The sequence below is a fragment of the Benincasa hispida genome, chromosome 3 (genome assembly GCF_009727055.1).
Source record: "Benincasa hispida cultivar B227 chromosome 3, ASM972705v1, whole genome shotgun sequence".
In the NCBI taxonomy this organism is placed as follows: Eukaryota; Viridiplantae; Streptophyta; class Magnoliopsida; order Cucurbitales; family Cucurbitaceae; genus Benincasa; species Benincasa hispida.
In genome coordinates this window covers 28,463,331-28,535,419 of record NC_052351.1, presented here as the reverse complement: position 1 = coordinate 28,535,419, position 72,089 = coordinate 28,463,331, and the positions used below count along the sequence as shown (strand labels likewise).

Sequence of the window (72,089 nt, the reverse complement as noted above, 5' to 3'; positions counted from 1 at the left end):
GCCATGCACAAATTATTTGCCTCTAACTGTTTAGCATTGTGTATTATAGGTAAAATCTGTATATAATGACTGTTACAATAAGTTTGATTAACATTTCCAACATTCTAGTTTCTTAACGTTGGATTTTGTCACCAACTTGACATATCACATAGTACAGTAGTTAAGGCATCTCTACCTCTTCACATTTGAGCTTGTACCTATGTATTTAAGATGCAATACTCTCTAGAAAAACAGAGGTTTTGTCCATTTCCTTACACTTTAAGCATACCAAGTTGATGTTTTAATTTCACAACTGGATACCTGTCTTGCACTTTACAACATGTGATGTAACTCATCTTTTCTTTAGGGAGCCTAAAATTACTTTGATGAGCACAAGTCACGGGTGGACTGATTTATGGGAGGTGGAGGAAAGTATTCTTTAACGTTAGAACAAAAAAAATGTAGTTCCTATGTTTTTATCTCTATTTTTTTACATTAAAAATTATCAAGCAATCTACAGACATGCTTTCTCAGTTGAGGTCTACAAAACGTGAGGGGGAAAAAAAAACAAGTAGAGGAATTGGATAATTTGAACTCATTCAAAGATATTTCTTAACTATATTTATCGACTTGAACATAACTCAACAAGTTAAAATATTAATTATGTCCTCAACTAATAAGTCGGTTAAATCATTAAAAAAAAGGATAGAATGATAAACCCCCAAGCATAGAGTATGTATAAATGGAAATTGATTTTGCTGTTATGACCAAATTTAAAGAAACTTGTCCAATTAATCTCATAAAGAATAGTATAAAGAAATCAAAATTTGTTAACGAGGAATTTAAAAGTGGATTTAAGGTGCAATAGTTGTGTAATCCATTGAAATCAAATATTGTTGTGGGGGTATAATAATTTAATAATGGCAAAGGGGAGAGTTGTTGGCATGCTTCTCAACAAATTGCAGTGGGATTCCTTTTGCTCATTTAATTCAATTGTTGTCCCTTCTTCAGGAACCTCTTGCCCTAAACTTTTGCTTGCTTTACCATTTTATAATTGCCTTTATATCTTTTAGTTTCGTGTGGTAAATGATGCTTCCCTCCACATTCCTTAGCACGTGTAATGAATATCACTAACATTTTGATTTGGCCTTTTTTTTCCTCTTATAAAACATTAAAAAAAAAACACTAAGTACATGTACATTGGATCACCTACTTCAATTGAATATCTTCTTGTATTTTCTTTTTGATTAAGTTATATATTTCATCTTTATATTTTTATGTGTTTGTTTCCATTCTTGTTTATACATTTTAAGTTTCCAATTTCCACCATGTATTTTATTTTTATTAATTTATGTAAGTGCAAATGTTGAGTTTGAAAACTCATTGACCTAAATGCTTTCTAAATTCTAACGTCAGTGACTAAAAGTGTATTCTTTTTTCTTGTATACTTTTATCCATTTAGATAGGCTCATAAGGGTGATGGCTACTACCATTCCTTTGTGTCAATGGTAATGAAAATTGATGTCTCTTTGTTCTGGGAGGAAGTTCGAAGTTTTTTTCTCCAAGATAGGAAAAAAATCTCCTTTGCACAAAGAGGGGAAGATACTAAGGAAGATGGAGAATTATCCATGTACACTGCAAAGAACGACCTTGAACAAGAATTGTTCTATAGGTTGTACAACCATGTCCTCGAATTATAAGGAGATAAAAACCTTGGTCTATGCAAAATGGGGGAAAAGGAAGTGTAGAGAAGCAAAAAGTGATGAAGATGGAGAGTATGTGATAATGTCATGAAAAATGGTGTTGAGTTGTGTGTAGAGTGAAGACTTAGTTTTTGGCTCATTAAGAAAAACCTAAAAGAAAACACTAATTTGGTTGATTTTGTTTGATATGTTTAGCTACTAACTTGATAAGGAAGGAAAATGATATTACACATCATGATGTTCAATATAATCGTGTATGACTTTATTTTAATTAGTAGCACATGTATACTGTAGAATCATATGTATCATAGAATTTTATACAAATCACACGAGATGATGATAATACGTAGAATGATTGAATATAAAAGAAGAAACTTTGTGAGGGTAAAAATGCAGAGCAATGATCAATTGACTTTGATGACCTTTTTGTGTTATTAGCAATCACTCAAGAAAGGGGTTTGAGAACTTTCTGTTACTGTTAAGCAATGAGCACAAATTTTTTGAGTGAGCTGATAAATTTTGTTTTGAATAGTGATGACTACTAATTGACTGGATTTTGGTTGCCATGATTATTCTCCTTTATATTTCTATGCACCAAAATGAATGGGGAATTCAATAATTTGATTCTAAAGATATTGTTGTCTTCAATTAACTTCCACCATCAAAAGATCCATCCCATAATACCTGACTTGATAATACTTTTGTCACATGCTTCTAATTCTATGTTGACATTGGGTTAACTTATAACTTAGTACCATCTTTGTATTGATGGAGAAGCTTTTACTTTTTTTCTTTTTTTTTTTTTTTTTTTAAAAAATAAAATGGGTTTATAACATAGATTGATATAGTTGTAAAAGCTTTTACTTTTTTTTTTTTTTTTTTTTTTTTTGGTTAGGGTTGCTTTTAGTTTACATTACATCTTATACATTGGAAGTGTCAATGAAACACAAAATTAGGACGAGGCATTCTATTGTTTATACAATATTTTAAGGGTAATTATTTTAAATGATAAAACTATTTTAAATATTTTCAAATATAGCAAATGTCACTGTTTATCAACGATAAACAATGATAGAATGATATTTTGCTATATTTGTAAATAAGTTGACTCATTTTCTATATTTGAAAATAATCCCTATTTTAACGAGTAATAAGTGAATAATATCATCTTTTAAAAAAGAAAATCATAGAATAATAAGTGGATATATTGTATTATATTTGAAATGGGAAAAAAAATATAATCTTTTGGACTCTATGTTTTGATTCTAGTTTGGTTTTTATGTTTTAAAATGTTACATTTTTATAGTACTGAGTTTCGAGTTTAAGTTCTATTTGATTCCTAAGTTCTAAAATGTTACATTATTACCTTTGAGTTTGAATTTAGCTTTTATTTAGTCCATAGATTTCAATATTTTAACTTATTAATGTTCACTTTGGTATTTGACATTAACTTTTAATTAACTAATTTAAAAAAATTATGATATAAAATTATTTAATAAATTGTAATTAGAAAATCAGTGAAAATTAATTTAATTATTTTGAAATTAATTAATAGACTTCTTTTTTCTTTTGCAAAGAAAATAACTATATTCCTTAAGATGATTTGAGTAGAACTTAACAATTATTAATATATCTTTTTAATTCTATAATTAAATTAATAGACATTATCACTGAGAATCGAAAGTGACTATTTAATGAAAAATTAGCATTAAAAGTGCAGATCTTGAAATTCTAAATACAAAATCAAAACGTAACTCATAATTCAATGGTAAATTGAGGAACCAAATATTAAAAAAAAAAAAAAAAATTCAAAAACTCAAAGGTAAAAATGTAACATTTTGAAATACAAAATGAAATATATATCATTTTTCCAAAAATATATTATTGAAAGACAAGTGGCATGTTAAGGGTTCATGTTCTAAATTTAGTTGTATAAATATAATTCAGTTGAACATTTGTGAATTATACACATTGAGTGGAGATTAGAAACTAAGGATAGTTTGTTGAAAATTTTCCACACAACCAAAAGGTAGCACTGAAAGCTTTTCAAGGTTGAGATCCAAAAAACATATATATGTTTTTGTTTCTATTTTCTTAAGTGGGCCAACACAAATGTGATGGCATATATGCAAGAACAAAAAATTCAAACAAATCCAAACAAGGGTCTCTTTTTTCTTGTCCTTCAGAATTCAATTCTTCAACAACATAATTGTAGATTGACTGCAAAGGGTAAATTATTCTAAACAAAATATGTGGATATTCAGTAAAATGAATAATATATAGTCCAAGAACTGACATTATTTGTTGACTTTTTACTTCAATGATATTACATATGAAAGAACTAAGTTTGGTTTTAGTGTCTTTTCCTTTGTATATTGGTCACATATTTCAAGAATTAGAGAGGAAACTTACGAAGATTGCCTTGACAAGAAGGCTTCTAATTTTCATGCCTTTTTTTGGTGTATTTGCAAATTAAACCAAGACAAAAAGAAAAGGGTTAAATTATATGAAAGTGTATCAAATTTCATAAGTTCATTGACTTTGGCAGGTTTTATTTTTACCTTCAAAATTTTAAATTTGTTTTAAAAAAATATCCTAGAGAGTTTTTTTTTTTCCAATTAAAAATAAAATGGAAGTTATGAACGAACAACGAAAAATATGTAAAAATAGGAGGACCACATACGCGACATCATTTATTACTTCATTCTCGTTAAGTTGTGTCGCAACTGAAGAGTAAAAATTGATTATATTAATTATTTTAACAATATCTTTTGATATGAATAGTAGATATGGTAACACCAATTTTAATCTTTGTATATAGGGAAAAATAATATTAGAGACATGCTTTCATATTTTTTCACATGAATTGTCACATCAATTTCCATAATTTATTTTAATAGTAGAACGACATATAATTGAAGCTTAAAGAGATATATTTTGTATAATTTAACAAAAAATAAAATAAAATTTAAGTGATGATTGAGATTCATCTATTTTTGTATCATCCATTTGTCTAACTAAAATTTGTCACAAGTCAAGTAATTTTATTTATTTTCTTATAAAAAATTAAATTGTTATTTTTCTATTGTATTATAAATGAGGATGCATGAGGATAGTTGCATTTAATCATTAAGTATATTTTGGTCCAATTACACACACAAAAAAAAAAAAAAGATAATTTGTTACGTGATAAAGTATGATCGGACAATTAAATTATTTTTTATTAAGTGCCGCTGAGGTTGAACTTATTTGTATTAAAGAAAAAGATGGAAAATTGCACAAAGCTATGGATTTTGTTGAGTACAGAAAAGAAAGAATTAAAAGCAATATTAAACAATCATCTTTCACCAAAATTTTCAAAATGACCTAAAATTTGCAAGATCCTAAGTGGGAGCAAAGATATAAAATAGTGTATGAAAAAATTTTAAGGATCCATCTAATAAGGGTTAACTTGTGTCAAGAGATGACCTTGATGTGATACACTTCCTTTAATTTGATAGCTTTCTGTTTTTGAGCTATCAATTTAATTAGCTACTCTCTTCCTTTCTTCTTTCTCCTCCTTAGCTTCTTTGTAATGCCTTTTCTTTTCTTTTCTTAATTAGCTTTGCTATATTTGACAAAGACTTTTGCCTTTTTTTTTTTTTTTTCCTTTGATTAATTAGAATTACCTTTTTCTCTGTTTTTTAGGAGTGTGATTTAACAGTAGCTCATTTTCATTCCTATGTTCTTTATAATCTTCCAACCTTATGAAAGGGAGAGATGGGGAATTTCAAAGTTGGAAGGATATCTTAAACTCTTTGCAGAGGTCATTTCAATAATCATAACAAAAACAAAAAGAGTGGGGGCCAAGCAAAAATACCGAATATTCATATNATATATTATAATAATAGTTGGATAGTTTATTGACATATACCATTTCTCTTGAGGTCGGAGCTATATTCAACTCCTCACACCCTATAATATCGAGTTAAGCAAGATTAATAAATTTTTAAAGTGTGCTTCGTATAGAGTTTTAAAATGTCTCTTTGAAAATCAACTTTATATCTAATCTAAGTTTCTCATAGTATTTTTGAGTTTTTTTTCCCCAAAAATTCTTTTAATTTGATCTTCTAAAGCTCTCACTATTACATTTATATTAAAATTTCACTATAGGATTAATTTAATTTGATTATATTAGTTTGACTAACGATAAGAGATTAAAATAAGATATAATTAAGGAAGGAGATAGTATAAATAAAGTTTCAACTCTAAATCTCTTAAGTAAGAGAGCTCTCTCAAATATCACAACTAACCATTTCTTTAAATAAACTCTATTTTTCTTATAGATTGAAAATTAATGGGGTATTATGGGTCGGGTCTCTCCTTACATCAAAGTGCCAAAGTAATATATCTCGAAGAAGAACACCTAAGACATATATACGTATCTCAAACTTATTATGAATTAATGTTCAAATCAGTTCATAATTACAAGATATATTTACGAAAAGAAAAAGAGGCAATCCATGCAATAAAAACCTCTCTTCCTCTGCTACTTGAAATAGTAAATAAAATGATAATGAAAAAAGTTGGGTTAAAAAAAAAAAGAGGGGAATAAGAGACTCAAGAGAGTAGTAATAATGCATCAATTAATCCTTTTGTTTGTACAAGTTAAATATATGATTATCTTGTTAAGCTTTCTTAATCAGCAATAATTACATATGGATTGATGAATATATATGTACACAAGCACGCTTAAGAAGTTTGACAAAAGAAAAAGTTGGAAACAAATGGAAGCAATTAATTTTAATTAATTTTAATTGATTAAGGTTCTCTTTTGTTAAAGTAAGTTCTTTAGGTGAAAGTGGACGTGTATTCAAATCATTACATTTGCTTCTGTATTTTTCAATAATCTTTATTCCATTATTGTACACATATATATACACACACTGACATTATAATAAAATAATAATTGACATAAAAATTAAATAGTTTCACTCTCTTTTTATGGTTTTTCTTTTATTTTTTTCCTTTCTTAAATTTCAACATGCGCACGAAAGTTCAGAAATTATAGCAATTATTTGCTTCCCTTTCCCCTTGAGAAAGCATAATATATATTATATTTTTGGAGCTTTATTCATGTTTTTATTAAAACTTGCTTGAAGTTGAGGATTATTATTAACGTGTGACATGTTTTTTAATGATTACTTTATTAAGTAATATTTGATAATATTAGTTTTTTAAGTATATATTGTGAATGTGAACTCACTCTTAAATATTTAAGTTTTATTAGAATATATTAAAACTAACATTTTCAAGGAGTTTTTGTATTAAATATATGAAAAACATGTTTGGTTAATCCATGTTATGATAATTAAATAGTTTTCAAAATAGTTGGGCCTATCATTTTTATGAATGAATGTATACTATATCATAAGAGTGGAAATATTTGGGACGACTTTCTTGATTACAGCAACAATAACGTCACTAATATGAGCATCTTGGTTTATTAGAATCTTTTTTTTCGATTTATTAGAATCTCCATTCCAGAACCGTTCGTGAGATTTTCATCTCATACGGCTCCCTTTGAGGGGATTATCTTGGTGAAAAGATTAATATTTAAAGACTGTAAAATTTATTTATCATAGTTGAGTTATTCAATATATCTTGTAAGATATAGTATACAGATTTTTCATTAGTGGAGATAAAAAATTTAAAAGAGAAAACATAAAATAAATGTGTTTCAATTAACTTGAATCTTCAAACTTACATAATAGTTAACTCCTTTCGTAATTATATATAATACGAACACATCTATATATACAAATTTAATAATGAAAAATTATAAGATTGATCCTTCCTATTAATAATTTGATCGAAAAACGTATATTTTAAAAAGAAACTTAATCATTTTGCAAATAAATAGGAACATTATTTTCCACACAAGATATAAGATGACATTTTAAGTTTGAGAAAGACGGATGAAAATAGGCTAATTAGTTTGGAGGCCATTTTCATGTTATTAGCCAAAAATTTAGAAGACAATTGCATCACGACAAAGGGTTTATTAATAAAGTTGCATTCCCTTTGTGTATGGCCTTATCACCTAGAGGAAATTAATAACATATATCATAATCCTTAAATTATGTGGAAAAAAATATCTAAAATAAATGCCAATCTCTCTTTTTTCTCAATTTTAGCCACTAAAAAACTACTAATATGGGGCAATCATTTCCCTTTAGTCAATTAAAACATGGCTAAAGTAAACATTTTTTCTTATTAAAAAATTATTTTTATTTAATAAATGTTGATAAAATTTAGGTATGAAGTCTACTCTCCTATGAGGAAAAAAATGGTTAGTTTAATTCAATTGGTTAGAGTATATTTGATCATTTTGATTAGTTAGTAATTCAAGTTTTATTGTTTGGGTTATTTTTATTATATATATATATATTGGGGGGTATGTTTCTTCTATTTTGCAAAGAAGTGACAAAATAAAATGAAACATTAGTTTAAGAAATTATTTAATCATTCAAGTACATGCCTCTTTATAACTAATTCTACTTCTTTAACATTTATAATAAAAAAACCCATGGATATTCTATAGAAAAATAAATAAATAATTCAATTGTGGGGTCATATTTTCTATAATATAGACTTCAATGATATTTTAATTACTCAACATTATTTAATAGCATGGGTCTAAAAAGATAGTCAAAAAAGAAGATGAAAAATTAAATCCTTTGCATTTGGTAGCTAAAAAATAGTATAAAAATTTTGATTCTCTTACTTTATGTGTAATATATACTTTCCTTTTGCCATGAAACATGGAAATAGGGGGAACCATTGCCCCTCAATCTTGAGTACAGTCTTGGTCAAACAATTCATTTAATTTTTTAAATAATTTATTTATAATTAAATAAAAATATTTAATAGTCAAAATAAGTATAGTTCATCTAAATAGACACATCTGTAAGTGATAAAAGTCTATGATTATACGACTAATTAAAAATAAAAATTAATATATCTTAATAACAAATTTATAATTAAAATGAAGATAAGGGATATGATATTGACTCAAACCAAATAAACTTTAAATGTAAAATTGAGGACTAAAAAGTCTACACTTTAGCTTGTGACCACACAACCCTTGATTTTCAAAATTACTATACTCTCTGACAGATATGTATATAATTTCTATTGAACAATTTAATGCTTCCATTTGACTAAAAATTATGATTGCTTATGTAATTTTTCCAATAAATTCATCCTTTTTTACAAATGAAATTATATATATACTTTTTTTTTCTTATTGAATCTCTAATCTAACGTAGATTTATTAATAGGATATTAAATTGATTTAAATCAACAGGTTTTTTTAAAATAAAATAAAAAATAGAAATAAAAGGGGGACATTATAGGGTGGCAAATAAGAATTATGGTTGATCATACCCCATTTGTACCTATCAAATACTCAACTTTTTTCAAAACTTTTTTTTTTTTTTGGGTAATGGAATCCAATGTTACCATAAAATTATAACCAAACCATTGAATTTGCTCCTTTCCTTTTAGGCTGTCAACATGTCTCTAACAATTGAACAAAGGAAATTTCTTCTTCTTTCTTCTTCTTCTTCTTCATCTTCTTCTCCCCTTTTCCCTTTCCTTATCCATATACAACGGATACACACAAATAATTGAAAAGTTTAGTCCCACTACTTTATTATTATTTTTCTACACCATATAGTTTGATCATTATTTTTTGGTACAAATTATGATATATTATTCTATTTTTAGTTAAACTTTGTGATATATGAGAATTTGAATATTAAGACAAATATACATGCCTTAACACTATGTTCAATTATTATATAATCAATAATTTACAATAAATTAAAAATGTATCAAATACTTAACCTACTACTTTTGTTATGTACATCCATTTGTTTCCAACTAAACTAAGTAATATTTTTCATATATGTGAATATTAGAAAACTTATTATGTGAATAAAAACATACTTAAGTTGAAAATTTGAGTGTGTAAATAGTAAACATGATTAATATTTACTAATTAATCAATCAAAATTGAATAGAATATTTCAAATTAAGTACCTCTTCTATCCAATTTCTACATTCATCAAAATAAAAGAACCCCCTTTTTGGCTAAATCCACAACCAATGATTTTGTTAGATTTGAAGACAAATCAAATTTTATATGATAATGATTTCCAATATTAGAAACCAATCATGATTACTTCACTATTAAGCTCATTAAACCAACCCTCTTTTAATCGCTATATATTCCCAAATCACTAAACCTATACACATCAAAATACTAAGTAGATTACTTAAATATTTCCACTATATATAACCAACATTTCTTAATCTCAAAACGTGTATTTTATCATTATAATTCTCCTTAATTAAATCAAAATCATTAATTTCCTCTAGATACATAAAAAAGAATATATACACGTCGATATAACAATAATATGTCAAAAAAGAAGAACAAAGAGACATTTTTTTTTCTTTTTTTTTTTTCAAGAAAGAAAAAAAAAGTGAACTTTGCTTTTGTGGGTAGGCCTTGTATTTTATGTTCTTAACTTTTTCTTTTCTCACCAAAAATAAATAAATAAATAATATCTCATAAACCTCCCTAAAGATGTTGATTGTTTACAACAATATGAAAGAACTCCAAAAAAAAAAAGAAAAAAAAAAGAAATTAACCATGCATCCATTACATACATACATATGTATATATATTTATCTGAAATATATATATCAAAAAGCTAGCATTGTTGTGAAACATTTAAACAACAACAAAAAAGGGGAAAAAAAAAAAAGAGAAATTTTTAGACTAACCCATGAAACAATCCGATGTACAATATCAACCCATGTCTCAAATTTTTGCCCGAAAAAAGAAAAAAAAATGAAACAAGATGAAGATGATGAAGAATCACCTTTACTGTGAAAAAGAAGAAGAAAAAAATGTAATGAAGAAAGAATGGGTTGATTCAAGGCGATCTCCAGCTTCTTAAGCCAATATCGTTATGTTTTCTTGAAGGGCCAGAGGCAGGAATAGGAATTCTTCTAGGCAAGAATCCAAAGAAATGACCATAATAATAATTACCCTTTTTTGGCTTCAATTTGAAGAAGGCTTGTTTGTTGTTAGTTGGTGAAGCATTGCAGCAAATCAATAACTCTTCATTCACCAATAACATTATTATTAACAATAACAACACCCAAGCAAGCTTCTTTCTTGATCTCGATCTTCTTCTACAAACAACAAGCGTCATCTTGATCATCATCATCTTTAATTCTTTCTTCTTCTCACTGAAAAATGTGGTGAAAGAGAAGAAATTAAAAGTGAAGGAGAGGATACAAATTGGATTTCTTTTGTTTTGTTGGAGATTGATGGGAGTTTTAATTTTAGGGGTTTGGTTTTATTATGAAGAAGGAAGGAAAAAAAAAAGGAGAGGAAGGGAATAATGGGAGAGAAAAGAGAGATAAAGAGATGTGATGAGTTTTAAAACAAATCAGATGGTTCTGTGCCTGCAGAAGTAATGTGTTGGGAAGGTAGCAGAAAGTTGAAAAGTGGGTTTCAAACAATGTCTTTTTGAATAGGTCTTTTGGGTCACTCTCCACCATAACTCACCCCAAAAATATTTACACTTACTTCAATCATAATCTATCATCCCACAAAATTCTTTTTATTTCTTTTTTAACGTGAGGGAGCTATAAAAATGAGTGCATTACAATATGACTTTCTTTTTAAATTCGTTTAATAGGTTTCGTACTAGTAGAGATAATTATTTTCACTTATATATTATATGGACCTCTCACTCTCTAGTCAGTTCTGCCGTTTCATTTGATCTTAGGCAAAATTATATATATATATATATATATATATATATATATATATTATATATATATTATATATATAATATATATAACCTAAATTTTGCATTTATTTTTAAGAAGTTTAATTGTACTACTCTTGACTTTTTATAAATGTTTCAAAACTAGCTATCTTATAGTAGAAATGGACAAAATTAAATTTGAAGGTGGTAATGACCTAAAGAGTGCATGACTAAAATACTTGGCTTGTTTAAACAACGTTACGTTTAAGTCTTCTAAGAGATTTTCAGTCCAATGATAATTTTGAAATGCTAACTAGAAACCAATAGTAATAGTGTAACTTTTGAAAGAATACTTCTTATCGTTTTAAACTTCTTTTTAATACAAAATTTTTGTTTATAAACATGAACATATACGATCAATATGAGATGTGAAGTTGGATGTAGATTTTTGTTTTAAGAAAGAAAAATAGAAGAAAAAACTACGTATATATAAGAATAGAAGGAAAAGAAAAAGAAAGAAAGGAAAAAGAAAAGGGAAAGGGGTTGTTTGTTGATGTCATGTTTGAGGTAGGGTTAGGTGAGTATTTGGTCCCACAAAACATTAATGGCCGACGAATGGGAAGTGGCACTGTTGGGAATTAGACCCTTTTTCAGTTTTTTTGTTTTCACTTTTTAAGGGTAAGGGGGAAAATAATGGGACAGTCCCACAATTTAAGGGTCTGTCAATAAAACCATGAACCCAACAGCTATTCAACAAAATCCAGACACTACCACACACAACCACTCACCCTATACACTATTTTGTATATATTACACAAACTTAGGCTTCACGTTTGGTTTCGACAAAATATTAGAATTACAGTAATCTCATATCGAAAAAATTTTAAAAAGTCATAAGTTCTGATCATCATAAAAAGAGTCTATGTCTTTGAATTCAAATCTTTTTTTGGTTATAAATACTTTTACCTTTGGTGTGCTACTATGTCTAGTTAAATTCCCTTTTGTATTCTATTCTTTGTTTAAAAGTGTGAGATTAAAAGATGCGAGTAGTATAAAAACTTTGAGAGAATGCTCTTGCAATAGAGATCAGGAGAGAGAATTATTGTTGTGTGATTTTGTAACAATTTTTCACGTAGTGGATTTTTTTCTCTAAATTTGGAGTTTTCATGTAAATTCTTGTGTTTTCTAGTTTTATTCTTCTTATAATTTCTCTGTTATTTTTTTTGCTTATTCAGTAGAAGTGGATAGTTTTTCCTAATAGTTCCATCTAACCATCTATTGATAATGATAGGAGTAGTCTAATCTTTTAAAGAGTGTGACAATGTCTCTCCATTTTTTTTAATATGAGATTCTCGACATGCCTCCATCAAGATGATTTTCTTTTTATTCACCTTTTTTAGATGGGATCTCAACATTTTTTTTAAAGGAGGATAAGATCGAACGTCCATTTTGACTTCATATTGTTAAATCACCAACGTCCCAACACATAGAGATCAATATTGATCGGGGAGAAAAATACATTACAAAGGTTTGAATACAAAATCTCCTTGATCACTTGCTCTAATACCATGTTAAAGTAATTAATAAACCCAAAACCATTATGTTGGATGAATGTAAATTTAATATATTGTCACCTAACAGACATCATACTAAAAGGATATGAGATTTTATCTCATAACTAATTGACAATGTATATAGGAGTTCATGTACTTTTCTAATGATTGTGAGTGGTCTTCTTATATATTTTTCCAACGTAAGATTCTCAATTATACATCATTCTAATTCTCTCGGTACTTCTAATCTAATTCACTGTTTTCTTTTTTTCAATACATACCCCACATATCTCTCCTTTAATTTATTTTTTAGAAAAAAAAAATAGAAGAAAAAACAACGGGACCCCACGAGCGGCTTTGGGATCATTTTAGTTAATTAATTAGGTTTTGATTTCATGATTTTTTATTGCCCTCCCTTTTGAAAGTAATTGTTTAGTGAGTTAATTAATATAAACATGTCTTTGTGTTTTGTTTAAATTAAGTATTTATGTTTTTGGGCTCCCTCTAGAGTCCTAGTCTTAATGTATGATTGAAGTGATCCATTGTTTTTTTTTTTTTTTTTTTTTGGTTATTAGTTTTGTGAGTGTTCTTTATGGGTGGGAAAATAGTTAAACATAGAAGATGTGTCTATGCCACACACACACATACATACATATATATATATATATATATATATATATATATATATATGGTATTATGTTTAAAAATGCGACAAATAAGCCTTTTTTTTTTTCTTTTAAAAAAATGGATACTTCATTACCAAACCCATACGTGAGAAACATGCAATAATAACATACGTCAACTTACGAAAGAGAGAATTATTTTAGTGCAATAGTGGAAGAAGTATAATTAGAGAATAGTTTTGATCTTGTAGACCAAAGACAAAAAAGGGTAGGATATCTCCCCAGATTTATGCTTCGCATCTGATGATATTGTCGAAAATGCGTGGCAATAGAGCTTTAAAACTTCGGTTTATCAAATTATTTTTTTTCCTACTCAATGAATTAAGTTTCTCGTTGTTTTTGTTTAATTCTCTTCTACTACTTTAGATTGTGATTATATATGCATGTAGAATTCTTACTTAATTATACATTTATAGTTGGGATTCTTTTATCCTTCACATTCAATTGAAATATAAGACTTGAGAGAGATAAGATTTTGGGTTTTGAGTTTCCGAACACAAATTTCACCAACAAACAACAATTTTTTGTTTAGACAAAATTGTTGATGAAAAATCTTGTTAAAACCACCCTTCACGTCCAAAAGTTTAAATTGATAGCTTGAGTTACAGTAAATTTAATTATATCAATATTTTAACCAATTATCTCAATTGCTTTATCAACTTTAGAAGATGAAGATTTCATCTTTTCGATAAACTTTTATGTTCGAAATTTTTTCGATGTTATATGTTTGTTCTTCCGATGTGTTAGATTGAGTGTTTGATATAAAGTAGAAAAGAGAAGAAAATGAATGGTATTATTAGCTTTAGGTATCTTAGCTTACAAAGCTAAATTTTGAAAGAGAGAAACTAATCAAAGAGGAGAAAATGTAATAATTAGAGTAGTTAAGATATGATGATGAAATTAAAGTTAATGGTATACAATGTTTGACAAGACACAATAAATAAGTGGTTGACCAAGTTGTAGAAGCCTTTTATATTCGAACTATGATATTTATGTTCAATTAGTAATTTAAGTCTTGGTCATATTTAGGGTTGCGGTCAAAAGAAGAATACTGACAATTTAGGTCGAAGATTGAACTTTTGATCTTAAGAAAGAGTAGATAATCGTTCTCTACTCCGGTTGTCTACAAAACATAATATTTAATGTATACGATAATACTAACTTTTGACTTTTTTTAGTTATAATAATATGTAAGGATGGAGATTCGAACCTTCAACTATTTTTTTTGAATAGGTAAGATTATTATACAACAATTGGAGAATCCCACAGTCCGGGGTCAAGGCATCATAACAAACAAAGCAACAACAGAGACCGAGCTCTTAATCGAACCAGAGATCAAAAGCCATAACAAAAGAAAATAGAATAACTATCCAGAGAAACAGTCACGAAACAAAACAAACCGAGCGCAACACCCAAAGAAAACAAAAGACTGAACACAAAAAGAAAGAAATAATATTAATAAAAACTAGAGAAGACCAATAAGATTAACCCGCAAAGAAACAGCACGAGCATGAACCATAGAGACAATAAGATGGAATAAAGCAGACACCGTCCTTGGAAGATCTCCATGCAACTGACGATTCCTCTCCTGCCAGATAAAATAAATAGACGCATACCAGAAGACTCAAAACAACTTACTTCATACCCTCTTACTTGTCCCCACTCGACAAACCCAACTCAACTCAACATCCCATCCAACCACCCGATGAGACGACCCCAACAGAGCAACACACCCGATCATAACTTTTTAATAAAAAGAAATATGTACCTTAACACTAACAAACATTTAAAATTGCAATAACTTATTAGTAAAAAAATATATATATCTTAATAATTAGTTCAAACATTTAAATTATGAATCCATCATATAGTTATGGAAACACAAACACATTTTTAAAAGAGATGCTATATATTCTAAAGAGTGCAATTGATGTGAACACAAATCCTTGAAATATATCAACTTTTTAAAATATTCACAACTTCAATTATTATTGATGGATGCACCACCTAACTATTGTTCTACATGGAAAAGGCTGAACGAAACATTTAAATTAAAAATAAAAAGGAAAATAAACAAAGATGAAAACTAGTTTTTATTATTGAAAGAATTTGATTAGAAATTCCAATGTTTTTTTTAAAACAAAGATGAAAACACAAGGTATGAAAAACGAGATGTTAAATTAAGTTATTTTTGTAGACATGAAAGAAGAAAAAAAATGGAATTAATGGAGTGTCAATTCCCATTTCCTGATTCATAGTTTCACTAAGAGAGTGGACCCAAAATTATCCATATTTGGAGAAATGAAAGAAAGATGTCTTTCATATGCTGTTTGGCCTAATTAAAATTGACTACAACATGGGAAGGCCACAGCGCCATTGCCAATACTCATTCTTCATATATGCTTTCAACCAAATTTATTTTAATACAACTCTTTCACTTTTTTAGAATTCTTGATTCAGATATATTTGCTATTCATGGATATTCTTAAAATAATTCATAGATCTGATCAACTCTTTTAAGTAACTTAACTTTGTCTTAAGATTTGTAATCATGTTCGCATTAGTGTATTATTTTGTTAGGTTAAATTAGAAGTTCGGAGAGGTTTTTCTCTAATCTATACTATAAATATTAGGTTAATGTAGTCCATGCACTTTCAATAAAATTTTAAAATTTTTAGTTTTGTGTCTAATAAATAATTATATTAATTTTATCACTTCAATGTTTACATAATATATTGAAAGTTGTAAACCATAAATCAAATGAGTTAGTGTTCGAGTTCTATTAAACACAAAATCGAGACACTTGGTAGAAAACCTTTTCTCAAAGAAAAGAAAAATTACACATCCTAAATTCAAGGAAAAAATTTATAACTTAACCTATGTTGTTAAAATTATTTTATTTCACTAATATCTCCATCACATAATAAAAATATAATTAAAATATCATTTTAATCATTGTACTTTGAGATTTATTCAATTTTTATAGTTTATATAATTTAAAATGTACAATTTTATTTTCTATACTTTGAAATAAATCTTAATTTAGTACAAAATTCTAGTTTGTCATTGAATTTTTTTAAGAACATTTTATTATCTATTAGTATTTTCACTATACATTTTGGAAACATGTTCATTCATTATATTTGTAATGCCCCGAACTCAAGATTTGAAATCCGGATTTGGCACTTGATGGCCTCGATATTTCCTTGCATCCCCTACGACTTGACAACATTATAATGACTTGTCTTAAGTCGCTTTAAAGAGTGAAGACTATCGCACAAACCAACACAATCCTTTTAACATGTCTTGTCTTCACTCACATGCTTTCTAAAAAATTCTCAAGAGATTACATAATATAGAATTGCTCAAAGTTAAACACGCTTAACTAAGAAATTTCTATGATTGACTCACTAAAAAGGAAGGTGCACCTTGTCGATTTAGATAGTAACTTTCAATTTTTTTTAAAGCTTTTCTCAACCAGTATGAAGTTTCTATGATTGAGTCACCTAGGGGTGGAAATGGTTTGGTTCGGTTGAGTCACTTAGGGGTCAAACCAAACCGAACCTCATGCGGTTCGGTTCAGTTTCAAATTCGATTTTGGTATTCTTGAAAAATCTATGTTATATTTTTTTTTAATTAAAAAGCGATTCAGTTCAGTTGGGTTTTCAATTCGGTTTTGTTCTTTAAATTAAAAATGGTTCAGTTTTGAATTCGGTTTTACTCTTCTTTTAGATATATAATTATATTGATAAATAAATAAATATATATATTAGATTAAAAACGGTTTGGTTCAGTATAAATTCGATTTTCGAAATTGAAACCGAATTAATTCGGTTTCAAATTTCTTCAAACCGGTTCGAACCATATTTTTGGTTTCATTGAGTTTTCAGTTCGGTTCGGTTTGGTTTTTAGAAACGATTCAATTTTTACGATTTGAATGACCATCCTTAGAGTTACAAAAAAGAAATGTGTATTTTATCGATATAAATAGTAATTTTCAATTCTAAATCGTTGTCAATAATAAGATGGAATTGAGAAGAGGCAAATGAGATGGAAGAGAATGGGCGGGAAGTGTTGGATGAAATGCGGGACCAAATTAAAGAGAAAAATTAGGAGGAAAAAAGGGGGCACCCAAATGAACGTCGCATAGCCTCATTCAGATTTTAAATGATAAACATACAACACAGCCTTTGACTGTGACTTTCAATTACACTAAACTGTCATTTTTACTTTTTCCATTTTTCTCCCTCTGATGTGATACTACTTTTTCTTTTTGGGTTAAAAATATATATATATAAACATAGAACATGAAGTGTCTTTTCACATGATTTATTACCATTTTTTTTTTTTTTTTTTTTTTTTTTACTTTTTTTAGCTTTTTTCATGAAATTTATTAAAGAAATCTCTGAATGAAATAAATTAATATATGTGGGGGCCAATTTTTCTGGGTCTCCCCCCCCATTTGTGTAATCCAGTTTATGGTTCATGATGGATAACAATATTTCATGGCCTTAAATAGAACGATTAATTTTGCTGTTGTTATGGAATTCATATAATTGAAGCTATTTTGCATATATACATATATGTATAGTGTGGGATGCCACATGTCAGAAAGAAATTATATATACTTAGCATATTGAAAATTGAAGTAAGATATAAATATAGATAGTGACCATACTAATATTTCGATCTTGTATCACCATTTCAAATCATCTTAACTATTCAATTACGTTACCATATCAATATACCAATAAAACACCTAAGAGGATGCTAGCATGTGTTCAAAATGAGCCAAACAATCTATAGTCTAGTCTAACATATAGCTAGCTTTAAAATAAAGCTATTTAGATTTAGCCCATATGAATTAATATGGCAGTTCAATCAAATTGAACCAAAATTTTTTTTAGCCCTGATGAATCTAGCTTGTCCTGCAACCATCCAACCAATGTAACATTAAATTGTTGTCAAACTTAGGTGAGTCTAGTGCCTGGTTGCTCAATATATAGAAGTAATCAAGGTCAAGAAGTTACCTATTTTGAGTGAGTCCAAATACTTGGTAGTTCGACTTAATAGATGAGACGAAGCTATCTTGTTATGGCATATAGACTTGACAAGATATCCCATATCAAACATGAATTAGTTAGTCATTTTAGGGCAGCCTTAAGTTAAGTATGAAGTGACTTTTGGTAAACATTTCAAATTCTTTGTTTTTGTAAGTGTATGAACTCTTCAACATTTGGCATCTTCAAACCAATAATATTGCTGCCCTTTATGGCTGATGAGTGGCATTAGGAATAGAATTTGGATTCATAGTTGTTAAGAGTAATGATGAAAATGGACAGAAAAAAGGGAAATGGAAATTTCAGTTTTTGAGTTAAAGGGTAAGGCTCCCCTTTATGGCTGAGGCAAAGGCCAAATCCAAATAGCAGAGCCTTCTATTCTCTTTTTTATTCACCTTTTGACTCTGCATTCCATAATTCATTTACATTTACACACACATACATATATATATGCAAATTTCAATCAAATTCTTCCCCACAAACACAGAAAAAAAGCCTTCTGTCCCTCAAATCATATCTCTACTACTTTTCTACCTTTTTCCCTCTTTACTATTTAGTTTTTGGATATTTACTTTCTTGTTTTAGTCTTCAAAGTAACCCTTTTTTCTATTTAATAAAAAAATGTTAAACTATATAAAAAGGAAAATAACCAACCATGTATTTTCTCCTTTCTTTATAAAAATACTCATAAACTTTCAAATTTTCCAATATTACTCATTGACTTTCATAAACATTTCAAAATTACCTTGGAGTTAAAAATCCTTTAAGACTTAAAATGGTGTGATTAATGATCTAGTTAGAACGAAAATTTGGATCACTATACTATTTTAGGTCATTGTCAATTTGTATTATTTTAAGTCTTGATTTATGTTAGAAATTCTACTTTGATGTAATTTTTTGAAATGTTTACAAAAGTTTAAGGGTAATATTGTAATTTTAAAAAATATTTTTTAGAAAAAGGCTTAGAAAACCAAAGGTGTTTTAAAATTCCGTTAATTTTTATTTGAGTGTTAATAAGGGTAATTGGTTAAGTAACTTTCGTTCATGCATAATACTTTTTTTTTTGTGTTAGTAGTATAATTATATAAACAATTTGACACGTACCACTCACGTGTGATGAGGTCAATCTTGCAAAAGTCCTCTTCGACCATGCTCAATTTTAGTTAATACATATATATATATTTTAATTAATAGGATTCCTTTATTCCTTTATTTCTTTTTTTTTTTTTTAATTTTTTTTATCAAATGCTAATGGGGCATTTTAGACTTTGATACCATTCCAAACCCTCAAGAAAACCTCTAAACTATTTTCAGCCATTCCAACAAACTATTTATGAATGAGAGAGATATGAATCACATTAGTACTAAAAAAACTAACGCAAAGAATAGTATTGGAAAAACCTTCCTAATAGAGTCAGTAGTCATTCTCACTTATATACCCATGATCATCCTCTTGTCTAACTAATGTGGGACTTTGGTCACATTCCCAACACTTCTGAATAAGTAGAAAAATAACATTGAATTTAGAAAAAACCACGAATAAAAAAAAAATCCATTATGTAAAAAATTATTACAATCATAAAGAAATTTTTTTCATACCCCAATTGCGAAGAAAACACTATATCAAAGCATTTGTTTCACTCACCATTTTTGCTCACTCTAAAACTAGAGAATTTAAATAGAATTAATACACTAAAACTTAAAGTATTTCTATCTGACAAAATTTGAAACCAAAGACATAAACTCTTTTGATAGTGTTTAGATTTCATCACTTCCTTAAAACTTTTTTTATTGGAAATTGCGGTTCTAATATTTTGTCAAAGTTCAATAGATAGTACAAAATAAATAATAAAAATAAAACACCAAATAAAAATAACAAAATATTGAGTTGGAGCTTAAATCTAAATTATCTTAACAATTTAGATGTTTGAATATACAGATTCACACGTTAATGAACTCAAAATAAAAAATAAATAAAATAATAAAAAGTAGATAATAAAGAAAAAAAATTGAAGGTAGAAATAGTGTCTATAGGCTTAATTTTTAAAAGCGAAATAGTTATCAAACGGGATCTAATCCTCGTGTTGATTATGTTTACGATTATTATTTTTAGGAACATATATAGTTTTTAATATATTATAATGTCATAATTATGTAACACACAAAATTGGTATAAATGATCTGAAAAATATCACATGGATGACATTTTCACAAAACCACTCTATAAGTTGGTAGCATTGTGACAATGCTTTCTGTTTTAATTTAATGCAATTAAAAAAGCCCAGACTACAATAATGCTCTACATAATAGAGGGGCCCATTACCTGATTAGGCCCAATTTTGTACAAACTTGTAAGCAAATATGAAGTACATTTAAGACTTGAAACCTTGCACTTTTACCCCCTCAAATTCTTGTTATTACAACTTACAAGGGTAAACACATGTATTTTGTTCTTAGAATTTTAGCTTATTTTCTATTTAGAGCTCTAGATATTTGAATTGGTTTAAAATATCATTTTGGTCTCTATAATTTAAAACTCATTCAATTTTAGTCTATTTATAAAGTATATGGACAAAAATTGAATAAATTTCAATATACAGAAATATAAAATAATATTTAACCTAATTTTTATTTGGTCCTTGACATTTAAAAGTGATTTATTTGATTCAAAAAATTTGAATAATATTTAAAATAAATTATTTGTTTTTAAATAATGGTGATGTGACAAATTAACATATGCAAACACTTTGTTATTATGTGTTTTTAAATAAGTTGAATTCCATTTTCCATTTCATTTTTTATACCTAGGCATCAAAATTAGAAAGAAATTTCAAACGTCAACAACTATAAATCAAATTCAAGCCTTGGGATCAAACATGACACTTCTAAAATTTCAAAAGACCCGATTACACCTATATTCAACTTTTAAAAGATCAAAAGTTGAAAACTATTAATTTAATTCAATTAGTTAAGACATATATAAATTAAAAAAAAAACTAGAATTAATCTTATCATTCTTAATTGAAAGTTAATTATTTAATCGAAACATTCTTAGAAAACGTGATATAATTTAGAGTAATTATTTTAAACGAAAAAATTATTAAAGATATTTTTAAATATAGAAAAATATCATTTAGATCTAACAACAACAAGCTCAAAATATCAAAATTGGATTAGAAGTTATCTAAATTGAAAAAAAAACTATATCTACATTAATCAATTTTAGTATAAGAAAATAAAAGAAAAATATAAAAATATTATATTCAACAAACAAACAAAAAAAGAAAAATAACCCTCACGCTTATTAATGCATTTCTATCATCTAATTGGACAAAATTTTCTTTCACGTGATATAAATGTTGTTTTTTAACCTCAAATTTTAAAGGAAAAAAATACTTTATTGTTATTATTATCATTTATTTAAATATAAAATAGTTTAAGAAGCAATAATGAGGGGTAAACCCTATCCTAACAAGAAAAATGTGATTAAATGTTATTAAAACAAAATATTATAGGAAAATCAGCAAAATATACATAATCAATCTCCTCTTTTCATTTATGATAATACAATATTATGAAATAAAAAGAAGAAGAAAAAAATGCAATCCCTCCCTAAACAAGATTTAGTTCACATGACTTAGAAGACACACTTCAATCATATCCCAAATACATGTAACAATTAATACATTGCATATTCCCCCAACCCTCTATCTTTATTTATTTATTTAATCAATAATTGAATTTATCCCTTTTTTCCCAAAAAAAAAAAAAAAAAAAAAAAAAACAACAACAACAACTTTCTTCTCTCTCAAGATTTTTTAAATTATTTTTTTCCATCCATAATTGAAATTTCAGTTCTTGGGTCTAACACGGAAATTATAATTTATTTTTAAAAAACAAAGAATATATAAAATAGTCAAATTTCAAACATTTTTCTCTTTGTCTACGCGTTAAGTCAAAAGTGAAGGAAAAAAATAATAAATTTAATCGAGTGAAAATAGGATAAGGGAGATGGTGGGTTTGGTTTTAGTTATCTTCCACACATTCCCATTTAATTTACTACCGACATCTTTTACTTTCTTTCCCTTTTTTTTAATTATTATTTTAATTCATCAGAAGATCAAATTTGATTAGATCTTGTGATCATTATATGTGTATATTTATATAATAATGTTATTCTAGCTATACATATATGAGTCAATCCATATTTCAAAAACCTTATGATTGCACCTAAATTCAATTTTTCATTCCAAGTAATTTAGATTTTTTGTATACAAAAGCAACGAATATCCTATTTGAAGAGAGTGAGTACATATCAATTATTGCTAAATTAAACTCACCTTGGTTTTACTCATATTTGTGTATTTTAATTGTACAATAACAAAATGGTAATGTTTCAATAGGTATATAGCTTTAAAGAAAAACTTACATGTGAGTATCTAAAAAGATTTTAAAAAAAACACGAGGTTAAAATATTTCAAGTTTAGTCTTTAGAATTTTGAGATTTCTGTCATTTAGTTTATGAACTTTTAAAATATCTAAGAAGTCTCTCAAATTTCAATTTTGTATTCAATAGGTCTTTAAAAATTTTGAACTTCTTAAAACTTAATTGTAATGTCTATTAGATATAAATTGGAACTTTATAATTAATGAAGCTTTAAACGTAATTTTGCATCTAGTAAATAGGTAAATCTTTAAAATATCAAAGTTAAGAAATTAAATATGTGATTTTGAAAATACATGTACCAAATAGACATAAACCTCAATATCTAGGGCCAACATAAATTAACATTAGAGGGAAGGCTATAAAGTGGTATCTCTTAAATTTGATTGACCTATATATTAATGTAAACTTACAAAACTTATTTGATGTACGATACATTAGCTTTTACAAACCATAAACTCGAATTGTATACATATATAAAAAAAGAGGAATTACGACCTTATACTTGGAAGCAACCTAGGTTGTAACCAGTTATGATGCATCCCCTGTTACACCCAATTAAAAATTGATACCTTTTATTATTTATTTATTTTCCTTAAAAAAAGTGATTATTTTATTTTATTTTGTATATGTATAAGAAATGGGAGTATGATACTTAGGTGCCGCGTAGGTATTGCTCATAATTTTATTAATGAATTTTGGTTAGACAATATTTGAATAAGATAAGATATGATTGTAGTGAATTGTATAGTGAAATGGATGAAAGGGAAGTGGTTGGATTTGATTAGTTAATGTGGTTTGAAGTTAACATTCTTCTCATGATCAAGAAAATGAAGATATTGGATTGTGAAGAGTCAAACATTAAGTTTGAAAATGGTAAGAAAATGAACGAATGGTAATAAACCAAAATGGAGAAAAAGGAAATTGAATAAATGGTGTTTACATATAAAGGGTTAGGTATTAATGTCTGGTCAATTGGTTGCCAATGTTGATCGTTGAATTTTATACCACTCGCGTCCTTTTCACGCCCAACTCTACGTACCTTTGACTTCCAATTCCTTCCCAACTTTACTTCTAATTTTTCCACAACCTTTTTTTTTTTTTTCTTTTAACCTTTAACAAGTATTGGAAATAAATATATTGTCCCACTTTTACTACAACTGAAGAAAATTTCATGGTAAATTCTTAGGTATAATTTATCCAGAAAAACCTCCCACTCCTATGCATCATTGAAAAAGTGCTCAAATATCATTTTGGTTCATTTACTTTGAATTTTGTTTAATTTTAGTTTATGTGTTTTCAAATGTTTAATACAGTATATGTATATGTTTTCAAAATTTATAGTGAAAATCCTTATAAAAAATGAAAAGTAAGGAAAAGAATCCATAATAAACTAGTAGTAGAGGCTAAATTTAAGAGTTATTGAAAGTATAATGACTAATTGGACATTTGAAAGTATAGGGACTAAAATCGAACCAATTTCAATGTATATAGACCAAAATTATATTTCAATCCAAAAAAAATTATAAGAAAGTAATAAAATTCGAATCACGAGAATGTAATATAGAAAAACTCCAACTGGAGAATTAGAGTTAGTATTCCAAGTTCAAAGGGCTTCAAATTAGGATGATTTGAAACCAAAGTTATAAGTTGCTTTTATAATGCTTAGAGACCTTTATTTTCTTGAACCTTTCTAATGTGGGACAACCTTGCTTCTAATATTTTTGTTAAAATCTATCAAAATCAATAGCAAAAAAAAAAAAAAAAAAAGTATTTGATATTTGAAATAAATTGTAATGTTTATGTTCACATTCGAATAGAGGAATCTTGAGGATAAGTATGGTTAAGAATTGCTTAAAAATTTGATAGTTACTACTTATATTAATAAGGAGTATCTTCATTTTCGATGGCTCAACCATAGGAACTCTAAAATTAAGTGTGTTTAGCTTGAAGTAATCATAAGTTATGTGATCTCTTGAGAATTTTTCTAGAAAGCAATGGATTAAGGATCCATGTTGATTTATGGAGATAGTCTATACTCTTAGAAGTAGTTCAAAACAAGTAATTAGAAAGACCTATTCTCGAGTCGTAGAGGACTATCAAGACCATCAAATATCAAATTCGGATTCCAAATTTTGAATATGAGGCATTACATAAATAATATTATATATACCATGAGATAAAAATATAAAGGCATTTGTAAGTTGGATCTACAAAGTGTTATAGGAAGTGCAAAATTTTACGTTTTTATATGATATTCTTTAATATAAGAAAAAATCAAGAGGAAAAAATTGTCTTCCTTTCTTCTTCACTCTGCCCTAATCCTCCTCCTAATAATAATAATAAAAAAAAATAATAAAAAAAGAAAGTAGGTTTCATTTTCGAAAAAATACAATATTTGTAGATTAGTAAATTCCATCGCCTTGTTTGGAAAGAATGCATTGCTATAATGAAGATAAAAGGGTATCATTTTTAAGTAATGGTTAAGAAAAGTCTTCGTTCAAATTACTTAGCTAATATCATACTTCAAGGAGAAGCATTTTTCTTTTTAAAATGCTGCACATCAAATCTTTTCCATTGATGTGGTCTTAGGAAAAAAAAAAAAGGAATTTTCAAATAAAGAATATCACATTAAAACACAAAGGAGAGTAGTTTTGAAAAAAAATAAAATATGGACTTAGTTAATGAATTATATTTAAATTGTCTAGAGAATTGTAATTCCATATAGTTGAACCAAACTATTTGACACGATAGTTTACTATTTTAAATGTGTATATACATAACTTTTATTCAACTTTCAATTGAAGTGATTTTAAATTGTTGAGTCATATACGTGTCTTTTTTTAATTATTTTTTTTATTAAAAAAAATACTACTTTAAGAGATTATATATATATAAAAAAAAAACTTTTCTTTTCCTTTTGTTTTATTTGCTCTACTTTAAACAAATGGAAATGAAATGATAACAAAAAGAAGAATAAGTCGATGGAAAATTTGAATTGCATATATAATAAAAACACTCGTGTTGGGTTTAAAAAACTTTCACTTTTTGATTGAAAAGAAAAAACCATATATTAATTCCATTAGTCATGCATGGTGGTGTTGAAGGCTTCATAATTGCAAGTGAAGGATCATCATAATGAAAATGAAAAAGAAAAAGGGCAAACATTTGAAAAATGTCTCAAAAACCAGAAAGAGAGTTGCATTTTATATTCACCCCTTTAATTTACCTTTTTGTTTTTGAAAGAATAGAGAGAAAGGGAGAAAAAAACAGTGGAAAAAAGAAAACTTTATTGGTTGAGTGACATAAAATTGAAGGGAAATGAACAAAGTGTTCCCTTGGAAGATAGAAATTATATGCTTTTCCCTATAAGGATGAAGATGCTTTCGGTGCCATCATTCTTCTGTTTGCCTTCAAACTTGTAATGATTCTTCACACACATAATAATATCATCCCTTCAAAACACACACACACACACACATCTTTTCATTCCCACTACCTCTTTATCTTTTTCTTCTTTTGATTTTTTGTGTGATTTCACACGTCCACTTGCCCATTATACTTGTAATTAAACACATCATTATGAAAATTTGGTGTTTGAATGTGTGATTTTTAGTTTAAATCTTTCGCTCTCTTATCTGTGCTTCCAATGATCAAATACGAGAATCTAAATCTAAGTTATTGTATATACATTTAACGATCTTGATTCTAGAGTTTAGAGGGATGCACCATATGCAAATCCTATAATTTTACTGATGATACTTCAATAATCTACAACTTGGTATTTCTCTATAATAATAAATTGTTCTCTTCTTCTATCTGTGGATGTAACTAATACATTGTTAGTGACTCGTGTAAATATTTGTGTCAATTTCTCTATTGTTTACGTTTTCTTACTTTCTTTGATGGTTGATTTCATAACATTTTCATTTTGTATATGCATGACTACAAGATTTCTTCTCGATGAATAAAAGGGTTAGAAGAATCCCTAAATGCATCAATAGTGCCTATGAAAGGAAAATGCATCTGAATCAACATCGTCCTAGAGACGTTGGGAGAAACTTTCCCCTAATGCTAGCCAATTGCGTCGGTAGAAGTTAGGATATGAGGACGTAGAGATGATTGCATCAGCAAAAATGTTGTCAGAAGACTAAGCAAATATGTGTATATAAGAGAAAAGAGATGAGTGTTAGAGTGGTACCTATGAATTAAAAAGTAATTGGAAGTTTTAGGCTTTATATTCGAGTTAGAAATATAGCTCGAGTTTTGTAGACTTAAAATAGAGAGAGTAAAGAAAGTTTTTCACACGTACATTTCAAAATAGTTATTATAGCTCTTTTTTTATTATTATTATTTTGAATTAAGAAGGGGGAATAATATATAATTGCTTTAGATGCACATTAGATGGTTTAAATTACGCGTTATATTTTCACACATGCATAAGGACATCTACATGCCCCTTATAAAGAGTTTTGGTGAGGAATGATTTTCAATGGTTGATGGTAATTTAATAAAGATCATAAAGGATAGACCTATTCAAATGTTGACCCAAAAATCCACGTTGTAAGGATGAGGGAGAATACGATAATTACGCTGAGCTCATTTTGGTGGGGCTTTTCTAAAATCTTTTACCATTTCCTAAGGTGTAAGTTTGTGATTCTATAGTGCGATTCTTCTTGAGATGAGGTCATGACTCTTGGTGGACCTTCAAACGTATAATCACCTCTCATTTAAGAAGTACACATGCTCATTGGAATATTAAACTTATGCCTTCAATAACATGATTTTATGCTAATTATGCTCTTATCAAACATGGGACTAATTAAGTTGATAATGTTTGATTTTGTTAATTAATTTTAGTGAACACTTTCTTTGTTTCAAGATAATTAAGTTGCTCATGCATGCCTTTCTTGAATATGATATATATTTCACTACTTGAAGTATGTATTTTAATGAAATTAGATTAAAACAAAAAACAAAAGGTACCCAAATTAAAAACTAAAGAAATATATGTATCCTAATAACACATGAAGATGCACATATATGATTTACCCACTTCATTATATTTATTTATTATTTCTTCAAATTTCTCCAATAATTAGGTTTTAGAAACCAACCTCTCCCACCCAACCATCTACCAATGGCCTATCAATAATATGTTGAAGAAAAACTACCCTGCCCCAATGTGAAAAAGTAATATATATAAATATATATAATTCTGTCAACTCACTGAATAAATCACAATTATTTTGTAAAGAAAAAATTGTTGGTAATTTGCTAGTTTCATATGTCAAACGTATTTTTTTTTGGTTAAATACTATTTTTATCCCTATATAATTTTTTTTAAAATTTTAATCTATATACTTTCAAAATGTTCATTTGAGTCCTTATACATTTAGTTTTAGTTCAATTTTGTCTCTATATTTTCAAAATGTTGATTTCGATTATTGTACTTTCAACTTTGGTTTATTCTGTGATCATTTTGTTTCCTTAAAAATGAAATAGAAATAAAAATGAAAGGACTAAAATATCACTTTTTAAAAGTAAAATATCAAAATATCAAAGTAAAATATCAGTATGAAAACCAAAATGAACTAAAGTTGAAAGTATAGGGATCAAAATGAATGTTTTGAAAGTATGAATACCAAAATAAATTAAAATAAAAAATACAGAAACTAAGTAGTATTTAAATCTATTTTTTGTACCATTTTTTTATTTTGTAAAAAAAAGAATCGTACATAATGAAGTGTTTTTCTTTGGTGAAAATAGAACATAAAAATTACACATTCCTTTAGTTTATTATATGTATTTACATTTGATACTTTAAAAATTTTCTAATAAGTTTAAATTTTCAATGTTTATCTAGTCTTTATACTATAAATTCAAATTTGAGTAAAATAAATTTAGTGTTAAATCCATTAAATTTTTATTAGACACCATTAAAAATGCAAATACTTACTAGAAACTTAACTAAACAAACACAAATCTCGAGAGTTTAAATAAAGAGTTTTGATACAAATACAATTATGAAATTTTAAAAAACTAAATTTATATTTAGTTTAAAATAAAACAATAATAAATTAACAAAAGAAAGATAAAACACCCAACAAATATGGTTGAAATTGAATACATTCATTGAATGGAACTGTCCGAATACCAAGACAGTATTTTATTTTTAAAAAGAAAATTAAAAAGAAAGAAAAGAAAGAAAGAAAGAAAGAAAAGGAAAAAAAAAAAAAAAAAAGGAAAAAAAAAAAAAAAAAAGGAAAAAAAAAAAAAAAAAAGAAGAAGAAAGAAAAGAACCTTTGAATCCCAATCCAATAGCTGTTTGGTCAAAACTCCATCCCTTTTTTTTTCTCTAGACATTGGCTTTAAGCAAATAAAGACAAGCTTCCGTAAATAAATACAGAATTCTCCTACTCCCTTATTTAATTTAAATTATAAAACTCAATTATTATTATTATTGTTAATTTTTTTTTTAAAAAATAAAGTTGAATTATTTTCTTTATTAAAGAAAAGAGAGGTTGGAGAAGAGGGAGACAGAAGTGGAAGAGGGGTGGAATTTATTTAATTAACTAATAATTATAATTAGTTTTTTTAAAGAAAAGAAGAAGAAGAAGAAGAAGAAGAAAAGAAAAGAAATGATATTTATTTAATTTATAGGCCGTGAGATTAAAGTAAAGAAAAAGGGAAAATGAGGTAATCGGACCGACCAACAGAACCTTACGGTGGTCCCCGCCGTATACAATCGGGCAGAAAAACCTCCTCCTTGCTGGGTGGTCCCCCCACCTCCGATCCCACGTGTACCCCATCTTCTTCTTCAATCTCCTCCGTTCATTTTAACGGTCCTGATTCAACCATAAACCATTTCAAATTAAAATACATCCACTTCATTGACCATGGACCAAACTCTCTTCTCCGACTTCCTACTCGAATATTTATTTCGTTATTTATTTATTTAAAAAATGAAAAAGAATTTTTTTGTTTTAAAAAATAAAAAAGCTGACGTCACAGTACCTTTGACTCTTTCTCTCTCTTCCTTTAAACTCAAACCCACCTCTGTCCTAACGTCTGCGACTCACTCTCTTCTTTCTCTCTCTCTCCCTCGTCCGACGATTTTTTTCTCTTTCAGATTCTTCTCTCCGGCGGTGGTGGCGGCGGTGGTGGGGGAAGCGGTGGTTAGTTTGACGGAAGATGGTGAGAGATGACTTATGTATTACAATTCCGAACGATTTCAGGTGTCCGATCTCGCTAGACGTCATGAAATCCCCTGTAAGTTTATGTACCGGAGTGACTTACGATCGTTCCAGTATCCAGAAATGGCTTGATAATGGAAACAACACTTGTCCGGCCACCATGCAGGTTCTTCAAACCAAGGAATTCGTCCCCAACCACAATCTCCACCGCCTCATTCAGATTTGGTCCGATTCCCTTCGCCAACGCCTCCACTCCCCTGTTTCCGACTCTTCTCTCTCCTCCGATCAAGTTCTCCGTCTTGTCAACCGTATGGAGGACGATCAATCACGCGCTGATACTCTTCCACGGCTGGTCTCTTTCGCTTCCGAGTCGGTGGAGAATCGGAGGCTTCTCTGTGGAATTGACGGCCTCGTGTCGGTACTTGTCGATCTTCTTGGCAATGTCGATGGCGGTGTTTTGGTTGAGCAAACGGTGAGGTTGTTGCATTTGATTCGGAGTGAGATAGAGGATAAGGAACGGTTTGTGAAGACGATGTTGAAGAGCGATCGTAATTGTATTTCATCTCTGCTTCTGATTTTGCGGAAAGCAACCGTCGAATTAAAAATCTGTTCCGCTAATCTGTTGGAATATCTCGCAATCGATGCCGAAGCGAAGATCGTAATCGCGGAAACGGATGGATTGATGCAAGAATTACTGAAATTAATCAATTCTGAGAACGATACAACCCTAATCGAATCCGTTCTATCATGCTTAATTTCAATTTCAATGCCAAAACGGATCAAAATCAAATTAGTTCAACTCGGAGTGATAAAATCGGTAACGAAGCTTCTCTCGGAATCGAACTCGAGTTCAAGCATTTCGATGACGGAGAAGGTTCTGAAAGTACTGGAAACGGCGTCAACGGTGAGAGAAGGAAGAACAGAGATCGGAGAGGACTCAGTATGCGTAGCGGCGATAGTACAGAAGGTGCTGAAGGTATCGAATACGGCGACGGAGCATGCGGTGACGACGCTGTGGAGCGTTTGTTATCTGTTCAGAGACGAGAAGGCGGGGGAGGCGTTGACGAAGGCGAACGGATTGACGAAGATTTTGCTGTTAATGCAGAGCAATTGTTCGGCGCCGGTGCGGCAGATGGCGAGAGATTTGTTGAAGATTTTTCGGATCAATTCAAAATCGTGCCTATCGAGTTACGATACAAAAACTACGCATATCATGCCCTGTTAAAACCGATTTGCTTTGTTCATCTTCATCATCATCATCTTCTTCTTCCATTCCCAACCATTTCGATTTCTCTCTGTAAGTTATTATGGAGATCTCTGGGGAGAGATTTTACTCTTTTTCTGTTCTGTAAATCAAAGAAATTTTGTCAGTGAATACAAACAAAATGATTCCATTTTCAACTTCCCTTCTGTCCTTGCATTTTCGTGTAAGCCTCGTCGGAGTTAGTTCATTTTTTGGGCGTTTATTATTATCATTATTATCATTATTATCATTATTATTATTATTATTATTTCAATAACCAAAAAATATTAAATTAGGTAAAAATACAATTTTGGCGATGGTTCATTTTAGTTGTCCTTCAAAATTTAAAATGTCTAATTTTCGTTGCTTTAAGTAATAATAATATATTTTTTATACAAGGAAATACAACGTTACACATGTTTCCAAATTTTAAATTTATATGGAAAATGTTAATAGATAATGGAAGTTTTTTCTTTTTGAAAAACATCACCAACAAAATAGTAAATAGCAAGGACTAAATGTCAGATATTAAAATTGGACATTTAAAAATATATGAACTAGAATTAGAAAAAATTTGACTATTAAATTACAAATTTGGTCATGATCTTTTAAATATAAATTTAAATTTTGTGTCTAGTTAAATTCTAAATTTTCTATTTGCGTTAAACTTATGTCTAGAATTTTAATAGGTTTTAGGAAATTTTCAAATAATTGTAAAAATTCAAAGAGGGAAAAAAAAAGTTTGAAGTTTCAAAAGTTTAACAAAATAATAATAATAATAATAACAAACGAACACAATTCACTTCTAAATTATGCTAATGTTAGTGTATAATAGTAAATATTAATTACTTTTTGTAACAAAAATGAACATAGCTCAATTGATATAATGTTTGTACTATTTTTTTTAATTGTTTTTTGTACTTAAAAATCTTCTCTAGGGTACCTAAGAAGTTAAATAGTCATTTCCCTCATGTAAGGAGTTGTCGTATGATGATTGAGAGAGTTATTACCTCTGTGAGGAGCTAGTCTGTTAGGGATTTGTCTTATGTTGGTTAGTTACATCTTATTTAGTATGTTGTTCAAAGTTTTCAAGTTTATTGGCTAGTATGTTTGTTTTGCCTGCTAAAATTATCCAAGATTTTGATCGTTTGCTTCACTCTTTTCTATGGAGTGGGATAGTAAATAGTGTTAAAGGATGCAAAGGTTGCTTGGGTATGATCCTTGGTTAGAAAGGGACTTCATCCTTCAACAATTTAGTAATATCGTTATCCTGGATGCTGGTAGCTCTCTTCATGCTAAGGTGAGTGATTTCCTTTATCCTGATGGAACTTGGGACTGACCTTCTTCATCTACGGATCTACTAGACCTTTTTGTGCAAGTTCATGGCTCCCTTGTTGTTCTGGTGTTTTCTTAGTCGCTAGTGCTTATAAGTCATTTGGTCCTAGGCATCATGTGGTGCCTTGAGCTAACTTCCTTTGGTTTACGGAGAATATTCCTAGACATGTGCTTTCATTTCCTGGCTTGCTATTCGAAATAGATTGCAGACATATGACCATGTTAACTGGTGGTGTGTTGATATCCCTACTGTCCGTGTTTTGTGTACTAACAGTGTTGAGTCTATGAACCATTTATTTTTTGAGTGTCCTTTTAGTCAAACTATCTTGAGGGATTTGCTTCCGTGGGTTTAGTGTTCCCATAGGATATTATACCCGATAGTTTATTGACATTATTTGTATTTTATAAGCCTATTTTAAACTCAGAATTTATGTAGATTAATTGATCTACTAGATATACATAGTTTATGTCTATTAAAATTCTAAATTTGCATTTTATGTTAAATAGATTTAAAGTTTTAAGAAAATTTCAAATAATTTTAAAAATTAAAACATCAATTCAAGTTCCATCTCAAAAGTTTAGTAACTAAACTTATAATTTAACTAAAAATAAACCAACACAATTATGTTAATGTTAGTATATAACGGTAAATACTAATTACTTGTTTGTACTTAAAAATCATTCTCAGGTACCTAAGAAGTTAATTAGTGTATTCTCCTAAGTTTTTTTTTTTTTTTTTTTCTCTCTAAAAGGAAATTTATTAAGCCTCTAAGTTTGGTCTAAAGATTAAAATATGGATAATAAACTTGACGGAACAATATGCGTTTGAAGAAATTTTTGAAAGTATATATATTTTAATATTTTATTGATTTTGTGTGTCAAATTTATATTCTGATTTAATTTAGATAAGTATGGGGATAAAAAGTAGTTTTTTAATTATAAAAAATAATAATTAAGAGTTTTGTTGGAAACATAACGTAAAAAAGAAAATAAGTGAATAGAAAACTAAAAATTGAAAGATTTGGTCAATATATAGTTGCATATGCCCTTCCAATCATCAAACCTCCGCTCCCCCGCACAAGCGTTATTTAATTACTTAAAACATGTATAATCGTTTAAATTTCCATACCTCTAATGGTGTGATTATATGTTTTCTTTTTCTATTTAAGCTCAATAATCGTGAAATTCCAAAAATTTGAACAAATGATATTTTCAAAGTTATAATATATATATATTTACTTTTTCTAGAACAAAAACCGATAAAATATAAGATTATAGTAGTAAGAAAGGAAGACTACTGTTCCTCCAAAGTCTTGGTTGTTAGCGAGTGTGCCGACACATTATGATATCTATGTATATAAGAGAAGAGATAAGTTCCATATCAACATCCCAAAAAAATATCTATAACGACATTATTTAGTAGGTTGATCACTTCTAAACAATCTGATTCAACTAAGAAATTCGAGTTAAGGATTGTTGAGATGCTCTCCAACCCAAAGATAAATCACCATTGTTTTAAGAATTTTAATCTCATAGTATTTAGGAATGAACTTTGTCCAACAATGATATTTTTAATATTTTAAACAAATGATTTATGACTTTATATCAAGGTTTTTAAGTTTTTATCATTGTATCTATTTATTTTTAATTTAAAAACTTCAATTTCTCATCAGTTATTCTGGTTGATTTTGTAATTTAAATGTTAACGTGGTAGGTTAACGATTGTACCCAGCAAGTTCATTTCGTGTAGATTCCAAGTGTATGATGGAATATTTATTTAAGTAAAATAATTTGGAATAGAGAAATTCAAACCTCTCACATTTTGATCAAGATCAATATATATCTTATATAAGTTGAATTACACCGAAGTTGACTATTTAAATACACAAATAACATTAAAGAATTAAACTTATACTTTAATAAATATATATTTTAAAACGTTTATACATGTTTTAAAAATAATTATATTTTTCCAACTCTTCTTTTTCTATCTGTTCAACACTACTTTAATATTAAAAGCTGTAAGTGAAATTTTAAATTTAATTTTGATAGTGATGAGAAAAAATGAGATTAAATAAATTATATTTTTTTAAAAAATTATTAAAATTAATTATAAAAAAATAATAACGCTAAAGAAGAAAAATGAGTATCTAGAGAAAAATTAAGGTTGAAAGTGTAAACCGGATAAAATTGAAACAAAATTCAAGTTTAAGAGTAAAATTGTAATATCTTGAAATCTAGAGAGTAAATTGAAACCAAACTCAAAACTTAAGAACTAAAGCCCGTTTGGTAACCATTTCGTTTTTTGTGTTTGATTTTTGAAAACTAAGCCTATTTTCTCTCCATTTCTTACAGTGATTTGCATTTTTCTTGAGTACAATTTTTGAATTCTTAGTCCAATTTCAAAAACAAAAACAAGTTTTTAAAAGTTAATTTTTTTAGTTTTCAAAACTTGGCTTTGTTAAAACCATTTGTAAAAAGTAGATGATAAATAAAGAAATTTAAAGGTGGAAGTAATGTCTATAAACTTAATTTTAAAAAACAAAAAACCAAATGGTTACAAAACGTGTGTGTAATATTTTGAAACTTGAGACCAAATGTAAACTAAACGCATAATCTAAGGACTAAAAAAGTAATTTTTCTTTAAAAGTATATATCTTCGATCAAGATGTTAGATGTTTTATTAAGACACGTATTTCGACCCAGAGATCATTTGGATATTTCTCATCAGATATTTAAAAAAAAAATTGAAGAAGAGAGGGTTCTCTCTCTCCAAATCTAATGAAAATGGTTTTCTCCCTCTCAAATCAATAGAAAATTATGCTCTCCAACATGAAGAAAGAGACAATGACATAGGAGATGCCTACACATGTCAATGCTATGTATATATAATCCAAGAAATAACATACAAACATTTATCAAAACAAAACAAATCAAATCAAACTGTTTTTTTTCCCTGTTTCCCAATTATGTAATTGTTTTAGGGTTCTCCCTTATTTCTATCCTTAATATATAATTAAGTTATATTTGACTCCCACCATTTGAAATAGATGTGAACATAACATCGTTAATTAAATATGCATTTGTTTTAATATTTTCCCTTAATTCTATCCTTAACATGTAATTAAGTTATATTTGACCATCACCATAAATAGATATAAACATAGCATTGTTAATTTGTATAGAGAAGTTTCTCGAAAAAAAAATAATTAAAAATACTTATCATCATAACTCTTTAGTTTTTTTTTTTTAAATAATCAAATTTTAAAATCAACTTTAAAAAAAAAAAAAAAAAAAGCAATTGGTTGAGAGAAAGTTACATATGTATGTCCACTTGAAAATGGTGGGTGTGTAAAGAAACATAGTTGAGTGTGATAGGAGCTTCTCACTCTCTTGAATGCAACATTTTCCCCTCCTCACCATTTTTTTCTCTTTAAAAGAAAAAACACCTTTAATTTTTTTTCTTTATAAATGGTGTGATATTGCTTTCTTTTTATTTTCTTTATAATAAATATTTTTCTTCTATTTGTTTTCTCCCTTTTCAAATTAGATATTGTTAGCAACCTATGTGGCCATATATTAATGTCTTAAATATACTTTTAGTGACCAAACTTTAGCTTAGAAAAAATATCTACCAATGATGAAGGAAAAACTAGAAGGAAAAAAAAAAAAAAAATTATTTTTAAGGACTATTTTCAAATATAGTAAACGGTTGAAAAATACTTTTAAATACAATAAAATTTCTATAAACAATTATTGCTGTCAGTTAATAGACAATATCATTTTGCTATATTCGAAAAAAATTCTAGTAGTTTTGTCATTTAAAACCATTATCTTTTTTTAAAGTATTTTTTGGGTTAGATTTCATTTGAGAATTTGGTTGAATAGTAGCTACCATGTTTTTGAATAAAGTAAAAAATTCAATCTTAAAATGAAAATGAGTTTAGTATTTTTTTTTTCTCCATTATCCCATGGTATAGGGAGTCCAATCAAGCATCCAATTGAGAATGATAGGGATCAAACCAAACAAAATTTCTGCCTAAAATAGATTTTGAGTATTGTGGTGTGATGCAATGCAAAGGCTTAGTGGATTCCCAATTCCCCCTTCCCCTTTGGCCCCAAATATAAAATGTTTGGAATCTTGTTCATTTTTTCATGCTATTCCTTCATCCATATTTATATGAACTTTCAATTTCATATTGTCTATGCACTAAACATCTCTCTCTACTCTATTTTTTTAGTGGATGTCAATCTCACTTTTCCTCTCTTTTTAGTGGGTTTTTCCCCCTTCCCCTTTGAAATTAAATATTATACTCTCTCAATTAACCCTTTTTTTTTTAATTATTAATAATATCATTATTATTTGTAATTGCTAATGATTTTCAAACCTCAATTCTATGATTACAAATCTAACAAAAAAATATTAACATCTTAAATCAACTCTTCACTTCTTTTTGTGTTCTCAAAGTTGAGATTTTTTTTTTTTATTTAAATTTTTTTGTGGACCTCACTATTTCCCTTTTGTGAAAATCAAAGTCTAACTTAATATACTTGTTGCCTCCTTTTCATCTTCAAAGGAGGGTCATCTTATACCCCTCCTCCTTCTTAGGAGCATCATATATCAAGTAGGGTATATAAATTCTTGTTCTAAAATTAAAGTGTGCATAATATAATAATAATTTTTTAAAAAATGCCCGCTAGATTCTAGTCTTCTTCACTTTTATCTTACCCTATTAATTCTAGTAATAAACGTATGATAATTCTCTTCTAAAACTCCAAAGTCGTATCACTAGATTGTTTGTATTAAAACGACTCTTCAAGTTTAGTTGGTCAGACGCCTCCATCTTACATCATATTCCACAAAAAGATACTCGGATTTGGACATATTAACTTTTGGGCTATCTTATATGATAGCTACTTCAATTTTGATAAATTACTATGCATTAAATTTGATGTTTTATTATAATCATACATATACAAGTAATCTACGTCACTGTAGTCAAATATGAGTCATTCAATTATAGAAGAAAACTTTTTAATCTAGAATGGCTATTTTGAATTTTTAAAAATTAGAAAGGAGATATGATATAATATTTTCTAAAAGAAAAAAAAAAGGTTTGATATATTTATATATTGAGGGTTGTAAATGTACCAAAGAATTACTATAGAGAAAGAGAGAGGTATTGCAATTGCTCAAAATAATGGTTTTGTTGCTTTGCTGACTGTAAATATTACCTTTCTTTCTCTATCAATTTTTTGTTAATTTGTTTGATAGCCACAAAGTAATTAAAGAAGAAAATAGAAAAGATTGGAATCTTCATCTCAAAAAAAGAAATGTTTTAAAAAAATATATATGTTAATGGTGGAAAGCAAAAAAAAAAAAAAAAAAAAAAAAAAAAAAAAAAAAAAGAAAAGAAAAGAAAAAAAAAAACTACTGCTTTGACCATTCCATTCTCTACAATATAATATAAATCCCATAGTTTATATATATTTTTTTATTAAAAGATTTGAAATGAAGTTAGACCCTTCAAAGTGCACACCCCTTCTTCTCATTTATACATTTGTAATTCATTCTTTAATTCTCAATCTTAAGAAAAAGGAAGTATAAGATCTTCCATGTGTTGATAAAAAAAAAAAAAAACCTAATTCAAAATTGTTTTACTTTTCTTTTTTAAAGTTCATAAATAAAGAAAACACATTCAAATTGTTTTTAACTTATAAGATCATAAATATTATATATTTTTCCTTTCAAGTTTTATTTTAAAATATGTCAAATGAGTTGAGGATTATTTAGTGGTTATGGAGGAAAATATAGAGTTTCATTAGATATTTTTTAAACTTCAACGGGACGTTTTAGAGGTGATAATCAGTTCGATTTTATTGGTTTTAAAACTAATCGAGGATCAAATCAAACAAATAGTTTTACAAAGAAGAGATCCAAACCTATGCCCAATAAGAAACAAAACCAATAGATTAATTTTTATTTAGTTTGATTTATTATCGGTTTGATTCCTAGTTTTTGGTATTTTTCTTTCTACTTTTATTTTGAATTTGTTCTTTTTGCTAATTTTAAATTAGAGTTGGGTCTATTCATTTTTCTTATAGATTGGAATTTGACAATTTTGTTTTTTCTTAGCATTTTTTAAAATAATAATTGGTCTTATTCTCTAAACAACAAATATATATGAACTATAATAATTAAAATACTAAAAGATACCTAATGTTAGAGTTTATTTTGAAGGGGATATATATACCACCGATTTGGTTCGATTTTTATTGGTTTTTCAAATGAAAAACCGATATGAACCAATACTTTTTTATTTTCTCCAAATACAAACCAATATATCTAATTTTATACTAAAAAACCAAACCAAACCATTAGATCGATTTGGATTGATTTGGTTTTTCAATTTTTTGGCTTTTTGTTGCACCCCTAGCCCTAATGATTAAGAATCTCAAATTGAAAAATATCAAAATACCTAAAAATAATTATAAAATAGATAGGGCTACTCCTCCAATTATTAATTTGGTTATTTTAGTCGTTGAATCGCGATGTTTGTTTGTAAGGGATGTTAGAGTATTTAATATTATATTATTTAATTTATGTTTATTATATATTTAGAAGTTGATTGACCTATTTTAGTATTTGTAGTATTTAAGGATGCTTTCAATCTCATTGTAGTGTCGCTGAATTTCTAATATACACCGCTGTACCTCTCTCTCTATTCTCTTGACTATGAAACACAACTTTAAAGAATTAATGATTAAATTTGTAATTTAACTTTTAGTAAATTACTAGACATAAATCAATTCAAACGAAAAAAATAAAGAACTCATCTTTTCAAAAGATGATTTTATGGCCTGACTTTGGAGTTGCTACAAATGGGCCACAAGAAAAATGTGCACATTGGTAGTATAACTAGCAATTATGATTTTCGGGTAGTTACAAATATGATAATCTTTTGCAGATATAACAAAATATAGATTCAGTTACAAATTTTATCAATGATAGAGTATATTAGTGAAAGAGTTTATCATTGATAGATTTTGTTATATTTATAATTCTTTAAAGATATTGCTACAGACTTAATTATAAGTTTTAAAAGTGTTTTATTAACATTTTGCTATATTCTCAATATCACTTTCATTAGTGATTCTAATAGTCTCTCTACATACATGAGTTCTTTTACTTGGTCATTGGTTTTTTTTTTTTTTTTTCAAATTTATTTTATTCTTAAAATTAATAATAATACCTTTTTTTGTTTTTTTTCCCTCTTAGCTTTCTTGAAAAAGTGGTTTCAACATGCAACATTATTAAATGGAAGGTGATGGTTCCCCTAGGCACTTAGACAAAGAAAATGGGTCATCCACTTAGCCTTTTATTCATTTTATTTTTCTCTCTTTATAATCTCTTTTTTATTTAATTTGCATTACATGGGGATGTGGGTTTCTGATGTTTAAAAAAGGGGAGGATGTGGGTTTTTGATTTGTTGTTGTTTTGTTGGTCCAAAAAGCATTATGGGGTTTCCAAGTTGGTGGAGTTATAATTATATTAAGTGAAAGAAAAATAAAGTTGAAGTGAAGTGCTGCCCAATTCAATGACTTCCACAGTAGGAAATGAAAAGGAAAAAAAAAAAAAAAGGAGAAACAAAGGCTGGTCCAAACTCACGTGACCTGAAGATGTTCGATGAAATGCCTCAACCAAAAACTAACAAAATTAAAGACCTCAAACGCAAAGGCAAAGGCAAAGGCAGAGGCCCCTCCTTGCATCTGTGCGTGTGGGGCCGAGCCAATCATCCATCCTTCACATCATCAGCCCCCACACCCTCCTCGGATATATATTATTGTCTATAATTTGGAAGAATCGATTCTTTTAGTTCATGGATCACGTGTAATGTCTTTCATACTAATACTATCTTCACTTATCATTATATTCATCCACCTCTAGTCTTTGTTTACGTGTATTTTTCAATTCCATTGTTTTTAGTTTCCATTTTGGGATCACTCTGTTTTACTTGTTCCTCTACATTATTTATGTAATTATCCTTGTGGGGATTGCAAGTGTTTTAATTAATTATGTGTGTGTGTTTTTTTTTTTTAAATTGTGTTTCTTTCTTCTCGATTTATTTACTATGATTTTTAGTAACCATCATAGATTGAGTCAGTAAAAGTCGTTGATATAATCTATGGTAGTCATCTCCTTATAGGGGTGTTTAGCTCACTAATGACGAAAATTAGCCATCAAAGACTTATGACTAAAATTAGAGGGACGCAATATGCGATGCATGTCTTAAGGTATGCGTTGATTCTCATGCGTCGCCGGTCATGCATTGGAATGAAACTATGCGTTAACGAATGTATCCGATGACCATGCGTTCCCGTCACAAGTTTTCTTGCGCTCACGCCAAGTATAATGCTAACGCAAGTTTCTCGGGTGATCCGAGGTCGAACTCAGGGACTTGTAACTAAATGCTATACGGTGATGTGTATGCGACAGTTGAATAAAAGAATGATGGAGGGGTGTAAGCTATAAACTACTCCTACGCCTAACTAACAGACAACGCAATGAGAAGTATGGATGAGCCACCTTCTATCTGGCCTCTGTACTAACTAGTAGTGGAGTGGCTTGCTAGGTAGAGATACGACAACTGTTGATGCATAGTAAATGGATGGAAAATAGATAAAATGTGAGGATGTCTTCATCGCAACCCTTAAGATTGACCGCAAGGGCAACCTCAGCCAACACAAGCTATGCGATCATGCTACACACTTGAGCCTAACTCTAGGACGTATGCGATGTATATGCGAAATGCCGGGATGACTGCATACCACCGTATCCTACTTTTTGGACACATGCAATATCCTCTCCGTAGGGTGCATACACTATATAATAGAAAACGAAGCTTATTCCTAAGTTCCCCATTCTTACTTATGCGATCCAATCCACTCTCCCGAGACTTAGATTTGGTTTTTAGACTACTTTTCCAAGTATGCCTAAATGATGAATGATGCATTCATATGACAAGGTAACCGCATGAACTTGGCTGATATAAGGTTATTCCTATCTCTAGTGAATACTTGCTTACATTGCTTAATGCGACCAACCACTTACCCTCCCGGGCAGTTAGTTGTTGTTGACTTTACTCATAGACAAGCGTTGCATCCGCCTATAGACAGGCGTTGCTACAGCTTCACACTAAGCAAATAAGGTTTTCTCACAATACTCACGCAACGCACACCTACCGGTGGTTTGCTACATGCTTCATATTTTCCTATGCCGCATGATTAAGTATGCGATACTCTAAAAGTCTCACTAAGTGATGCAATGAATGTTAAAGGTGCTAAGTAAAGAAAGATGGAGATGGAATTGAAGGAAACACAGAAATGCATTGAACACACAATGTATTAATTTTTTAATCCAAAATATAATACAATACAATATAAGAAAAGAAAAGAAAATGAAAGGACCAGCTGGAAGCAATGTCTTGCTTCCAACGGATGTGTGTCAAGGCTGTCGGTGGTGCCATGGAAGGGCGGTGGAGCTGACTCTCTCGAGATCTAACTCCGGCGAAGGCTTCGATCGTCACTCGGAATGGATGAAGCAGATGAACTCTCAAGCTTTCTTTTAACGCATTAGTCTGGATCACAAGGATCCACCCGAAGGTAGGGAACCTTGGATGAAAACCTTGGATCAATTGAAATTCAGCTCAGCGACTTCTATTTATAGAGCTTTATCGCCGACAACATTAATGGACCTGCTCTGATTTTGACATTAGCAGCGCGTTGGTCCTTTTCTAAATTTCGGCTGCTAACGACGTGGTAGGTGAAATATCAACATCATCTTTTGATTTTCCCGAGATATGTGTTGATGCTTCCATTCCACTAACCTTACGGTAATCCTGCCATTATGGTTATCATCTTATAGCCGCAATCTTGAAATGACTGCAATCGCTTGGTTACCGCAACTTCTACACGATGATCGCAATTGCTTGACGATCACAATTCCTATGCGATGGATGCATGCGGTTGATTACCGCAACACCTATGCGTTCGCGTTTGCGATGGAGAAGTTCTCCACATGCGGTCGTCTATGCGATAGCCCGGCTTCCGTGTCTGCGTCCGATTCATGTGTTAGCTACAAAGATATACAATTCAACGCATAATAATGCATAATAGTGGGTTAGCCGAAATTCTTAATGCTGAACGACGCAAACTCATTTTCTCATGAATTCCTAACATAATTGCCGCATATTCTGCTAAACAGCCCTCATAATTCTAAATAAAAGGCCTAAGATGACGTGCATTTCTGTCCGTCATCACACCTCAAACTTAGAATCATGCTTGTCCTCAAGCATGCGTTATACTCAAGAAATTCTAACTCACCTTCTGGCTTTCCTTTGCGATGACTAGCCTCTCAGAGTATAATTTACTCGTACCCTTAACCATTGCCGCAATACTCTTCTCCACTTTGGCTGCTTCTTCAAAAAGATCTTTCCTAAGTTTAAATCCGACAAGCCTTTGCTCAAAAACTTCTTATTCATTCATCACAACTTTGGATTTAGCTTTTGAGAATGCATTCGTTCAAAACACTTCAAAAATTTGCGATGACTTATTCGAATGCGGTGTTGAACCTGGTTACGCTATTTGTTTTGGCTTACCTCCACGTGTGTCATGCAGGCATCCAACTTCGGTTGCGTTCCATATTCAACTCAACTCTTGTCTTGCTTAATTAGGCTTGCACCCGATAGAAGAGTTGCGCTTATGCATTGATCTTGGCGACTTACTTTCATTTTGGCTTGCCCCTACGTGTGTCATGCGGATATCAACTACGGGTAAGTGCCTTTCACAACTTAACTCTTATCAACATGGGTTTCTCCATTGCATTGACAGTGGAGTTGTTATTCTCATTTTTTTTAAAATGACCACAATGTAATGAACGTAATTCTTCGAGACCGCTGCCACCCCCAAACTTAGAGGTTGGCAGCGTTCTCACCGCAAAGCTAAAAATAAACTTAACAGGATTGCGGTAACCAATGTTTGAGTGAAGGTTTGCATATAAAACTTAAGACTTTAAAAAATTGAAGAAGCTATTAAAAGTAGGGAGTGCCTTGCGATGCTTAGTTAGCAGATGCGGTGAATTATACATACCATCATAGATGCATCGCAAAAGAACGCAATCAGACAAGGAGAATTTCAAAAGAATAATGCATAAAGGATTACAAGAAAGAACCTTAGGTGGAATAACGCATGTGATCATGCGTTGGAATCCAGCGATCGAAGCCATGCATTGAAGAATGGAGGGAATTCTTCCATTGTAACTGTGCACCGAGGAGAATTATTGGCGCACCTACAAGGAGTAAAGGCACCACAACCAAGGAAGCAGCCGCATATCCAAAATAGCAATAAAATAAAAATAAAAATAAATTAAACTTAAGAAAGCAAGGTAAAGATAGAGTAGAAGACGTCCTTGGAGAAATTGGAGTTTTGTCACCGCAAAGAGTCTTACATGCAGGAGATTGTTCTCAACTGCTTTGGTCAAAGAGCTTACCCTGACCATTGGAACTTCTGGCAATTGTTGGGAGTATGCGGCTGTCCTGTGCTTAGAATTACCTTTAGCTCATGCGATTGATTGCCCTCCTATCTTGGGGTCAATACTGGCTTTCGGCGCATTACCTACACTTTAATATTGGTTGCAACTTGGTCGCACAAGCTACAATACTCCCAAGATAAAAAGGTTGCCTGCAGACACACAAAACTTAACAAACAATTAACTGCCAAGTCCTCAACAACGACGCCAAAACTTGATGACTAAAATTAGAGCGACGCAATATGCGATGCATATCTTAAGGTATGCGTTGATTCTCATGCGTCGATGGTCATGTGTTGGAATGAAACTATGCGTTAACGAATGTATGCGATGACCATGCATTTCCGTCACAAGTTTTCTTTCGCTCACGCCAAATATAACGCGAACACAAGTTTCTCGGGTGATCCGAGGTCGAACTCAAGGACTTGTAACTAAATGCTATGTGGTGATGTGTATGCAACGATTGAATAAAAGAATGATGGAAGGGTGTAAGCTATAAATTACTACTACTCCTAACTAACAGACAACGTAATGAGAAGTATGAATGAGAGGTAGAAACACGACAACTGTTGATGCGTAGTAAATGGATGGAAAACAGATAAAATGTGAGGATGTCTTCATCGTAACCCTTAAGATTGACCGCAAGAGAAACCTCAGCCAACGCAAGCTATGCGATCATGCTACACACACTTGAGCCTAACTCTAGGATGTATGCGATGTATATGTGAAATGTCGGGATGACCGCATACCACATATCCTACTTCTTGGACGCATGCAATATCCTCTTCGTAGGGTGCATATGCTGTGTAATAGCAAATAGAGCTTATTTCTAAGTTCTCCATTCTTGCTTATGCGATCCAATCTGCTATCCCGAGACTTAGATTTAGTTTATAAACAGGCGTTGCTACAGCTTCACACTAAGCAAATAAGGTTTTTTCACAATACTCACGCAACGCACACCTACCGGTGGTTTGCTACATGCTTCATATTCCTATGCCGCATGATTAAGTATGTGATACTCTAACAGTCTCACTAAGTGATACAATGAATGTTAAAGGTGCTAAGTAAAGAAAGATGGAGATGGAATCGAAGGAAACACAGAAATGCATTAATTTTTTAATCCAAAATGTAATACAATACAATATTAGAAAAGAAGAGAAAATGAAAGGACCAGCTGGAAGCAATGTCTTGCTTCCAGCAGATGTGTTCAAGGCTGCCGGTGTTACCATGGAAGGGCGGTGGAGCTGACTCTCTCGAGATCTAACTCCGACGAAGGCTCCGTCGTCACTCAGAATGGATGAAGCAGATGAACTCTCAAGCTTTCTTCTAACGCATTAGTACGGATCACAAGAATCCATCCGAAGGTAGGGAACCTTGGATGAAAACCTTGGATCAATTGAAATTTTGCTCAGTGGCTTCTATTTATAGAGCTTGATCGCCGACAGCATTAATGGACATGCTCTGATTTTGACATTAGCGGTGCGTTGATCCTTTTGTGAATTTCGGCTGCTAACGGCGTGGTAGGTGAAATGTCAACATCATCTTTTGATTTTCTCGAGATATGCGTTGATGCTTCCATTCCACCAACCTTGCGGTAATCCTGCCATTATGGTTATCATCGTGTAGCCGCAATCTTGAAATGACCACAATCGCTTGGTTACCGCAACTTCCACACGATGACCACAATCGCTTGACGATTGCAACTCCTATGCGATGGATGCATGCGGTTGATTACCGCAACACCAATGTGTTGATCGTATGCGTTCGTGTTTGCGATGGAGAAGTTCTCTGCATGCGGTCGTCTATACGATAGCCCGACTTCTGCATGTTCGATAATCAACTTCAACAACCATTTCCGACTATTATAAGACTAATGTCTGTTAAAGTATGTTGTAGGGTTGTTGATTATATAAAAAAATATTATTTTTTCTACATTTAGTGTAATATTTATATGTAATGAATTCACATATCAAATGAGTGTTAAGAATATTTAGACAAAAGTATGTATGTAACATATAACAAAGAAAACCATAAAATGAAAAGAAGAATTTCCTGAAACATTTTCCAGCAAGAATTAGTGAAAAATAAAGATTTGTTCTATGATGATCCTACAAATTTAGAGGAAATGAAAGTGAAACTGTTAAATAAATGTGATGACATTTATTTAACAAAAGAGATTTGTTCCAGCAAGAATTAGTGAAAAATAGAGATTTGTTCTATGATGATCCTACAAATTTAGAGGAAATGAAAGTGAAACTGTTAAATAAATGTGATGACATTCTATTGGCTGTTACGATGATGGGGGAGATTTAATTAAAAAAAATTTCATGACATATTAAAAAATATAGAGCAGCAATAGGAAGAAAAAGAAAAAGAAAAAGATGATAATGAAATTCATGGAAAAAAATTAGCTAGAATCAAAAGTTTTGATTTCGCTTTAGTTTCTCATTTTATTTAATCATATTTCTACAAGAAATGTAATGAGTTAATTGTTGTTCATTGCCTTAAAAAGAAAAAAAGAAAGAAAAGTTTTAAAAATTAAAAGAAAAAAGTTATAATCCATATTTTATTCAAACAAAGATAGGTAGAATTATTGAATAAAAAAATTTTCAAAACAAAAATAGCAATCATAAAAGCATATTATTTAAAGTTCAAAAAACTGCATCAGATACCCAGACATATGAACTCAATTATACACCACAAGCACAGATATATGAACTCAAATCAAATAATTCTACATCCCAGACACAGACATATGAACTTTAGACATCCTATCTCAACTCAACGCCCCAAACAACCACTAAGATTTAATTTTCTATGAGTTTTCTCGGACACCTTAATATTGTAGGATTAGGTGGGTTGTCTAGTGAATTGGTCGAACTCGTGGATATAATAAAAGTTCTATGATTCAACTTCTATTAAAAACATTTTGATTCTTAGTCAAATTCTGTATAAGAACAAAGACATTATATATTTCCTTCACAAAACTAATAATAATAACGTGAACTCAAACATATATGAGACAAAGCATTTGCTTTATAAAATAAGTGAATAAAGTACCTATGTTATTATTATTTTTTTATTGTTGTCGCTCGGATTTCTTTTGGTTTATTGTTGTTGTGGGCTCTCATAGGCTTGACATCGACTCACTTCTTTGGTCTGGTCTCACTTTTCAAGCTAATCTGCATAAGAGATCCTCACATCAGTTTCATGTCAAACTTACTATACTTCGATGCCTAAGTTAGTACAAAGATTGTATAGTTCAGTTAAGCACAAAGAAGCAATGCCAGAGCTCTCATTTAGGGATGACATACTCTTCTTCCTTTGGGAGTCGTTGAGTGCAACTATTTATAGGCCCTTCATCTAACACTCGCCTCTAGTTACATGAAACTTTGATGATGTCAAGAGTGTTTCTAGAGCTTGAGGTTGTAGTGTAACGGCCCGACTTTTTAAGACATTTAATAGGGTTGTTACCTAATGCATACATAAACTCGTACATAGACATTTGCATTAAAAACATGAAAAGATTGGTTGATTAAATAAAGAATTAAAATCAAACTTTCTACTTAATATTTCATAACATTCTGAGTTGGGGTGCTCCAAAAACATAAATTTTAAATTAAGAAAATTTACCGAAAGAAAATCGTTAATACTAAACTCTATAAAAAACCATGTTTATGAAAAGAAGATAGTAAACCATAAAAACAACACAAGAACTCATATGCAAAAGTTGTCTGTCTAGTCCTTTTGATACTATCATGGATTCCTCTTATTAGTCGCTTGAGTATCCTTGGCCTTACTTGAAAAACATGTAAACATAAAGGATGAGTATAAAATACTTTATAAGTGACCCCATTAGGATCAGGCTATGCAATCACATGTTTTGAATGCCTGGGGTTAATGGGACATACATACTGAAGTTGTTCCTGAATGGCTAACTAGGGGGGATAACCTATCTCGTCCTGACATGCATGTCTAGTGGCCCGATGGCACACCATCAAATAAAACATGAAAGTGAACCTGTTGATTCACGAAGTCGTAACAAATAAATGGGCCTATCAAATGATATGATTCTGATCATTCATGTAGAGACATATAAGCAGTGGCGTTCTATACAAAACCCTTTAATATAAGACTCGATCACGAAATGAATAGTCTCATTATATAGCGCCGTTAATAGTAGAGACTTACATTTCACCAGGATGACCATAGGTGACATGATCTGAATCCTAAGTGAGTTGTGAACTTTTGCATATAAAGCCGGTCCTTTGATTTGTATGGGTGAGAGTGGCAGATCACCGACTCAATATGCCGACTATTTTGGGTATTCGTCCGATTAGGGAGTTGAGAACACAGCTATACAAGATGAAATTCACTCCTTCCCTGATGTCGGGATAAACAGATAAATTGTTCCCTTAAGCGTTGATTCTGGGGCTTGAAGAATGTGGCGCCATACCCTCTCTTGGCTTGAGAAAGGTCTGGTTATAGTTGAATTATGACTTATTGTTCATTAGAGGGATCAGTGGCATTGATGGAGTTAGATGTAACAACAATAGCAAAACAGTAATTTTGGCTCAACTGTACTTACGAGTAATTTGTGAACGGTCATCACATTGTTGACTGGTTATATCCAATGGACACTGAAATATATTTGTAGTATGAAGAGTGCAAATGTTGGTTTTTAGTAGAGTAGCTGACTGTTAATGGATGTTGGATAATTAATATTAAAGGAGTTTAATTAATTATCCAGTACCATTGGAACTTCAATCTATAGGTCCATAAGGTCCTCTTTGTAGTTCAACATGGATTATTGAGAATTAATTTTGGATTAATTTGAATTGTTCAAATTAATCGAGGAAATTAATTATATATGATATGATTATTTAAAATTAATTATATCATATATAATTAATATAATACATTTGATACATTATAATATAAAGTTTTTTTTAAGATGAATTAAATATTTGAATATGATTCAAACACTAATTATCTGGATAAGATTTATATAATTAATTTTAATATGAATTTGATTTATATTAAATGTCATAAATAATATAGAGAATTCAAACTATTGGTTACATTGTATTTGATAAAATTTAAAAACTATAGGTTATATGTTATTTTAGATATAATATATAGTGTGTGTACATATATATATCTATATATATATATATATATATATTAATAAAGTGGTTATTATATGATTATATATTTTTAATTAAATTAGAATAGTTTTAACTTAATTTGAATTTATGAAAGAAGGGAATTATAACTCCTTCCTTTGGTTTTTCCCTAATCACGTATGTTAGAATGAGAGGTTATAAGAGATCTTCTTCTTCCTCTTGCTTTTCACGCAGAGAAGGTCTACTGGTTACTCTCTGGTCTTGATCTCTCAGTAATCTCTCTCGGAAACACAGAAAAATTCATCTCCTCTCAAATCCTCTCCATCTCCCAAAATCAACAAAGTCCATACCTCCTGTAATTATCAATCCCTAAGAATAATACAAAAGACTTTCTTGTGGTGGTGTCCAACCAAATAGTGATTTGGTGATTGCTGTGAGTTTTTTTGGGTGTTTGCGTTATGAGAATTTTTTATGACCGGAAGGAGGAGGTTCATGAGGATTCGGTTCTTCAAGGGTAAGTGTTCTTCTATAAAATCTGTGACTATGCATAATGTTCTTCAAGGGTAAGTGATATAACTCTTCTTCTTCTCTTTAGATGCATACTGTAAAATCTATGACTATGCATAATGTTCTTCTAAATTCTAATTCCCTGTAAAAATTTAAAATTGGGACACGATTCACACTTCTACATCGGACCTTACAGTCCTTAAAAAACCATGCATCAAGGCGAGCCAGTGTAACACCTCTATTGGTCTAACATGCGTCACATACAAAATTTCTTATGAGGTCACACAACATAAATCATAACATAATACATAACTGCAACCTACTCATAATCCTCATCAATTTCATGCATCGAATGGGTAACATGCTACCAAATCCAATTAATGTCATAATACATCTGAACTAGGGTGCTTGGCATGAGGGCACCCGATATAATATCACTTACTTCAAAGCTTAAGTTTAAATAATAGATAAAATAATCCCCTTCTCGATTTGGAAGTTTTGGATCAAGGTCCGTAATGCAAAACACAATCATTCAATTTCAATCTTTGGGGCCAATTCTAAAACATACAAAATTCACTCCAACGATCTCCAAATAACTTACCCAAATCTTTTAGAATCGCCAAGTGTTGGACAACCTGCTAGAAAGGCTTCAAAATCTCGAATTCAATCCCCTAAATTAAAGTCGAACCAATCAAAATAATTCAATTATCTAAATTTTGGCCTAAGAAATTTTAAAATTAAATGACATAAAAATTCAATAATTTAAGAAAATTAAGTTAAATTTAACTAGAACTCGGGATGTTAGATGTAGGGTATGTCAGATCGTATATAGTTGGGTTATTTCTCTATTGGTATATATTCACCAAATCGGCTAGTTGATCCAAGCGATGACACTAACTTTTTCTTTTAGGGAGGCACACCCTCTTATGCTTTCTCTTAGTACTCTAAGAACTTAAGTCTGCCAGTAAATTATACACCTTGCCTTGTTCAACCCTCGACACTTATTACATCATTGATAAGGATCAAAACAAAATTATCTCAAAATCATTAAAATCTTGGGGAGGGTTTTCTTTCTTCCGCGTAGTACTTAGTGACCAAAGATAAATATGAAAAGCAAAATCTAACTTTTAGTTAATCTATAAAATATAAAATACACACCCTTATTAGCATCTGCTCTCGTAGCTCAGTTGGTTAGAGCACCCGTTTAGTAAGCGGGAGGTCTTGAGTTCGACTCTCAACGAGAGCAACTTTATTTTCTGTTATTTAAATATATAAAAGTTTTCTTTTTTCTTATTTGATATTTGACAGTTTCATGCTTTTTGTTCCTTTTTGTTACGTAAGTATGAGTTGATATGTGGTTTGGTATGTTTTTTTGGGTGTAAAATGGAACATATTATTTTGTTTTTAAAGAAAACAAAAAATTATTGATTTATGAATTTGTTTTATTGAAAAAATCCATCAAAACTAAACTAAACTGAACAATGGTATATATATAACATTTTTTGTATTTTTATTTTGGTGCAAGCAATATTAAAAATAAAATTTGAACCGTCGATTTTTTTCTTTATTAGTCATCGGTTTGGTTTTCTATTTTATAGACTCAATCAATTCAGTTAGCTCCAAAATCGAAAAAATAAAACAAAGTATCTCCCCAATGTAAGCTATGTTAATATTGACAAACTTATACACATATACTAGTGACGAGGAAGTGAAAGTGGCGCATTCAATACAAGCCCATTGCCTTTCTTGCACCCAAACTTGGATATTCCTCAGGCCCATATTCATTGGGCTTAGCATTTTATATAAATCCAACCTTACACCGTTATTCAAAGGACTCAAGGATAGATCCAAGAAGGAAAAAGGGGTAGGGGTTATTTGCTCCCTTCTTTTATCTCATTTTTTCTTCTATAATGTGTAGGTTGGAGAATCATATCTATAACTTCAAGATCGATAATACACGTTGTATATTAATCGAGCTATGCTCATTCTTCATTCATCTTTAGATAATAACTGCACTACAAACAAAAGAAGGGGTAATTTATCTCTTTGCATCATATCACTGTCATGTGGCTTCTCTCTTTATCTCACTCTTCCGTTCGTCTCTTCAATTTAGTTGATGAGATTTGATCTAATAAAAATATGTTGCTACTTAACTTGCATAATCTTACTAGTAGTGACTTTAGTTTGGTTTTCATCAATTTAGTTAAGTGTTTGAGTTAGAGAGAAAAGAGATGAATTGAAAAGATTAGTATTATACAGAAAAGAGATGAATTGAAAAGATTAGTATTATACCTTTAGGGATTGTTTAGGAGGTTGGAATGTTATCAGGAATACTTGGAATTAGATGAGTGTTGTAATGAATGAGAAATCGAAGGTGAAACGGAAATAGAATCGTGAAATTTGAAAATGGTGGGAAAAGAGGATTCAGTTGAAAACTATGGAGAAAGAGGATTCCATTGAAAACGAATGACTTTGGATTACATATCAAACCCAAAACACTCAATCCAAATATGAGTTTTGGATTACATTATATTACAAACTCATTCCATTATAAGCTTCCAAACAGTCTGTTAGAGTCTAAGGAGTGGATAAGACATGTTGAAGCTGGAGTAGGAAATATCCTTTGTCCCCCGTACTTATTCAATTTGTCTCTCATTCATACTCTCCCAAACATGTATATGCATACAATTTTTCATTTGAAAATTTGTCTTGAAGACATAATATCACCTAGTACAAATGATCAAGTTAGATTCATGGTATGACTTAGTGCACCACTATATATATATATATATATATATAGATATATATATACTTTAAATAGATTATTGGTGTAATTGTTGGATTCACTACTACAAAATCTACATTACTTGACACTTGTAGTTTTTAATTACTTGACGTTTCTTTGGAAAAAACGTCAAGTAATGACTTTTTAGAAAAGAAAATGTCAAGTAAAAGGGTTAAAAAAGCGGATATTGACGAAATGTTTCGGAGATTTTCTTGTGAACCATTACTTGACATGTTTTTCGTGTCAAGTAATATGAGGTCTTACTTGACACGTTTTTCGTGTCAAGTAAAATATAAAAAATAATTATCTTATTATTTTAAAGAAGTAAAAGAGTTAAATACCCTAGATTTAGTCGATCGACCTTCAACCTCTTACGTGCGGTCGCTACGTTCGTTCGACCTTCCTTCCTTTTATTGAAAAGAAAAAAGTAAAAAATAAAAAGGGGGAATAGAAGAAACCCTAATCCCCAAATACCACTTAAAATAATAGATTAGAGCTGTCGATTTTGAGCAAGAGAGAACATACAAAGCTGCATGAAGCCATCTGAGGTCGTCCGTCATTAACGTTGGCGTTCAAGGCGGGTAAATCATGTTACGTGTACCACCCATTTGAAGTCGTACGTCGTTGACGCTGGCGTTCGAGGCGTGGAATGTCCAGTCGGTTTAGTGCAATCGCGTAGGTTTCGGTTCGCGTCCGGCAAGTGGGTTTTCGATGTGGGTGTTTTTTGGGCCGATTGATTCCAGTTTCAGGGGCTGCCTTCCACGGGTGTGTCTCACTTCTAGAGGCGTTGTTGTCTGCGGATCTCTTGGTATCAGTGGGTGTTTCTGGCCAGGCGATAGGGTTTGGTTTATCTCGTTTTTTCCTCTTAAATATCATTTTATTCCCTATAATTTGGGATTTTTCCAATTCTAGTCTCGTACTTTCAAATATTTAATTTGTGATTTGGGCTATAATGTAACATCTTTTGTAATGATTTTCTTGTTTGAATGTTTGATGATGAGATTGATTTTGAAGTGTTGGAAGGATTTAAATTGTTGTCCAATAGGTTTAAGACCGATGTTCGCAAGGTTTTGGTAAGTTTAGAGGTTAGTATTAATCGTTCTTTGTTACCCATTGAAGTATTGGTCTTATAATTGAATTATTTTCAATTTTTGATGTTCAATTCAAAAATTTCAAGGGATTGGAGCCACTGTCCAACAAAGTTATTAAGGCCTTGAAACACTTCTGGAATTGTTACATAGTTGCTGGAATTTGCATTTTGTAACCTTATTGAACTTTTCGTAGGTTGGATTACTTTGTTGTAGTTTTGAAGTGGCATTCGAATCAAACGACATTTTGGGTAATCTATTTAGAGTTAATTGGTTCATCTGGTGAATGAAATTTTGAAGAAATTTTTTACTGCTTGTAGATAAGATTGAACTTCCAATATTATCTTCTACTCATTGATTCCTGTATTATTTTTCTATTAAAGATGCACTTTGATTGCATTTATAAAGGGATTACAACTGTGTCAAGTTGCTTTCGCTTGAAAGTTTTGAAAGTTGTGAAAGTTGGGCGAAAGGTAGCTGTATTCTTTTATTTTAAATTTTAGCATATGGTTGATTTGTTGGTAATCTTCTTCCTCTTTATTATATTTTTTCAAATCTCTCCCATCTTCCTTTGTTTTGCATCGAAAGGTAATTGTTTCTCCTGAGGATGGATATGGTCAAAAGAGAATGAATGAAATCCTAGTAAGTTCCTAACTTTAAGTTGTAGATATTTTTTAAGTTTCGAATATGATATTTTTTCATTGCATAAAGTAAGCCAATCATATACATTTTTTCTTATGCATGACTTTTTATCATTGTTGTGTCTTAACACTTATTTCTATATTTTGAAATTTGATGTTATCGCCCTTTATTCTATTTTGCAGGTTGACTTGCTTAAACATGGCTTGCCTGACTATTAGTTCTCGATCTTTAGACTTCAAAGCCTAATGTATAGATTAAATAATATACTTTGTTGAGAGGTTACTTATTGAATAATTTGTCACTTTTGTGTTTGTTGAAAGTTGAGTTTTGTATATAGAAGCAATAGTTGAGATTTTATTTTGTGCATGTACATGTGAAAGAGAAATATTGTTGTAATTTGTGAGGAGTGTTCATATGAAAGGTCATAGTTGAACATACAGAATTTTTAGTGAATATATGGAGTTGATAGATCTTAAATAAATAATGTTTAATTTGATATAATTGTATTGTTGGAATACAAGGCAGAAAATGAGAATATCAATTGGGGCATTTAATTTGGAAAAAAAAAATACATATACTTGACAAATAAAAAACGTCAAGAGTTATCATATATGATACATAATCAATGTCAAGAATCAATAAACTTGACATACCACCAATGTCAAGTGCATTACTTTCTTGACATAAAAATTGTATCAAGAAACATTTTTCTTGACATTTTTTCGGAGTCAAGTTATCACATATACTTGAAGTCAAAATACCCGACGCTTTTATAAGCGTCAAGTATACCCTTTACTTGACATTGAAAAAACTTCAAATAATCCAATTTTTGTAGTAGTAATTGTATGTCCTAATACTCGCAGTTTGTAAACATTAAACATATTCTATTTCGCATAAAGACATCTTTAAGGTATATTCAGGAAAGTTGTTATTAGATATGTAAATTGCACTTGTTATAGCCTAAATCCAATAAACTAACGAACCCTTGGCTACAGCACGAAGATTTGAGTTGATGCGTACAATTTTTCATTTGAAAATTTGTCATGAAGACATAATATCACCTAGTACAAATGATCAAGTTAGATTCGTGGTATGACTTAGTGTCACCACAATAATTATATACACACACAGACACACATATATATATTCTCAGCAATACTTTAAAATAGATTATTGGTGTAATTGTTTGATTGTATGTCCTAAAACTCGCAGTTTGTAAATATTAAACATTTTCTATTTTGCATAAAAATGCCATTGAGGTATATTCAGTAAAGTTGTTATTGAATATGTAAATTGCACTTGTTAATGCCTAAATCTAATAAACTAATGAACCCTTGGCTATAGCACGAATACTTGAACTTTATGTGGAGACATAAAAGTGGATTAAGTTTGAGTTTATAGCCAAAATGGTCTATAAGTATAGGGATACGACAGGGTACCTTATCTTGGAAGCATTATGGATATGACCCACTTTGTATTTAAGATAAGCAATGTGATCCTTAACCGTTCATATAGAGACATGCGAGTGGGACATCCTATGCAAAAGATGTTTGCATGAGACCGGACCATGAAATATCCACTTTTCTTTATAACGTTGTTTACTATTAAAACTTACTGTTTCATTTCGATGACCTAAGGTAACTTGGTTTTAATCTTGAGCTAACTATGAACTCCTGTTTATTCGGGATTATCCTTTACTCTACATGAGTGAGAGTGACTCAATATTTTCGTTCAATAAGCCTCCTATTTTAGGGATAAGATCGGGTAGATAGCTAGAGACATAGTCTTGCAAGATGGAATTCGCTCTACCAGATTTCAGGATCAGCAGATAATTTGTTTCCTTAAGTACTGACTCTTAGTCTTGAGCAAGTGACCCTGCTCTCTTTATGATTGAGAGGAACTCGGTTTATTGGTAGGACCATTAACCAAACGTTCATAAGTAGATCGGTAGAGACTTAAGGAACAAGATATATTATAGGGATAAAACGATAATTTTGACCCGACTGTAAATACGAACAACTTATGAAGGATCAACTTACTGATCATGGTTAAATCAAGTGAAAAAAATATATCTACATTGAGGAAAGTGCAACTACTGGGCTTTAGTAGAGTGTCCCGGTAGATAACGAATGTTGGTTAATTCGGTTAAAATAGTTTAGCCCAATTAATCTCAGATCGTTGGAGCTCATGATCTATAGGTCCATTAGGTTCCACTGCTTGCTCATATTGGACTAAACCTTAGAATAATGTGACGAGTGAGTTTGAAGTGTTGATGTTCAAATTAGGGAATAAGCGTTAAATATATGTGATATATTTAATAGCATATCATTCAATTGAGAATAGAATGATAAAGATAGAGTTTGAGATATTTAAATAAAATTTAAATATCAAAACTATGAATACGGATTCATCGGGATTAGTGTTGGATTTAATAATTGAATATTAAATTAAAATTAATTAAACCGTTTTATGAATTATTTAATATTAATTTGATTTAAATTAATTGTTTGAATTAAATGAAATTAACCAAAGTTGGTCAAAGTCAAATGTTGACTTCACCAAGCTTTGAAAGTCAAAGGTCAAAAGTTGACTTCACTAAGTGGGAAATTTTAAAATTAGTTTTGAGTTAATTTTGAATTAAAATTGTATTTAACTAAAATTTGACTAAAGTGAAATGTTGACTACAAAATAGTCAAATGTCAAAATGTTGACTTCACTTAGTGGAAAGATCCACAAATAATATTTAGTGAAAAGATCAAACTTTTAGTGAATTAGTGAATAATTCATTTGGCAAAGTATTGATTCCACAAAATGCCACTTATCCCACCAAATTGAGTGCATTCTGAAGTGTCAGAATTTGGTTAACTCAAATTTGTATGAATTGCATGTAATTGCTCCATAAATATGATGCTTTGAAAAATATTAAATTTCTTGGTCATTTTGAGTGATTTTCAAGTTAGTTGAAAAACAAATTCTTCGTGGCAACTTAGAGATTCTAAAAGAGTTTTAGAATTTATGTCCTCAATTTCTATTCTAAATTCATCCTTAGTTTAGTCACTCACCAAATCCTACCATCCCGTTCTGAGGTCAAAGAATAGTTGAGAAAACCCTCATGATGGTTCACAGCTGGTTGGTTAGAAGATTGGAGCAGAATTAGTGGTCAATTTGGAGCTACAAAGGTTGTAACTCAAACCCTAATTTCAAAAGTTATTTGCATGGATGTTTTATCTTTAAAATTAATGAAATTTAGAGTGCTTAAAATCCAAATTTTTTCCGCATATACGTTGTTTATTCATGTTACAGCTAGGGGTCATCAAAATGAAACAACCAGTTTTAATAGTAAACGGCGTTATAAAAAAAAAGTGACCATTTCATGGTCTAGTCTCTTGCAAACATCTTTTTGTATAGGATGCCCCCATTCACATGTCTCTACATGAACGATTTAGGATCATATCGTTTGTCTTAAAATACAAAGCGGATCACATCCATAGTATTTTCAGGATAAGGTACCCATCCTCATCCTTATATTTATAGACTGTTTTGGCTATATACCCAAACATGATTCACTTTTATGTCTTCACATAAAGTTCAAGTATTCATGCTATAGCCAAGAGTTCATTAGTTTATTGGATTTAGGTTTTAACAAGTGCAATTTACATATTCAATAACAACTTTACTGAATATACCTCAATAACATCTTTATTGCGGAATAGAATATGTTTAATGTTTACAAACTGAGTTTAAGGATATACAACCCAACAGTATGTTATAAGTGTTATACTAAATTATGAAATGCATGGTGTATGTTATGGATGAATGTCTAAGTTATTAAAGTTATAAAATCAATTAGATTTTTAAAAATATATAACAAAGATAACATGCATGCTCGCCTATGGTTAACAAATGACAACTTATTTTAAATAGTTAAAATAGGTCGTTATCTTGTAAAACTTTGGTTACAAACACACTCAAGCTAAATCATGTCTAAGACTGGAGGTACTTAAGCTGATGATTTACAAAACACCTGCTACCTATGGATTTTAGCCCGTTCTTGAGTGTTATTAACCTGGTTTTATGACTATGGAGCGATGTGAGGTAATAAATGTTGAGGTTGATGTCATAAATCTCGTAGGGTCGTCCTATAGTTTGTAATTGTGTGTACAAACATATTATTTATCTAATAAAATATGTGATGTTTTATTTGACATTTAGTTGCATTAACCCACGAACAAATAAACTAACATCCAAGATTATCTTGTAGCTTAAACATGTATGTAGAGACATACGGGTGGATCATATTTAAGTGATAACCTAAAAGTATGTAGTAGATGGATAAGGCTGGATATCTTATCTTAGTGACACTACGAGTAAAACCCGCTTTATAGATGTTACAATTGTTGTAAAGTGCTATAAATGATTTGATCCTGATCATTCATGTGGCGACATGTGAGCAGGGGTGTTCTATACAAAGGAGTTTGTATGAGTGAGTTAGAAGAAAATTCTTTACCTGTGTATGAGCCTTACCTTGAAGGCAAAATGACTAAAAGAATTCTTATTAGGAAGAGTCATAAGGCCAAACAACATCTAGAGCTAATACATTCAGACCTCTGTGGTCCGATGAAAATCAAAGCAAGGGGAGGTTATGAATATTTCATCACCTTTACTGATGATTATTCAAGATATAGGTATGTTTATTTAATGTAACATAAGTCTGAATCTTTTGAAAAGTTTAAAGAATTCAAGGCTGGGGTTGAAAATGCATTAAGTAAAACAATAAAGACATTATGATCTGATCGAAGTAGAGAGTTCATAGATTTTACATTCTAGAACTATTTGATAGAATATATAATAGTATCCTAACTCTCCGCACCTGGTACACCTTAGCAAAATGGTGTTTCAGAAACGAGAAATCAAACCCTGTGGACATGGTTCAATCAATGATGAGTTACGCTTCCTTACCTGACTCGTTTTGGGGTGATGCAGTAAAGATTGCAACATACATCCTGAACTGCGTTCCATCTAAGAGTGTTACTAGAACATCTTTGGAATTATGGAATGGTTGTAAAGCTAGTTTACGCCATTTCAGAATTTGGTGTTGTTCAGCACATGTGCTTGAGGCTAATCCTAAGAAATTGGAACCACATTCAAAATTATGCATATTTGCAGGCTACTCGAAGAAAACAAAAGGTGGTTATTAAAGGAGCTCGTTTTGAAGGAGATCCTTCAGCAGAAGTGGATCGTCTAAATTCTATTAATTATTAAAAACTAAATTTACAGTAAACATGCAAGATATGCATTAAAAATAAATTACAGCATGCTTGATACATGAAAAAAGGTTCAATAAACATTATCCTTGAAGAACTTTTCTTCGTGTAACTCCCTCGAACAGTCACGAACACAGCAACCTCTTGAAGACTTTCTTCAAGAACTTCTCAAACCAAATAGAGATACAACTACAACAAGCCTTTGGTATTCTCAGAATGTGAACCCAGAAATGATGGGCTCTGACTATTTTGGTTGGAGGGATTGTTTGAGTTTGGAGGCAGAATATTAAGGAAACACACAAAACGTTTTTGTAACTCTCAATCGTTCAGTAATACATTGAATTGTCTAATGGAAGAAAAGAAAATAATTTTCTTTTATTTCTTTCACCACAAAAACCAATAACCACCCACTAAGGTGATTAAAGAGAAAATGGGGAAGTTATTATTCAAATAATAATAAAATAATATAAATAAATATGATAACTAACTTATCATATTATCTTTATAATAAACTATATGTTATATCAAATATAACATATAACCTATAGTTTTAATATTGTATCATATACAATATAAACTATAGTTTCTTTTTTCTATTTTATGGCATTTAATATAAATCATATTTATATTAAATTTAACAACTGTGAATCACATTCATAGAAAATAAATTTGTATCTCATTCAAATATTTAATTCCTCCAATTAAACAATAATGTATCAAATACATTATAACAATTATATCATATATAATTGAGTCAATTTAATTATATCATATATAATTAAATTCCTCCTATTAATTTGAACAATTCAAAGTAACCCAAAAACTAATTCTCAACTAAATCCTTTTGAGCTACCAAGGAGACCTTATGGACTTGTAGCTTGAAGCTCCAACGATATGTGAATAATTACTTAAACTCTTTAATTACATTATCCACCATCCATTAACTGTCGGACACTCCATTAAAGACTGATAGTTGCACTTTTTACACTACAGATATATTTCTGTGTCCATTGGATATAACCAATCAACAGTACGATAACCTTTCACAAATTGCTCGTAAGTACATCTGGGGCAAATTACCGTTTTGCCCCTATAGTTACATCTAACTCCTTAAGTACCACTGATTCCTCTAATGAACAATAGATCATAGTTCTACTATGACTAAACCCTTCTCGGGCTAGGAAAGGATATGGCGCCACATTGTTCAAGGTCCGGAATCAGCCCTTAAAGGAGTAATTTATCTATTTACCCTTGCTTTGGAGAATGAGTGAATTTCATCTTGTGTAACTGTGTTCCCAGCTCCCCAATCAGACAAATCCCCAAAATGGTAGACTTGTTGAGTCGGCAATTTGGCCACTCTCACCCATACAAATCAAAGGACCGCCCTCATAGGCAGGAGTTCACAACTCACTGAAGACTCAGGTCGTGTTACCTATGGTCATCCTAGTGAAGTGAAAGTCTCTATTATGAATGGTGTTATATAATGAGACGAAACATTTTGTGGCCTGGTCTTATACAAACTCATTTATATAGAATATCTCCGCTCGTATGTCTAATACATGAATGATCAAGATTAGATCATTTATAGCACTTTACAACAATTATAACATCTACAAAGCGGGTCATACTCGTATTGTCACCAGGATAAGGTATTCAACCTTATCCATATACTACAGACCATTTAGATTATCATTTAAACATGATCCATCTGTATGTCTCCACATACATGTTTAAGTTACAACGATAACCTTGGATGTTAGTTTCTTGGTGTGTAGTTAATGCAACTAAAATATCACATATTTTATAGACAAAGTGAATAAAATATCATATATTATTAATCACATAAAAGTTTATTCATACAAAGTTTACAAACTATAGGACCCTACGAGATTTAGGACATCAACCCAACAATCTCCCACTTATCCTAAAGCTAGTGGGGTGTACAAGATAATAAATTACAAGTACATAAAACAATAGACTAAGGTATAACATGCCCAGTACAAGATCTCCCACTTGTCTTAGTTCAGCCGTGTTCTGTCCCATAAACCCATACTTTGCAGGTGATCCTCAAACACTGTAGCCGTGAGGACCTTCATAAATGGATCAACAACATTGTACTCCGAAGCTATCTGTGTGACAATCATGTCCTCTTGATGCACGATCTCTTGGATGAGATGATACTTCCGCTCTATGTGCTTGTTGCGCTTATGACTCCTAAACTCTCGAAAATTAGTCACAACACCACTATTATCACAATTAATTGTGATGGGCTTTGACATGTTTGGAACAACTTCCAGATTAGTCAAGAATTTCCTGAATCAAATGACTTCCTTAGCAGCTTCACAAGCCGCTACGTACTCAACCTCCATGATGGAGTCCATGATGCACCCTTGCTTGGTGCTTCGCCATACTACTGTTCTTCCACTAAAAGTGAACATTGATCCTGATGTGGATTTCTGTGAATCCCTATCAGTCTGTAAATCAGAGTCTGTGTATCCCATAAGGATCAAATTCTTAGAACCATAAGCATGTAGTCGATCATTCTCTGTAGATACTTAAGGATGTTCTTAATGACTGTCCAGTGATCTAATCCTGGATTAGACTGATATCTATTGACAATCCCCACTACATAGCAGATGTTAAGTTTAGTATATAACATCGCATGCATCAAACTGTCTACGACAGATACATAAGAGATCCGTCTCATATCCTAAACCTCTTAAGGTTTGTTAGGACACTTTTCCTTAGACAAAGTAACTTTGTGCCTTAAAGACAATAGGCCCCTCTTGGAGTTTTGCATTGAATATTTGACAAGCATTTTGTCAATATACGACGCCTGAGACAGTGCAAGCATTTTGTTCTTTCAATCTTGAAAGATTTGAATACCTAGAACAAACTAAGTCTCTCCCAGATCTTTCATTTGAAATTGGGTCGCTAGCCATGTTGGAAATGGTATCCTAAATCTCCTAGTAGTCTCGTAGTTTGTAAACTCTATAAATATATTGTTATTAACAAAATAAGTGTTATTTTATAAGCATTTACTCAATCCAATAAACTAAGATCCGAGGTTATTTTATGTAACTTAATCATGTATGTGGAGACATACAAGTGGATCGTGCCTTAAGTAATAACCTAAATGGTTTGTAGTATATGGATAAATGAGGGATACCTTATCCTAGTGATATTATGGATACGACCCACTTTGTAGATGTTACAAATGTTGTAAAGTGCTACAAATGATCTGATTTTGATCATTCATGTGGAGACATGCGAGCGGGGGTATCCTATACAAAAATTTTGTATAAAACCAAACCACGAAATAATTAGTCACTTTATTTAACACTGTTCATAATTGAGACTTTCATTTCACTAGGATGACCATAGGTAACATGACCTTAATCCAAAGTGAGTTGTGAACTTCTGCCTATTAGGGCGGTACTTTGATTTGTATAGGTGAGAGTGGCCAGATCGCCGACTCAACAAGCCTACCATTTTGGGGATTTGTCTGATTGAGGAGCTGAGAACTCAACTACACAAGATGGAATTCATTCCTTCCCTAATTTTAGGGACAGTAGATAAATTTATCTCTTAAGTCTGATTCCAGGGCTTGAACAATGTCGTCACACCCTCTCCTTGCTCGAGAGGGACTTCGTCATAAAATTCGCAGTTTGTAAACATTAAACATAATCTATTTTCCAATATTGAGGTATATTAAGTAAAGCTGTTATTAAATATATAAATTTCACTTATCAAAGCCTAAATCCAATAAACTAACGAACCCCTAGCTATAGCATGAATATTTAAACTTTATGTTGAAATATAAAAGTGGATCAAGTTTGAGTATATAGCCAAAACGGTCTATAAGTATAGGGATAGGGCTAGGTACTTTATCTTGGAAACACTATGGATGCGGCCCTATTTAAAACAAACAATGTGATCCTGAATCGTTCATATAGAGACATGCGAGTGGGGACATCCTATGAAAAAAAATGTTTGCATGAGACCATACCATGAAATGTTTGGTAAACAAGGATCGATTTTGTTAGCAAGGTATGGAATGTCTTGTCAAATATTCAATATGATTATCTTTATAACGTTATTTACTATTAAAACTGACTGTTTCATTTCGATGACCTAAGGTAACTCGATCTTAATCCTGAGCTAATTATGAATTCCTGTTTATTCGAGATTATCCTTTAATCTACATGGGTGAGAGTGGCTCAACATCTCCGCTCAATAAGCCTCCCATTTTAGGGGTAAGACTGGGTAGATAGTTGGGGACATAGTCTTGCAAGATGAAATTCACTCTTATCTGATTTCAGGGTTAGCAGATAGGTTGTTCCTTTAAATACTGACTCCTAGTCTGGAACAAGGGTCTCCACCCTCTCTTTGACTAAGAGGGACTTGGTTTACTAATAGAACCATAAACCAATTGTTCATCAGTGAATCCACTTAAGGAGTAAGATATATTATAGAGGTAAAACGATAATTTTGACCCAGCTGTAAATACGAACAACCTGTGAAGGATCGACTTACTGATCATGGTTAAATCAAGTGGACAGAAATATATCTACAGTGACAAGAGTGCAACTACTGTGCTTTAGTGGATTATCCCGCTAGTTAACGAATGTTAGTTAATTCAGTTAAACGAGTCTAGCTAATTAATCTCGAATCATTGGATCTCATGATCTATAGGTTCATTAGGTCTCCCTGCTAGCTCATATCGAACTAAACCTCAGAACAGTGTGACGGGTGAGTTTGAAGTGTTCATATTCTATTTAGGGAATAAGCGTTAAATATATGCGATATATTTAATGGTGTACCATTCGATCAGGAATTGAATGATAAAGAGAGAGGTGGAGATATTTAAATAAGATTTAAATATCAAAACTATGAATAAGGATTTATCGAGATTAGTGTTGGATTTAATAATTGAATATCAAATTAAATTATTTAAATTGTTTGATGAATTTTTTAATATTAATTTGATTTAAAATTAAAATGGAATTAATCAAAGTTGGTCAATGTCAAATGGTGACCTTACCAAGTTTTAAAGGTCAAGGTCAAAAGTTGACTTTACTAAGTGGGAAATTCCAAAATTAGTTTTGAATTAAAATTTGACTAAAGTCAAATGTTGTTTTCAAAATACTCAAAAGTCAAAATGTTGACTTCACTTAGTGGAAAGATCCAAAAATAATTTTTAGTGGAAAACTCCAACTTTTAGTGAAATAGTGAGTAATTCATTTGGAAAATTATTGATTCACAAAATGCCACTTATCCTACTAAATTGAGTGTATTTTAAAGTGTCAGAATTTGGTTAACTCAAATTTGCATGAATTGCATGTAACTACTCTATAAATAGGATGCTTTGAAAAAGATTAAATTTCCTAGTCATTTTTAGTGATTTTCAAGTTAGTTGAAAACCAAAATCTTCTTGATAACTTAGGGATTCTAAAAGAGTTTTAGAATTTAAGTCCTCAATTTCTATTTTAAACTCATCCCTAGTTTAGTCACTCACTGGATCCCACCATCTCGTTCTAAGGTCGAAGAATAGTCGAAAAGACCCTCGTGGTGGTTCACAACCGATTTGTAAAAAGATTGGAGTAGAATTGGTGGTCAATTTGGAACTACAAGTTTGTAACTTAAACCCAAATTTCAAAGTTATTTGCATGCATGTTTTATCTTTAAAATTAATGAAACTTAGAGTGTTTAAGATCCAAATTGTTTTTGCATGCCAATTGTTTATTCTTACAGCAATTTCATTCAAAAGGTATGTAAAATAAAGAAGGAAGAATGAAGAATTAAAAGGGATGTTTAGGATGTTGATTAGTTATTACACTTAGTGATTATTATAGTCTATAGGTTGATACAATGTAGGTGATAATAGTTTATGCTTGAGATGCATACTATTTTAATCAAAGTGGAAAATGATAAACATATAACAAAGAGGAAATATCAACTTTATCATTGGCTAAGTCAAGTCATCTTTCAAAGTACTATTTTGTCTATTGTAGTATTTTTGTAATCATCACAAATTTGAAAATGAATAAAAGGAAAACATATTTGGGTTATATTTTCTGTATATCTACAAAAGGAAAAACCAATTCCTAGTTGAAAGTCAACAAGATGGTTGCTTCTCCGGCAAATGTAAGGATAGCAAACAATTCTATAAATAGTATATATTATTGTTTCATTTCATGTTTATATTCAATAAATTTGGGATATATTCTAGGTATATATTCTTGTTTGTTTATATTTCATAAATGAATAGTATACTTATATTATGAGATATATAATTCAAAGTTAAAAAAAAAAAACCTTGGTATATATGTTGAATTAATATGCACAAGAGAAAGATGGTATGAAAAAGAATTATTCAAAATTAAATTTTCAATTTTGAAAATTAAATGTTGATAATGACAAGGACAACCATTAAAGAAAAAAAAAATCACCAATTAATGCGAAAAAATAGATTGTCAAATCTTCAAATATTTTGATCAACAAAAATTACACACGTTAACGAAATGATTAAGGAAAAATACTATCCATTAAGGTAGTCAAATACTAAAAGAAAATATATTTAATGATTATGTAAACATGGAAAAGATGGAAACTAATTATATCATTAAAGTATAAAAACCACCAACTTTAAGGGCGGATTTGGATTTGAAATAAGTAATATGCAGGAAAGTGAGTCAAGCTAAAGCCAAAAAAAATTGAAATTCTTCCAGATTGACCTTGGTGAAATATATAGTTAAAATGTTGTTATTTTTCTTATAATTTCGGTGGAAAGTTTAGAAATATTTCACTAATCTATAAGACATAAAATTGAAAGTTCATAAACTATATTTGTAATTTATTTTTTTTACTCATTTTCATGTTTTGCGAAGCTTTAAATTAACTCTCTAAACAAAATTTGGGATCCATCATTGAAAAGAAACCCTAAACTTTTATTGACTGTCAAACCAATCTATGATAATTTACTTCAACCATATTTATTGGTATTTGGATGTTGAGTTGAATATGAAGTTTAGAGTTAATATATTAGAGGTGAAAAGTTGATGTTTGAAATGGAACATAGAATTCCTCAATAAGTGTATAAAAAAGATAAATGAGAATATGAAATTTTTCGAAAATGTGCAAATTTTAATATCAACAATATTAAAATTGATTGATAGTAATTTATGAAGTCGATAGGCCAAATAGTATTTAAGCTTGAGCTATCGTGCTCGTGCCAAACCGAAAAATAGGGAATAGAATTGATGGTAGAAAATTTAATTGCATGACGAGGTTGATTAAGACTTGCAAGAAGAAGGTCTTGTCGTTGAGTTGACGTGAACGATGTCGGCCATGTCATTTACTGCAACCGACTCTTTCAACGACCGGCCTTTCCGTACACAAAATTCATTTTATCATTTCCCACGTCAAAACCAAAACCCCCCATCACCTTTCTTTTAACATCACTCCACTTTTTTTTTCCAAAAATACCACATTATTAATAATTAATATCATTTCATATCCAAACTAACTTTTTAATTATTGTTTACCATTCAGCCACCTTGTACTTTTTTTATTAAAATTTTGAATGCCAAATATGTATTAAATGCCCCTTGGTATTTTAAATTAGGTTAAACTATACTCATTGTTATAGGCAATTTTCGACAAGCAAGAGGTCAAAGGTCAAAATCAAACCAAAAGAGTTATCCAGCCAGGAAACGAACCTGAGACGGGTTGAAAAGCAGACCCAAGAGAGTTCCAATAAATGAAGGGAAGATACGTTGTGCCCCAAAGAGCCAGCTCGGCCCGCCTCGACTTCGGAGGCCGAGGCCGAGGCTAATGTGGGCTTTTAGAGCCCAAGGCTTGCCTCAATCTCGAGGTCAAGGTCCAGGACTGGTAGCGTCGAGTTTACTGCCGCCCCTAAACTCTTGCTACACAAATAAAATTTATAAATCACCTATAATTTCATGTCATATATTACAAGCCAATCTCCAAACATTAGAATTACACAACAAAATCATTGGGCATCAATCAACAATTAAAATCATGCAATTCATAAACACAAAATTCATATTGAAACCAATAAACAAGAATAAAAAGATTACATTCAAACAAAACTCCCAAAAACTACATTGTTCCAAAATCCCCTAGACTAGAAAATAGCTAGAACTTACCTTCCAATAGAAATGCAGAAGACAAATCTCGACATTGTTCCATTAGTTACATGAGATGGGGAGAAAAAAAGAGAAAAATACAAGTGGAGAGGTGACAATAGGAGAAAATCAGCGTATGAGTCGATTGGGGGTTGATTCCTCTGCCCTAAATTGAAAAACAGCGTTATATAGTAGTCGTCGCAGCATTGCAATGCTACGCAGATAAAAAAAAACAGGAGCATTGCAACACTACTCTACTCTCCAGCAACGACTAGCTATTGCCTTGAAACGTTGCGCAACGCTCCGTCCAGGGGTGTTATTCGTCCGTTCATGTCCTTTTGAAGTCCGGTTGCTCAAATTAGCTCTTAATTGCTCCAAATTAACCCCGAATAGTTCGTAACGACTGATTCTACCTCCAAGATGCTCAATACCTACAAAATCATCATATAAATACATTAAACATAGTAACAACCTAAAATTAAGAAGAGGAAAATAACACATTTTCGATGCTATCAAACACCCCCAACTTAATTCTTGATCGTCCTCGAGCAAGGTAGAATTACACATCCACATAGAAAATTATGCTTTCTCCATCACAAAGATCGTTAATCTAGTCTCAACAGTCTATAAGGATGAGATTTGGAATAAAAAAGGAAATTAGATTACAATCAATCAATGAAGCACATTTAAAAATGATTATAAACTTTTCATGCATGAGTGAGTCAAAAGCCTTACTAATTAAGATCGTAAAACTTGAAACATTTTATAGGACCCTCAATTATTTCCCCCCTACATTGGTTTGGAGGTTCAAGAGCCAAGCTTCCTAGACTTAACTTTGTAATAACACACTTAAAGAAACCAAACTTTTATTTTTTTTTTCTCTCTTTTTTTTTTTTATCTAGACACATCACTTTCGTTTTGACTTGCCCACACGGGTGTCATGCAGGTCATCTAACTACGAGCAATGTCTCCTAACAAGGTGCCGAAGCTTACTCATTCCTTAGGATAATTTAGCTCAAGGGGAAACTACGCGTGTCATAGCCGCCTCAAGTTAATCATAACCCCATGAAAGAGGAGTAATCCCCTTCAAAAATAACAAACAACTTGCTTTTACTTTACAACACACTCTGCCTTTTACACACTTGCTTTTTACATAGTTTACACTTGGCTTTTACAATACATATCAAGAGTTTGGTAAAAACTTAGGCATGCATCACTAGGTTGAGCTTTTAGTCACTTAACACATACCACTTAGGTCTTTCAGGGTGACAAAAAAAAAATATAAGCACAATAATACAAAACCAAGCAAGAAAGTAAGCAAGCAAATTAAGTACACAAACATCGTCCGAACACAACGCTCAAGGATCCTAACAGTTAAAACATACCCCACTCCCAACTTAAAATGATACATTGTCCCCAATATATCTCTAATCTAAGCCCAATAAAATAAAATAGTCAAGGGAACAGAAAACCTCCCCTAATGATATTTCTGCACATGAAATGGTGGTAAGAGGACTGCCTTAAATTGATCTTCTTCTTCTTTAGGCAAAGGGAAAGATCCTACAAAAGAAAAACAATAAGTTAAACTAGAAAGCAGTAAATTTTATCACCTGGCTCCCTCCAGGAAGGGTAAATTTTTAATGTTGATTGCTCGACGTGATCTGTCCCCTGTCAAGTTACATAGAAATTTTTGTATTTCTCTGATCCTTCCTGGATGAGTCAATATACCCTGGTAAGGCAATAAAGTTTCTCATCTTCTAAAGAGAACTAGACAGGTCGAATTTTAGTTTTCTAGTATATGGCAAAAAAGGTAAAAGAAAGAATCAAAAGACTCAAGTGACCCAAAAGAGTAAAAAAAAAGACTCTACAGATTTATGAGGACTAGAGGAACAAAATTCGCATATATACGAAATATCAGGAGTCAGAACAGGGCGAGGTCTTTTGGCCTCTAACTCTATTTCCCGGGTCTCATCAGATTTAGGGCTCTAAATTCTCCTTAACCTCTCAAACTGGCAAGCATAGAGTGACGTCCTTATCATCACTAGAGTAGTAGCACTCCACAGGGAACTTGGCCTCTGAGGTACGTACGATGGATTACTCTGGTGTGCTCTCTAGTCTCTGTAAGGCCAAAGTCAGTTAGGCAACTTGGACGATCAATCTTTATAACTGAGCTTGAAGATCCTGCTGGGACTAAAGAGTACTATTAGCAAGTTCATAAATTGAGAACTCCAATGTCATACCTGGACACAAATCTCCAGGAAGTGGTTCCTACTCCTCCACCGTGTCAACATTGACTAGCTCATGCCTCTGGACCTCTGGAAAATCACAGGAATGGTCTGGCTAGGGCTCGTTCAGCCTCCCAACTAAAGTTGCAAGTTGAGCAACAAGGTCACTCAGACTTTGCAAGTCAGCCCTACCCTCGGCCTCATGGCGAAAACTCTCCTATTGGATGCGCTCGAACTCTTGCCGCCTACGAAGGTTATCCTGCTCAAACTTGAAAGCTCTGTCAGCAAGCTCCATAACCAAAGCCTCTAAAGACTTAACTAACCCTAAAGACTAAGCATGATTCGACTTGTGTGGTGCTATGAAATCTTGGCCACTAAAGCTCTGTTGCCATCTTGAGTATCCATGGTCAAAGGACTCCTACCATATAGGATGATGAGACACGTAGTCCATATAACCATAATACCCTTCCTCAGTGAATCCACATGGTGTTGGCATCCACTGCAACCTTATGTTGGCATACCTCTACTTGTTGCGATCTCCTTTTCATCAAGTGGCTAACCAAGGAAGTCAACTCGGCAAGCTCATGGTGAAGGCCACTTACCTCGTTATCAGAATTTTCAACTTGGCTTTCGGATGTCCAAGATTGATTTGAAAATTCTGTCACGCTTAACTGACACAAAAAGAAAAAAAAAATCAATGCAAAAGAAACTTAAACTAAAAACTAACAAGGAAGAACTAATTGGCTTCCTAGGCAGCGGCGCCAATTTGGTAGGGTCGAGTTTACTGTTGTCCGTAAACCCTTGCTAAATAAATAAAATTTATAAATCACCGAACAAACTACTTATACTAACTAGTAGTATAAGCGGCAAGTCCGCGGTTGAACCTCACGGAAGTGCGGAAGATTAGTTCATCGAACGTGTTTTCAAGTTAAAGTGATAAGAGGCGGGGAGGGGTTTGGGGTTTGGTGTAGATTAATAATTGAAAGTGCATGAAAATAAAATGCGAGATAGAAAAGATAGAAATACAATTAAAGGAAATGACCTAACTTAAGGGAATTGAATTTGACCAATGTAATTCTTGTTCATCGAGTTGTTTAAATGAAATTTTAGTTTCTTCATTATACCTAACCCAATTGATTGAAATCCTAATCAATGGTCCTAATTGCCTAATTAATCAACATGAATAAAAAACGAATCCGCTCCATACAAATTAATGAATCACATTAAGTTCTAGGGATAACGCTAAGATGAGTGTTCGACTTCCAACGTCTAATCAAACATTCAATACAATTTCTCTCTAGGTTGATAGGAGCAATACTATTCTTTTTAGGAAACATATCGTAGGCCTAATAAATCGCAAGCCTAACTAACCTATTGCTTCAAGTGGGATTAACCTATAATTTCATGTCACATATTACAAGCTAATCTTCAAGCATTAGAATCACATAACAAAATCATTGGGTGTCAATCAACAATTAAAATCATGCAATTCATAAACATTAAATTCGAATTGAAACCCATAAACAAGAATAAAAAGATTACATTTAGAAAGAACTCCCAAAAACTACATTGTTCCAAAATCCCCTGAACTAGAAAATAGCTAGAACTTACCTTCTCATGGAGATGGAGAAGACAAATCCTAACATCATTCCATTAGTTATATGAAATGGAGAGAAAAAAAGGAGA

The 72,089-nt window shown here is 30.8% G+C and overlaps 2 protein-coding genes and 1 non-coding gene across 6 annotated transcripts in view; all 3 read left to right on the top strand.

The window, feature by feature from the left end:
• LOC120073724 (protein TONSOKU) overlaps positions 1 to 2,069 on the top strand; it is a 21,782-nt gene extending 19,713 nt beyond the window's left edge. The window contains exon 21 of one of the 4 annotated variants that reach the window (XR_005480781.1): positions 1,446 to 2,069. The gene's annotated coding sequence lies outside the window, so the exon portion shown is untranslated. Of the gene's footprint in view, positions 285 to 346; positions 1,334 to 1,441 lie in introns of those variants that run through there. The other 3 variants (XR_005480780.1, XR_005480782.1, XM_039026530.1) reach the window with 3 other exon arrangements.
• A 28,233-nt stretch (positions 2,070 to 30,302) lies between these two features.
• LOC120074634 (U-box domain-containing protein 27) lies at positions 30,303 to 31,856 on the top strand. The gene has a single exon (XM_039027814.1). It carries the CDS (start codon positions 30,450 to 30,452, stop codon positions 31,674 to 31,676), a length of 1,227 nt encoding a protein of 408 aa, XP_038883742.1. The 5' UTR covers positions 30,303 to 30,449; the 3' UTR covers positions 31,677 to 31,856.
• A 19,565-nt stretch (positions 31,857 to 51,421) lies between these two features.
• On the top strand, positions 51,422 to 51,495 carry TRNAT-AGU. The gene has a single exon. It is a non-coding gene; the product is annotated as a tRNA-Thr (tRNA).
• The last annotated feature ends 20,594 nt before the right edge of the window (positions 51,496 to 72,089 follow it).

What these genes read in the sequence shown, in the direction of transcription:
- LOC120074634 (XM_039027814.1), top strand. Translation starts at nt 30,450, where the DNA reads ATGGTGAGAGATGACTTATGTATTACAATTCCGAACGATTTCAGGTGT.